Here is a 72,089-nt window from a genome sequence, read left to right on the forward strand (position 1 = left end):
AGTCTGAGCCCACCAGTTAAAATGTATCTACAGTATGTTGCATCTTTCTAACTTAGTACAGTTTTTTTCCCATTACAGATATTATCCGTATAAAAATTTGTGTAAAAAGATCCATTTAAAAAATCAGATTTTCTTAGTATTTGGTATTTCCCTTCTTTTGACTTTGAATCCCAGGATTTTAGTGTGACTCCTCTGGAACCCCAGTGTAGGTTGATGACATCATCTTTTAAAAGAATAATGGAATCTTTGTTTTACAAGGAATTTTGCTGGACATTTTTTACGTGGGATGTGAGAATGTGTCAATGTGCACCCCTACACTGTCAATTATCTATAGGTGTATGTGATGACGGGCTCTGCATGATGTCATCACAGCCATGCTACACAGAACATGCCAGCTATCTGGACTGTCTATAGGTACTCATACATCATGTTTTCATTTACTGTTTATATTCTCTGTTACCCACACCAGTCTATTTACCGCATATTCATGTCAGTTTGGTCCAAATTCCCCTCAAAAACCACTGTTATATCAAGGTGCTCTCATTTCATTGGATTTAGTTGTTGTTTCGGTATGCTCTTGGATAGGTGCACATATCTATAGGTATCTCAACACACTACATCCCATTCATTCATGCAGTAGTTCACAATTCCCCATTATTCACACGAAGACATGTTTGGTTGCATATACTTTAACATTTATTAATTTAACTCAACATTTAAACCACCATTTAATCAGTTGTAACAAAAACACTGTCTGAGAGTATTATGTGAGGTTTTGCTGATCTGAGCATTTTTCTTTGTTGTAGGGAGTCAACAAAGTAAAACACTGAATCTTAGTGTTTGTATATAGCATTTTTTTGTATACATTTTTAGTCTTTTTCTTTTTTTTTTTTTTTTTTTTTTTTTACTTCATGTATATATGAGCACCCCTTATCACTGAAAACAATAAATGCACCATTTTGGATTATTCCTGAGTATCCTATGCTTTTCTTTCACCTCCCCTTGACCCTGTCCAGGACAGACTATGACAAATGGTGGCAGCGGCTACATCCAGTCCAGTAGGAGGCTACAGTGAAAGACAGGATGCCACCCAAAAGGCAAGTTACTGTGAGAACAGTAGAGAAAGACAAGGACCTCATTGAGCAGATACTGGAGGAGGCAGGTGCAGCATCTGCTGTGACCACCACAGCGACACCAGACACCACTGGTGACAAGGTGGACCAGCTGCTCATGATGCTACAGGACTTCATGCAGTCACAGCAGATAAGGGAGTCTCATCTAGATAAGGAAACTCACTGACAAGAGCACAGGTGGCGAACTATGCAACCCCAATTCGTACAGCTCCAGGCTGAAGTTTAAAGACAGAAGCTAGAGCAGCAGTCAATGGGAGATGTGACAGCGCAGGCCTCCTCCCCACTTACTGCTGTATCCCCACCCACCTGGATAGTCCACAGAGTCCAGACTACCAACCTTGGGGATCCGAGCCTATCGCCATCTGTGGCTGTGCAAGGAACTGCACCACCCCAACGGATGGGCTGGCATTGAACACTACCTTAACACCTTTGAGCGGATCACCCAAGCTTGTAGGTGGCCGGTAGAGGACTTGGCATTGCACTTAGTGCCACTGTTAACCGGCAAAGCAAGAGCAGCATATGTTGCTATGCAGATAGAGAACACTTTTGACTATGACCAAGTCAAGATGACAATTCTTGATAAGTTTGAGATCAACATCGAGACCTACAGACAACGCTTCAGGGCCAACACCATACAAGATGGCGAGACCCCCAGAGAACTTTAGGCAAGGCTCAAAGATCTCTATGACAAGTGGATGACACTGAGATAGTGGACCAAAGAGGAAACTGGGGAAATTAATGTGCTGGAACAGTTTTTGAACATTGTCAACCCCAAGATCAGGACCTGAATCCGAGAGCACTGCCCCACCTCATCAAGGCAAGCAGCAGAGCTGGCAGAAACATTCATAGCTGCAAGACGGTCCACTTACAACTGGGATAGAGCCAATGCACCTACAACACAGCCAATAAGTCTGGGGGAGGTTTTGGTAGTGGTCAACATCACAACAAATACAGAGGCCAAAGTTTACAAATGCCACAGCCCAAATCTTACAATAACCCCAAAAAGTACCAAACACCAGAGAGTCAACACACAACACCTAGACCAGCCCTTGTATGTCATGGTTGTGGTCAGACAGGACACACAAATGTAAAATGGCTGCTACAAAGAACCAGTAACACCCGTCTTTGTTACTGTATGTCCCTAGACCACCCCACACACTGACTGAAGCAAACCAGAATGCTGATACTGTTGTCCCTGTGAAAATAGGAGGCAGACAGTTTAAGGCCATTGTTTGAGATGCTGTTTGAGAAGGCTAGTAGTGGCGGCCCAGTCAGCAGACTTGCAGACAAAGAGCAGTTTGTACTGAAAGAAGGGAGGTTGTACAGGCAGAGTAACACTGGAGAACAGCTGGTAGTTCCAGAGTCTATGAGGGCTAAGGTGTTAATTCTAGGCCATTCCATCCCTTGGGCAGGACACTTAGGGCAGCAGAAAACACTGGATAGAATTTCAAGCAGGTTTTATTGGCCCCATCTGAACATGGATGTGATAGACTTCTGTAAGTCTTGCTCAGAGTGCCAGTTAACATCCCTTGTTAAGAAAGGTGACAGAGCACCCCTGGTAAGCCTACCCATTATAGATGTACCCATTACACACTCTTAGGCATACAGGCCATAAAGTCCACTCCATATCTCCCCCAGACCGATGGTATGGTGGAGAGATTCAACCAAACTTTGAAGATGATGCTCCACAAGTTTGTGTCTGAGACCCAATCAAACAGGGACCAGTGGCTCCCATACCTCATCTTTGCTTACCGTGACGTCCCACAGGCTTTAACAGGCTACTCTCCCTTTGAACTGCTCTATGGTCAGCAAGTCCAGGGCCGCTTGATGTCCTGAAAGAGGTCTGGGAGGGAAACAACCCTAAAAACCATCATTGTCTCATGTGTCCTAAATATGCAAAAGAAGATAGACACCATGGCTGAGCTGGTCCACACAAACATGGCTAAAGCACAGCAGCAGCAGAACTCTGGTTCCTGGCCAGAAAGTTTTACTGTTACTTCCAACATCTGACAGTGTACTGCTGGTCAAGTGGCAGGGACTGTATGCGGTGGTGAGGAAGATGAGCCCTACCAATTATGAAATATTGCTGCCTGACCATCGAAAGAAAACCCAGGTCTTTCACATCAACCTGCTGAGACCATGGCAGGACAGACCTGGGTCAGCAACTGACCAACTGTTTGCCAGGCTGGTCAAGGATGAGGAAGAGTCAGCTGAACAATACTTCCCATACAGCCCAGGGTTCTTCCATCTCTCCTGACCTGAACCATCTCACAATAGAGCAGCAGGAAGATCTAGAGGCAAGGATTCCAGAGGTGCTATTAAGTGAGGGGCCAGGCAGAACCGACATGATGAAGAATGCCATCCACCCCCTGTCACCAGGCCCAGTTCGGCAGACATATTGCAGAGTTCCCGCATGACTCATACCCGACCTGAAGGGTCATGCTGGAGCTTGGGGTGATCGAACCATCCAAGAGTGAATGGTACAGCCCTGTCATTCTGGTGTCAAAGAAGGATGGTGGACTACATTTCTACGTGGACTTTTCCAAGCTCAACCCCTACCCCATGCCAAGGGTGGATGAGCTTGTTGAACGTTTGGGTAAAGCCAAATACCTGACCTGCATAAGAGTTATTGGCAGATCCCCCTGAATGACACTGCCAAGGAGCTGACCACTTTGTGAGTTCCTAGTGGATTATATCATTTTACGGTCATGCCCTTTGGTTTGCATGGAGCAGCAACAACGTTCCAGTGAACAGTGGACTGTGTACTGAGAGTCACAGAGGACTTTGCGGCAGCTTACATTGATGATGTAGTTGTCTACAGTGTGTCATGGGAGGAGCATCTTGAGCACCTCTCTGAGTTGTTCACCAGAATCCAAGATGCTGGGCTGGTGGTCAACACCAGCAACTGTCACTTGGTGAAACCTGAGGTGTCCTACCTTGCATAGGTACTTCTGGTGGAGTCATAAGACCCCAGGTAGACAAAGTGGAGGCTGTACGTTCCTGTCCCCCACCTACAACTAAAAAGCAGGTGAGGTCTTTTCTGGGACTAGTGGGCTGGTATAGATGATTTATTCCCAACTTCCCCAGCTGAGCAGCAGCACTCACAGACCTCACTCGTAAAAACAGCACCCAGAAGGTCGTTTGGACTTTTGAATGCGAGAAAGCATTCCTAGACCTAAAAGACTGCTTGTGTCAGGGTCCAGTTTTGCAAAGCCCCGACTTTAACCTTACCTTTATGGTGCAAACAGATGCATCAGGGATAGGTCTTGGTGCAGTATTGTTAATTTGTCCCTGATATGTATGCTTTGCATATTTAAGGGTTTAATTTACCTTCTCTTCCCCTTGAAAGGTTTAGACCCTCATTTGAGGTGGGAAAATGTGCCTATTTAAGTCATTCTGTCTTTGACCAGAGAGGAGAGAGGAGGGGAAAACACTATCTGAAAGTATTATGTGAGGTTTTGCTGATCTGAGCATTTTTCTTTGTTGTAGGAAGTCAACAAAGTAAAACACTGAATCTTAGTGTTTGTATATAGAATTTTTTTGTATTCATTTTATATGTATTTTTATTTTTTTATTTTTTACTTTATGTATATATGAGCACCCCTTACTACTGACCACAATATGGTCTTCCTATCACCTTCCCCTGACCCTGTCCGGGACAGACTATGGCAGTGTAAATCTACATATTTCTAGAGAGAGGGATGTGTCTAATGTTATTGCATTAAATAGTTTTTATTAGTTGTTTGCTAAGGCAAGCATCACTTTTACTATTGCTTATAGTTAGTTTTAGTGACAAACCTCTAACCCAAAGTATTCAACTTTAACATGTAAAATGTGAATTGAGACTTGTCGAGGAGAGGTGTGCTTTTGTTTTTCTATGTTATTACTTCACTAAATCTACCAAGAACACCATAGCAACCACACAGTAATGCCCTAGCAACCATCCACAACACCCTAGCAATGCACTACAAACCACCCAGAACACCCTCTCAACCTTAAAGCAACAGCCTTGCAACCACCAAGAACACTCTAGTAATGTGCTGAAAATGACCCAGAACACCCTAGCAAACTTATAGCAATGACCTAGCAACCACCCACAACACTCTAGCAATGCACTAAAAGCCAGCACCCTAGCAACTATATGGCAATGCCTTAGCAACCAACCAGAACACCCTAGCAGCCATATACAGTAGCTACACCCTAGCAACTTCCCAGAACACTCTAGTTATGCACTAAAAAGACCCACACTCTATCAACCATATTTCAATGCCCTAGCAATCACCCACATCACCCTAGCAATATGCCTAAAATCACCCAAAACACCCTAGTAACCATAAAGCAACACCATAGCAACCATGCAGAATACCCTATCAATGTGCTAATAGCCACCCAAAACACCCTAGCAGCCACCCAGAACACACTAACAATGCACTAAAAGCCTTATATACAGTATATACTGTATGTAAGAGAGTGCAACTAGAGCAATTGTAACTACAAGCTGTTTCATTAAGGAAATATTCAGGTTCAGTACAAGTTAAGCTCAATCGACATCATTTATTGTATAATGTTGATTACCACAAAACTTTCGACTCGTCCCTCCTTTTCTTTAGAAACGCATAAATCTGTGTTCCAGTGAGGTACTTACAATGGAAGTCAATGTTAAAATACTCAAAAGTATTGCCACACGACATAAACAATACGTGTGTTAACATAATTTTAGTGTGATAAAATCACTTACTAACCTTTTCTGTGTAAAGTTATAGCCAATTTTACAACTTAGTTGCCATGACGATATAATGTCAACAAACCCTAAAACGACTGTAAAAATTACGATTTAAACAACTTTACAGCTAAAATAATACATGAGTTTTAACAGAAGAATTAATATAAGTGCTTTTATAAAATAATATGCTTCGCATTTCTGCCTTTTAATCTCTCCAAAAATTAGCCCCATTGACTTCCATTGTAAGTGTCTCACTGGAACATGTGCTTTTTAAAAAAAAAAAAAAAAAAAAAAAAAAAGGAGGGACAAGTCTAAATTAATTTTTGTGGTAATCAACATTATGCTACAAATGCTGTTGATTGAGTTGAACTTTGAACCCGGAACATTCCTTTAATTCTTTCTTTCCCATCCACAGTGAACACACTGAATGAGGCCTTATATAAGCCACCTTTCACCTAAACCTCAATTTCACTACTCTCTCTCTCTCTCTCTCTCTCTCTCTCTCTCTCTCTCTCTCTCTCTCCCTCATTGAAAAGATTTATGGCAGTTTCCCACCTACCCCTCTCTTGTACTACTGAGTGCACACACTGTGGCATTCTACAATAATCTTTAGTACTTTCATGTAAATGTTATGTGGAACTGTAATGTTTAGAATATTTGTGTGTGTGTTTTGACTATTGTTTTTGTAATTGAGAGCAAAGGAAGCCATTAGCTTGGGCATGGTTATGATTGGTTTTCAAGCTCATTGTCTGTGATTGGTTGAGGTTGCTGGGTCACCATAACTCATTGGCTAAACTTTCGAATCCCTTTAAATCCATTGAATGAATTTCCTCATTAGTTGTCCAACACTGTTATGTTAATCAAAAGAGTTGAGCTGAGACAAAACCCTCTGGCCCTCTACCTACTTTCTCACACAAACTAAAAGTTCCTGCTGAGCTTTAAGAGTTTTCATTCTGCAACTTTCGCTGCGTGAATCTAGAACACTTTCTTCTTCAAAGAGATGTTTTCATTATGGCTTTCTGAGGCTAAAATGTGAAACTTTGCACAACACTTCTTTTGGATGTAAGAGGAAAAATGGATGTGTGCTGAATTTTTCTTCTGCGTCTGAACTTCAAGAACATTTCTCCAGCATTAATGGACACAACATCACTTTCTCTTGTTTGAGAGTTGCAATGGAACCAAATGAATAGTTCTATTCCATGGTTTTGCATGCTCTGAGGAAAACTCTGAACAGCACACTTAAGTGAAGCGCTGTTAGGCTGTTCAAGTTGTAAGTGTGACTGTGTCTCTCGGCTTTGGCGTGCTGACTCAGTGATTTCTCCAATGGACGTCATTCTCAACTTGATAACGCCAGACTCCTCTCCATCCACTTCCCCAACTAACACCGTGAGTTCAGTGAGTGTGTGTAAGAGTGAGAGTTTTTAGAATGCTCCTTTATGTTGCAAAACGTTAAAAAAAGAAAGAAAAAAAAGTACGGTGATTTGTGCATTGATACACTTATAAATGTCATATGAAGTCTGTATTATAAGCATATAAGTTATAAAAAGTTATAAAGTTTATGTTATAAAAAGTTTTTTTTTAATTTTTTTATGGTCATTCCAAACCTGTATCTTCCATTGAACACAAAAGGAGATTTTGCAGATTATCTAAGCTGCTTTTTTCCATACAATGAAGGGTGTGCGCCCCCTAATGAGTCAAATTAAAAGCATAAGAATAAAAGCAAAATGAGTGGATGACTTGCAACTGACTTTGAACAATGAGGAAAAATAGACATTGTTTTGAATTTGTTGGGTGGGAAAACAAAAAAAATGTAACGTAACTTAAACGTAACAAAAGTAATTAAAAGTACTTAATTAGTAACACAGTTACTTTTTCTCTAAAATAATCGGTAAAGCAATCTGATTACAATTGTAGGGAAATAATTAGTCACTTGTAGTGGATTACTATTTAGAGTAATTTACCCAACACTGATAAGTTACAACTGGTGCACTCTATTCCAAGTCTATTGAAGTCTTATGACAGTTTTGTGTGAGAAACAGAACCAAATGTAAGCTTTTATTTGCAGATAACTTTCCCCTCTGCTGTAGCTCTTAAATTTAATTTGCATCCATATTCAAAAATTTTGTGTTGATGCGTCATGTCATAATAGCAAGTGGCATTGGTTGTCGCATGTGTCATAAGCGATTACGTTGTGCCAGATTTTAATAAGCAGAAGTGCGAACGAGATGTCTGATCTATGTTACAGGGAAAGATTTGCAGTGAAAAATGACTTCAATTTCAGTGTGTTCCTCTCAAAAATCTATCAAATGTCTCAAGAAGACACACGTGTGTGTGCTCAGAGTTACACATTTGTTCGGTTATGCAATAGTCCACTAATGATAAATACGGCATTGTTTGTGGCTCCAGTCTCCCTTAAAGTAACAGTAAAGCAGATTTCCAATTTTCTGGGACTGGCCTTTGTTTAAATATGAAGGGCTTAAGCTGGCATGACAAACTAGGTAAAGACATGGGAAGTAGCTTGAGGCACAATCAATCTGAACGCGCCATTGTATAGTTTTAAGTATTCCAGGATTCTCATGATGAATTTCCAAGACTTTCCCAGTCATTTGTGATCACTGGATTAGCATTTGTAGAACTAGAAAAACATATATTTTATGCACTTTAGACATTTCCATTAATTTTCTGTGACTTTTGAAGACTTTATTCATTTCCATGACTTTTATAGTCAACTGTTGTTACTCCATAAGGATTTAAAAAAACATATAATTGAGATTGCATTCATCAAGAGCAATTTTTAACTGATTAAATATTGTATACTGTAAACAGTATGACCAGAAATTTACTGAAATGTACAGGCAATCACAAAATGTAGAATTCCCTGATATATCCTGGTTTTCCATTAACATGGGAATTCTGATATTCCCAATAAAGTAGTACCTTGCCATTATTAGCTTAAAGATCTATCACTACTTGTTTCAACACTTGAAAATTACTTTCGTTGGAGTAATACAAGGTTCTACAATTAAGGGAGCAAAAATGCCACCAAAAATGAAAAGTTTTTCCCCTGTAATTCAAAACGAAGGGCAAAAAAAAATACCCTATGAATTCTTCTGTTTTTTATTTGTAACATCTGATGTAGTTCTTAATATTATTTTATGGTCCTAGTTATACAAATTATGGCATAAATATAAGTTGATGTTGATTTAATTCTTGGAGTAAGAGGTATTCTCAATTTTGAGAATTCGTATTAATGACTAAATAGTCATATTTGATATAAACGGATGAGACACAGTTCATATTTTAAATGGTGAGAGGAAAAATATGCCCTCATAAAGGTAAAAAAAAAAAAAAAAAAAAAAAGCCAATGAAAATCAAATCCAGGGGGCAAATATTACCCCTTAAAAGAATATTCCGGGCTCAATACAAGTTAAGCTCAATCGACAGCATTTATGGCATAATATTGATCACCACAATAAATAAATAAAAATTAACTTTTCTTTAGAAAAAAAAAAGCAAACATCTGTGTTACAGTGAGACACTTACAATGGAAGTCAATGGGGCCAATCCATAAACATTAAAATACTCACTGTTTCAAAAGTATAGTAAGTAAAATTGTTTTATATAGGACATTTATACATAGCTTACACTGACCAAAGTGCTGTACAGAATAATTACAAACACATTACAAAATGTATAATGCAATAAATCATCAATTAAGAAACAAATGTAACAACAGACAGGAAGCAAAAGCACAGACAACTTTGTAATTCAATAAAATACTTTTTAAAAAGTGAATAAAAATGTGTTTTAAGCCTAGACTTGAAAATAGAGATAGATTATGTCAAGTGGCTACTGATTCCACAAACAAGGAGCAGCGACTGCAAAGGCTCTATCACCTTTAAGTTTTAGATGTGACCAAGTGACATGTAAAAGAGCTTTATCCACAGAACTGAGGGACCTATTAATTGAATATGGAAGAATAAGATCTTTAATGTATGATGGGGCCTGATCATTGAGGGCTTTAAAGACAAACAACAGAATCTTAAACTGAATTCTAAAGTGAACAGGAAGACAATGAAGAGCGGCCAAGACTGGAGTAATGTGATCATACTTTTTGGTAGATGTCAACAGCCTTGCAGCTGCATTCTGGACCATCTGTAGTTGCAGTAATGAAGACTGGAGAAGACTGAAATAGAATTACAATAATCCAAACGAGATGTAATAAAAGCATTAATAACTTTTTCCAAATCTTGATAAGACAAAAAAAAAATTGAGTTTGGAAATAATTTTCAATTGATAGAAATTATTTTTAACAACAGAACTGATTTGTTTGTCTAAGCAGAGCTCAGTATGCAATAGACTGGCATGTCTTAAGGTCAATATTAGGTCAAAAATGGCAAAAAAGAAACAGCTTTCTCTAGAAACTCATCAATCAATCATTGTTTTGAGGATTTCATACAAATGTGTACACTACAGTCTTCAAAGACAAAGGACAACTGGCTCTAACAAGGACAGAATGAGATGTGGAAGACCAGATGAACAACTAAACAAGAGGATAAGTACATCAGAGTCTCTTATTTATGCATTTTAGTGATTCTTTTGTGCTACATATATGATGTAACTTATTCAAAAGCAGTTTTTAGTAGTTATCGACTGATGTGCATTTTTCAATGACCAATGGCCACTTATTGAACACTTGTATAACATCGTATTTACCTAAAACTTTTTTTGTTAATTACCCATTGTCAAAGCTTCTGGCACTCGGGGAGGTAATACTTATGCTAATCTGTAAACTGTCACATTTATGGACTCAAAATGTGTTGCTGATATTCATCAGTCAAATAGCATTCAGCCTCAGTTTGGTTAACCAAAATTACTCAAGCACATGTGCTATAAATTAAAGTCTAAATGTAAACATTCTCAACACTAGATAGCTGAGGAAGAAAAGGTGGCTAACAAGCTAACCAAGTCCTAGTAGTGTGTGTGCCAGCATTTAGAAGATAAACATCTCTACATGCATCTTTCACAATACAAGGGTTTTGTTTCATGAAAAATGATGTCACCGCAGTTTTTGAGCATGACGACATCATTCAGCCTTGTTGTTTGTTACATATTAAGACAGACCATTCTCATTCTGTAGTACAATACTGCTGTTTTAATATTTCCCTGTAAAACACCACTTAATTGAGGCTGAATTACTCAGTACCTGCACACGAGTGACATGGGTCTGAATTATATCTGTCGCAGAACTTCAAAACGCTGGTTTAACCATGTGCTCTCCCTGCTTAATGTCATTTTACACTCTAATTTCTGACACACTTTGAATGATTCACCTTTTGTTGACATTCAGGGATGTGGACTGGTTCATGAGCAGGTATTGTTTGTAGAGCGTTTTAAGATTTCAATTAAAATATTAATATCCTTAATGATGGTGTCATAGTTTGATGTGTTTGTGAAGTTCTTAAATGAGTAGACTGATATAATGTGCAGTGGATTGATTATGAGACAATATAAATGTTAATATTGAGTAAAGAGTGTTAATAATAGTACATGTTTGGTCTTTTGCTGTCATAAAAAGCAACAGTTAAGCATATTAAGCACTTTTGAGACCATATGGATTCTTAATTATTAAAGATAAATGTTTACTGATAAAATGCAAATATTGTCTGAGACAGTATTTGACCAACTTAATTGTAATTGTCATTTTGTCATTTACTATAGCTTGAGTCTGCGTGCTTATGGTAGGTTTTATGGCAGCAAAATTGGTAGAACTGGTCTGATTCTCACCTCATGGGTTTGTCCTTAATCACCTTTGAGACACCACCCATCCTGACCTCGCTTATCTCTGGAGATTACCACAGATTACTGGGACTTCATAAATATTGTGCACTGGATTTGTTCTAGACTGAAAACAGATTTACACAGAAACACAGCATTAACATTCCAACGGGCTCATTTAAAAATCATGTTGTTAAATCATTCATTGATAAATGAAGGTCTTGTGTTAATAATAATCAAAACCCCACCCAAATTACAGGTTACTCTGTTCCCTTGATTTGAACAATAATCCATAAACCTTTCACATTTCCAAAAAGTACTACAAATACTACAAAAACTCATGCTCTTGCCTTTTTATTCAAAGAGAAAGTCTCTTGGTTAATTAAGATTTTATTACTCCCAGGTTTCATTCAATGGTGGGCAAAAAAATAGGTTTGCTAAAATTACAGTTAGATAAATTAAATAGACTTGTCTCTGATCTTCCTTGCAAATTCTTTGTGAAGTTAGCAGTTAATTTTGAGCGTGTAATGTCGTTAAAAGGGCATCTAAGATTTAATTCAGCTGGTTCTTTGGATTCAGTTCAATCATTAAACAGGGTTTCCTAGAAAGGACTTTCAAATGAATACATTCACTAAAATAATACAAGTTAAACTCAATCAACAGCATTTGTGGCATAATGTTGATTACCACAAAAATTTGTTTAGACTCGTCCCTCCTTTTCTTTAAAAAAAAAAAAGAAGAAGAAGAAGAAGAAGAAGTAAAATCTGTGTTCCAGTGAGACACTTACAATGGAGTCAATGGGGCCAAACTTTGGATGGTTTGAAGTCAGAAATGTGAAGCTTATAATTTTATAAAAGCATTTTCATTAATTCTTATATTAAAACTCATGTCTTATTTGATTAAATACCCCTCGCCACCATAAAAAAAAAAATAAAAATAAAAAAAACTTTATTTCTTTTTACACCAATAATGGTGCGCCATTAATATTCAATAAAATGAAACGATTTTTCAATCTTGATTACCAAAAATAAATTCATTCGTAAAGAAGGGTTGAACCGTGAAAAAAAGAGAACTGATTAAAATTCGGACTTCGCTATTCATGGCGAATGATTGGCATTTGCTCGCGCTCCAGGCGTGAATGATGTCATCTTTAAAGCTCCAAGCTGGATCACGGCGGTGGGAGGAGCTTCAGCAGCGGGGATCAGCTGTCAGTGAAATTTCAAAACAAGTTAGGGAAGTTCGGGAGAAAGAAACCGGTGGAGCAGCGTGTTTCCCCGTAGAATATTCAAACTTATTGGAATTATAAATGAAGAGCTCGTTTCATATGAGACATAGAGCAGAATGCACTGGGAGCAGGTACTGCGCGTGAAGAATGATAAGGTGAGAGCGCGACCCTGTTCCCTAGAATCTGCTGCCAGTGTCATTTAAAACAGCGGTTTATGTGTATTATCATAAAATGACCATGCATTATACAGTATGGATGGCACTGTTTAAACTGGTTTATGGAAACAACGTTTAGGCTTATTGTAGCATTAAGCGACAGTAGTACAGGATGATGTGGTTAGAAATAAGGCATGAGTCATGTGTGTGTGTGTGTGTGTGTATGTGTGTGTGATCATTATTGTGTCATTCAGACTTGTGCTGCATCAGTTATTAAATATGTTTCCCTTTGCCAGCATGCTTATACAAGTCATTTGACTCATTATATTTCCCTGTCATTGAGTAGTGCAGGATCAGAGGTAAAGGAGTGCTTTGTTTATATGGATGCCATACTGATAAAAATCATTTGGTGTGTTTTAATGGGAGCCTTTGTTCAGAAATAGGTCAGATTGCTCTTGTGTTAAAAATTGTGCACTTTGCGATCCAGACACAGACAGTCTGATCTGGACTATATGATCAGACAGGTGTTTTACCTCTAAACCTGAACACACTGACCTCAATATCAGCCCATTCTGTCTAAAGGGATTGTCTGTTTGAGGTGGACATATGCAGGCACTCTTGTAAATCACATCTATTTTTCTCACAAGCATAATTGCATAAGATATCAGGGTGAATCTCACTAAACCTGTCAACAACATGTCTGGGTTATTTAAAAAATAAATACATTAAGAAAGGTAAGCCTATTGTTAGGGCCATTGGGATTTTTATTTTCTCTTTCTTTTTGCATATAGTGACACCATTTTCATAACAAATAAGCACTTTTTGCCCTCAAATTCTCATTGTTTTAATATAATTAAAAATAAGTTTTTATTTATTTACAATATTTGATTGCAGTTGTTGTTGTACTGCCTTGAATGTATGCTAATTTATGCAAAATATTTTGTGTCTTGTTCCTTTGGTAGATTTTTTTCACTTGATATTTTTTTTCAGTGTCAAAGGAACAAGACAAAATACACTTATTATTCAAAACTAGATTCTTTAATAACTTAATTTTGCTCCTCGGGTACATTTAACTTTTTTGAAAGATATTTCGATATTTCTACTGAACCGAGACAAATGCATAAACTAACTGAGAATTCGATTTTTTGCCGTATAGTGCAACAATATCTCATAAAATGTATGAAAGTGAGAAATGTGTGTGGCTGGACATTGTGATTTAAATGTTGACCTTTAGTACCCTCCAGCTACATACTGAGTGCAGAAGTGGCTGACTGCTTCATTGTGTCATCAGAAAGACACGGAAAGACCTATTTTCCACAAACTGACATGACTTTTCTCAGCATTTCCTCTCGCCCTTTCCTCTGCATTTGTGCCCATAGATTGAGAGGCTGGAGGGCAGTCTCGTGCAGGCTGCGCTGGCCACGTCTTATGGGGGTGATGGGTCATTGCTGGGGTCAGAGGATGCTAATCTGGACCCCCAGCGCTCACGGCAGGCGATTGCACAACTGCAGCAGAAGATCCTGAAACTTACGGAGCAGCTGCGTATCGAGCAGGCGGACCGCGATGAGAACGTGGCCGAGTACCTCAAACTGGCCAGCAATGCCAACGACAAACAGCAGAGCACCCGGATCAAACAGGTATGAGTCCGGTTTAGCTGTCTGTGGAGTTATTATTCCTTCTTTCGTTGTATCTTTGTTGCGGATATCTTTTAATCACGTCATCTAAGCTATTTTCTAGGTATGCATGTATATCTATATGGGTGAATAATTCCAAATCTTTCAAAAACATGTCCAGCTCATATTTCAGTTTAAAATAAAGAAAATTACGAAATACAATATAATTAGTCATAATAGTTAATTAATTACATAATATATATTATACTTTTATTTATAGTATAATTAATTTGTATATATATATATATATATATATATATATATATATATATATATATATATATATATATATATATATATATATATACATTATATACGATTTATGCAGATTTATGCAGATTTAAGCTGAAATGCATTTACATTTATGCATTTGACAAACACATTTATCCAAAGTGAGTTAAGTGCATTTAAGTTATATCTTTGATCAGTACAAGTATTACGATGTATTCGAATTGCGGTTACAATTTTTTTATTAGAAGTTATATCGTAAGGTGTATTACGAGACATTACAAATGCATTCATAATGCAATATCATATTCTTAATTATATTGCATATATAACACCTTTACAATGCATTATAAAGATGGCCTTTTTTAGAAATTGTTACCGAACCCAATTATTTGGATCTTTCTTGTTTGTTATGTTTTCATATGTTCATTTCATTCCTTGTTCTTTCATACCACCTCACAATGACTCCATCTTCAGGCCTTTGAAAAGAAGAACCAGAAGTCGGCAGCAAGCATCGCGCAGCTGCAACGCAAGCTAGAGCACTACCACCGGCGCCTGCATGAGGGGGAGCACAGCGGCGTGCAGAGGCAGCCCAAAGATGTCCTGCGGGATGTGCAGCAGGGCCTGCGAGATGTGGGCGCCAGAGTCATAACTGGCATCAGCGAGGGAGTCGTAAAGGGCGGACTGTCCAGTTTTTCTCATGCCACGCAATCAACCGCGGGCACAGCTGCCTCCAAACCTCGCGAGATCGCTTCGTTGATTTGCAACAAGTTTGGAAGTGCTGACAACATCAATGCTTTGAAGGATGCAGCGGAGGACGGAGAGGAATGCCTGGCCACTGGAGGTCGCTCTCTGGGGTCTGCTGGCGGCCACTTGCAGTCCAGTCCGAAGTTCGGGAGCGACGAGGATTGTTCAAGTGCTACTTCTGGATCGGCGGGAGCCAACAGCATGACGGGGGCCCCCGGGGGCCCACCCAGCTCGAGGGGGAACACGCTGGAAAGGGGGCAAAGCGGTAGCTTAGACATGCTGTTGCAGGAAGTGCAGGACTTGCGAGATGCACAGACGCGGCTGGAAGAGACTGTGGAAAATCTAAAGAGCAATTATCTTAAAGAGTGCACACAGATGATGCAAGCGCTTCAGGAGGAGAGGTTTAGGTACACACACACACGCACACACACACATGATAGTTTAAATTTTTTTTATACAGTTTATTTAATGATACTTGCTAAAGCCCTAAACTTAATCCTCACACAAACCTCTGAATATCAGTAGATTTAAATGAAAACATTACATTAAGCCTGATTAATGGAATGTTCCGATTTCAATTCAAGTTAAGCTCAATCGACAGCATTTGTGGCATAATATTGATTACCACAAAAATTAATTTTGACTCGTCCCTCCTTTTCTTTAAAAAACAGAAAAAAATCTGTGTTCCAGTGAGACACTTACAATGGAAGTCAATGGGGTCAGTTTTTGGAGGGTTTAAAATCGGAAATGTGAAGCTTATAATTTTTTTAAAGCACTTACATTAATTTTCTGTTAGAACTTGTGTTTGAGCTGTAAAGTTGCTTAAATCCCCATTTTTATGGTAATTTTAGGGTTTTAGGGTTGACGGCGTTATGTTGTCATGGCAACACGGTTGTAGAATTGGCTATAACTTTACACAGATGCTGTTAGTATGTGATTTTATCACACTTAAATCATGTTTATACACATATTGTTTATGTCTTGTGTCTATACTTTTGAAACAGTGAGTATTTTAATGTTTACAGATTGACCCCATTGACTTCCATTGTAAGTGTCTCACTGTAACCTTGATTTTAGATTTTTTTTTTTTTTTTTAAAGAAAAGGATGAAAGAGACTAAATTAATTTTTGTGGTAATCAGCATTATGCCACAAATGCTGTCGATCGAGTTTAGCATGTATTGAACCTGGAAATTCCGTAAAATAGTTAGAACTGTTTAAAATGTCCTCACAAGTCAGTTTTTTACCATTTTTCCTCTATGTATGCTAGGAGGACCATTTCAAAAACTTGTCCCTGTACACACACATTGACACAGAAACCACATCACTGTCTAGTATGTCACAGAGCACAGAGCTGTGCATGTGGTGCAAGCAGCACAATAGATGTTGGGGCATTGCAGTCACATTGTTGTTGATTCTGGTCAGTTTTAACTAGGGGGGTCAAGCATTACATAAGACCTTCATTTCCCATTGTAGAAGTATAAAACAAAGGTAAATGCCATGTTTTGAACAAGAAGACAACAAAGATTGACCAATCAAAATCAAGTTTGTCTTGCCCCCTCGTAGAACCACCCCTGGGACACTTCTGTACAGAGATCTTGTGAGGGTGTTTATTTATGAGCCTAAAATAAGCTTGAATTTGACTTTTTCACCTAAAATGGTAAAACAGAGAGAGAGAGAGAGAGAGAGAGAGAGAGAGAGAGAGAGAGAGAGAGGTCTGACCAATAAATGGACAAATATATTTCTGCCATAAATGCCCAGCTTATAGTTGTGCATTTTTTCTGTTGGCTTAAAATAAAAGTAGCACAAAGATGGCTGAAAAATCAACATGCTCTAAAACAAATGCACAGTTTAGCATATGCATACTTTTGCAGTAGTTGTTCAGTGTCTTGAAATGGAGTGTTAACATCGTTTAGTATGTTTTTTCAGTGATTTGAATTATGGGGACACTAGAAATGTCCTCATAAACCACATTTATAGCAGAATACTCTTGTAATTACCAGTTTATAACCTAAAAAAAAAAAAATCCTCGTAAACCACTTAAACCTGCCCACACTCACACACACACACACACACACACACACATGTTGGTGCAGCTATCATTATGAGGACTCTCCATAGACATAATGATTTTTATACTGTACAAACTATAGATTCTGTCCCCTAACCCTAACCCTACCCCTAAACCTAACCCTCACAAAAAACTTTCTGTATTTTTACATTTTCAATAAAACATAATTTAGTATGTTTTTTAAGTGATTTGAATTATGGGGACACTAGAAATGTCCTCATAAACCACATTTATAGCATAATTCCCTTGTAATTAGCAGTTTATAACCTTAAAAAAAAGTCCTCGTAAACCACTTAAACCTGCCCACACACACACACACACACACACACACATACACACACACACACTTACACTACAAAACCAGGCAACCATTAAATCTTTGTGCACTGAGCTCTTTCAGCTATCTTTCAGAGTGTAGTTCTCTCAGCTTCAACACGTATTACCATAATTACATTAATTCAGTATTTTCGTTAATTAAGACTCAAGCATTTTGTTTTGGGGTGAATTTTGGAAAAACGCTGCAAAATTGCAATGCTAGGCATTAAGGGTTGCAAATGTAGTTTCTCCAAATTTTTTTTTAGACAGTAACACAATTCAACACACAGAAATATATAGAAAATAATTTATAGCAAGCAGTAAATGTAAATTCATGAACAGTTAAAGGAATAGTTCACTCAAAAATAAAAAAATATCTCATCATTTACTCACCCACATGTCATCACAGATATGTATGACTTTCTTCTTCAGAACACAAATTAAGATTTTTAGAAGAATATTTCAGCTCTTTAGGTCCATACAATGCAAGTAAATGGTGATCAGACCTTTTGTAGCTCCAAAAATCACATAAAGGCAGCATAAAAGTAATCTATATGACTCAAGTGGTTTAATCAATGTCTTCAGAAGTGATATGATAGGTGTGGGTGAGAAATGGATCAATATTTAAGTCCTTTTTTAAAATGTAAATCTACACTTTCACTTTCACATTCAGCCATCTACTGGTTGGTCAAAGGTGGAGATTGATATAAAAAAAAAATCTATCATATCGCTTCTGAAGACATGGATTAAACCACTGGAGTCTATAATTATTCGGCAGACTGATTCAAACTAGTACTTCCTGATTTGTGAGTTGTTTTTTTGTTTTTTTCTCTTTTTTACAATTCCTTAAAAGAATCACTCAAAGGAGTCTTTGCTCATGATTCGGACTAAAGTAGTCACGCTCGTGCTGTATTTGTTTTTGTGAGATTCACCGCACTGTAAATTCCACTGTGGTCGAGCAACTTCACACGACACACTTTTTCCCACTCTGCGACCCACTAGTGGAATATATATATATATATATATATATATATATATATATATATATATATATATATATATATATATATAAAGTATAAAAAAAAAGTTTAACCACTGATGCCTAGCATGGTGTTTTAGCTCTGCTTAGAAAATTTTCAAAAATGTATGAAAGTTGCTATTTTTTAGGAAATGCAAGAATCGGTACATTAGTGACCATGCTGGGAATTAAGAAAACAAATCTTATTGGTCAATATACTTGCTAATTTACACTTGCTAAAATTGTTAGCAGTCGTGTCAGCTAACTTTTTTCCTTTTTGTATGACTTCCTCCTAATTCTGTATGCTATTGGTGTGTAGTTTTTACCATATTTAATGAATATTACATTATTAAATTGCTTTAAGCAAAGTTGCGATTCTGTTACAGTGGGTCTCTGTGGGTTAATAGTATTCTTTGAGCACCTGAAATGCACACAAACTCTCTCAGCCCATGTGTGTGTCTTGAAGCAAATACACATACATAGATCTTTAAATGTAGGTTTCTCCTTTACAGGAAGTGACTTGTGTCTCAGCATTTATTGTGTTGTGTTTTTGTAGGTGTGAGCGTTTAGAAGAACAACTGAATGATCTGACTGAACTCCATCAGAACGAGATCTTGAACCTGAAGCAAGAACTGGTCAGCATGGAGGAGAAGATCGCGTATCAGTCCAACGAGAGGGCCCGTGACTTACAGGTGCGCTGGGTTTATATGTCGTGTTCACTCCAGTTGTGTAGTAGTGACTGAAGAGGTGGGCATACTGTGAATTTATTGTGTGAAATGAGTTAGTCACTGAATCAATGATCAAATGAAAATTTTAATCCTTTAAAATGTACAGACCTACAAAGAGACTTTTGTAGAGGTTTTAAGCATTATAAGATAAAAGAAAATCTATAATTTCACTACAGTTTGTGAGCTGATGAGCATGACTTTATCAAAAGACAACAATAGTAGTCTTCTAATAATTATAAAGAGTTTCAATAATGTCCATAATGTATGTTTTCATGTATAAAAAAGCGTGTCTACATATCTATTCACTTCAGTCAAATGCATGTGTTCTAAGAATCTTTTTTCCTACAGTTTGTCGACTGCACACCAACATAGAGGTAAAAAACAGGAGCTGATATTAAAAATAGCTTTACATATTTAACAGATCTAGTAATCTGCTTAAATTGGCAAAGACAACCGTTCAAACTAGTACCTCACAAACATAATGTAAAAAGCATTAACTTAATGAAGATTCATGCAATGATATAAACTCCACTTAAAATGTGTGCTTAAAAGAAGGATTGTCCTTCTGCTTGCATCACTTGCACAGCTCTGTGCTTATTTGCGTGACATACTAGACAGTGATGTGGTTTGTGTGTCAGTGTGTGTGTGTACAGGGACAATTTTTTGAAATGGTCCTCTTAACATACATAGAGGAAAAATGGTCAAAAACTGACTTGTGAGGACATTTTAAACAGTCCTAACTATTTAAAGGATTATTCCAGGTTCAATACATGCTAAATTCGATCGACAGCATTTGTGGCATAATGCTGATTACCACAAAAATGAATGACAAAATGTTTTTTTCTGCAGTGCATTTCACGTAATACTGCCAATCAAGAATGATATGCCAATAAATAACTCATTTGTGTGTTCCTCATCTCTAGATTATTAATTTAGATCAACATCAGTGCCGATAAAAAACATGGATAAATGAGCATTGTTGAAAGCAACTTTGTAGGAATCAACGGAGCCGCGTTGATTAGACTGTCTGACTGATGGCCTATTACATAAGGGTTGTTTCACTCATGAAACTCACCTGTGATTGGCTGGATGGTCGCTCAATCAGCCCAAAGTAGCAAAACGCAAAGAATACTGTATACAAATCCACCATTTGGACTCGTTATGGGTTTAGCTTGAAAAAGTGCAGGGGACATAAGTCACCTTTTTAAAGAGTGCAGAGGACGTGTCTCCTACGTCCCCCATGGCTGCTACGCCCTTGACTATTTGTATTATTTGTGTACAAAACTTTTTTTTCTGTGTGGGTGTATAGTGAAATAGCTTTCCTATGAAGAAATATAAATTAAGATGATTTGATATCACGAGGGGAAAAAAGGCACCACTGACAGCAGTAAAAGACAGAATTTTGTTTTTGAAAAAAATGACAATTTGTCATCTGTGAAGAGCATAAACAAAACAAGCAAGAGTACACAGTGACACTCAGTATTTTCTCAAAGTTTAATAGCTTAAGTTTTTATTTAAATGCATTCATATTTTCACTTTTAGCAGCGAAGTAAATATACAGTGAAAATGATGGTGCCTCCAGTGCTGCAGGCACGTGAGCATTTCACTGTAGAAGCTAGAAATGTCCCTCCCCTTATTGAAACGGAAAATATGATTGGTTAGAAAATATCCAATCGTGTCTAAAACTAACGTTCTGATTGATCAAAACGTTAGTTTTAGATGCGATTGGATATTTTCTAACCAATGTTAGTGTGTGGGAGTCTAACTGTCAATTCTGCCCGTGCCTTCAGTTCAGCGCTCCCACCACCCACTGCTCCGTGTGCGGTTAGAGAGAATCTCTAATAATAAATAATAAAATAATAATAATAATCACAATTCACTCAATGGTGCTGCGGCATCACCTCATTATAATTAAAAGTTATAGGTCAAATCCTCGCTGTTCTGGAGGCCATACGTATCATAACTCATTTTAGGTGGTCATACGCAAAATCCTTTGAAAGATAGGTGGGCATACTGTACGTCAAATGCCCTAGAGACTACACTACTGGTTCACTCACACACTGGGAATACTGTTAGAATGGGATTGGTGAAACCAATGAGGAAAATGCATCACATAAAATTAGAAATGTGGTGTCTGTCTCTGGAAGCTCAGGCCTCACAGACCCTTACTGTTTTACCCTGCCACATGATGTGTTTGTGTACTAAATTATGTTATTTTAAAAATGTAAAAATGCAGAAAGATTTTTGTGAGGGTTAGGTTTAGGGGTAGGGTTAGGGTTAGGGGATAGAATCGTCATGGTTACTGGTGTAACCTCCATTCCCTGATGGAGGGAACGAGACGTTGGTGTCGATGTAGTAACAATAGGGGTCACTCTTGGGAGCCCAAGACACCTCTGGTCTTTGATAAAAGGCCAATGAAAATCAGCGAGTGGTATTTGCATGCCACTCCCCTGGACATACGGGTATAAAAGGAGCTGGTATGCAAACACTCATTCAGGTTTTATGCTGAGGAGCCGATATAAGGTCCGGCCATTTCAGCGGGTAGTTCAGCGTTGTGGCAGGAGGGACACAAAGTCTCGTTCCCTCCATCAGGGAACGGAGGTTACACCAGTAACCATGACGTTCCCTATCTGTCACTCACTCGATGTTGGTGTCGATGTAGTGACACTAGGGGTCCCTATACAAAACGCCACAAGGCTGAACTGTGTTACGTGAACTGGCGGTGTGTGGTGGGCAGACTTGCTGTGTGCCTCATAGCCAGCACACCAGGTCGACACGTAACCTCCCCCAACATAGTTATGAGTGTCGAACGGCCCTTTTTGGGGACTACACAAAGATAGAGACAGGCTTAACCCAGTCGTGGCCTTTTTTCCCCTTCTCTTTTTCCACTCCCTGAAAAAGAAGGGGGATATCCGACTGGGCCACCAGGTCTAGTCGGGGGGTGTCCCTCCCAAGGGGAAGACACTGTGGAGACCACACCTCGCCCAAAGAGAGGGGGGGATATTTAAGTGGAAGAATACGTCACATGGTCTTTCCAACCATGTGGAGAGCCTTCAAGGTAGATCCTGCCCAATGGGGGAGGAGTTACTACAAACATGGAGACTGGGGCAGAGGGGCTCTGCCCAAGGAAGTCGCAGTTTGCCAGCAGGGAAATGAACTAGCGGAAGATATAGATCGTATGTGGTTAGCCTTACAGGGAACAGCCACATGCAGAGCACCTACCCCAGAACAGGGCTCTTAGTTAGCGCATGTACTGGGCCGGCAGTGAGTCTCTCTGAAAACTCAACTGCCACAGGACTCGGAGGAAGTCAACCAGGGAACAAAGTTTGTGAACACTACTGGGAATTAACGGTGCACATCTTCAGCTCAAAAGGAGGTGGAAGGCGCTATGTGCAAGCGATACACCCGGCCAGCTAACCCGGGCTTATCCGCTTGTGTTGCGTGCCACTACCTGGGACGAAACCGGTTCCACCCGGCGGTTGTAGAACCTTGCAAAAGTGTTGGGTGTTGCCCAGCCCGCTGCTCTGCAAATGTCTGTTAGAGAGGCACCTCTGGCCAGGGCCCAAGAAGCCACTACACCACGGGTAGAATGGGCTCGTAGCCCTACCGGGGGTGGCATGTTTTTTAGCGAGATATGCCATAGTTATGGCATCAAGGAGCCAGTGGGCGATCCTCTGCTTGGTGACAGCACTTCCTTTCCGCTGTGCACCAAAGCAGACAAAGAGCTACTCAGAGACTCTAAAGCTCTGCGTGCGATCCAATATGATGCGTAAAGCGCGCACCGGACACAGCAACGATAGGGCTGGGTCTGCCTCCTCCTGGGGCAGCGCTTGCAGGTTCACCACCTGGTCCTTAAAAGGGGTGGTGGGAACCTTGGACACATAGCCCGGTCATGGTCTCAGGATCATGTGAGAATAACCTGGACCGAACTCCAGGCACGTTTCGCTGACAGAGAACGCTTGCAGGTCACCTACCCTCTTGATGGAAGTGAGCGCAGTCAGGAGGGCAGTCTTCAAGGAGAGTGCCTTAAGCTCGGCTGACTGCAAAGGCTCATAGGGGGCTCTCTGTAGACCCTGAAGAAATACAGAGAGATCCCATGAGGGAACGAGGTGCGGTCTGGAGGGATTCAGCCTCCTGGCGCCTCTTAGCAACCTGATGATCAGGTCGTGCTTCCCTAAGGACTTACCGTCAACTGCGTCATGGTGTGCTGCTATGGAGGCAACGTACACCTTCAAGGTGGAGGGGGACAGCCTCCCTTCCAGCCTCTCCTGCAGGAAGGAAAGCACTGATCCGACTGCACATCTCTGGGGGTCTTCGCGTCGGGAAGAACACCACTTAGCGAATAGACGCCACTTAAAGGCATACAGGCGCCTCGTAGAGGGGGCCCTAGCCTGAGTGATCGTGTCTACCACCGCTGGTGGTAGACCGCTTAGGTCTTCCGCGTCCCGTCCAGGGACCAGACATGGAGATTCCATAGGTCTGGGCGCGGGTGCCAGAGGGTGCCCCGTCCCTGAGAAAGAAGGTCCTTCCTCAATTTGCCAGGGGGGAGCTGTCACGAGGAGCGTGAGGTCCGAGAACCACATCTGGGTGGGCCAGTAGGGTGCTACCAGGACAACCTGCTCCTCATCCTCCCTGACCTTGCACAGGGTGGCCACCTCCGAGGATGCAATATGCCCCAGGAGCCTCTGAAAAAGTTTCAGTGGAACCGCTGTTCCCTGCTTGAACGCCTTCAAACAGGCCAGCACCGACTGGGCACGCTCGTTCGTAAGGCACGCCATCAAGGAGACTGAGTCCAACTCCAAACCGAGAAAAGAGATGCTCTGAACCGGGAGGAGCTTGCTCTTTTCCCAGTTGACCCGAAGCCCTAGTCGGCTGAGGTGTGAGAGCACCAGGTCCCTGTGTGCGCATAACACGTCTCGAGAGTGAGCTAGGATTAGCCAGTTGTCGAGATAGTTGAGAATGCAAATGCCCACCTCCCTTAACGGGGCAAGGGCAGCCTCTGTGATCTTTGTAAAGATGCGAGGAGACAGGGACAGGCCGAAAGGGAGTACTTTGTACTGATACGCCTGACCCTCGAACGCGAACCGCAGGAAGGGTCTGTGTCGAGGAAGGATCGAGATGTGAAAGTACGCATCCTTCAGGTCTACCGCCGCAAACCAATCTTGATGCTGGACGCTCGCCAGAATGCGTCTTTGCGTCAGCATTTTGAACGGGAGTCTGTGTAAAGCCCGGTTCAGTATTCGCAGGTTCAAGATTGGCCGCAACCCACCGCTTTTTTTCGGTACGATGAAGTAGGGGCTGTAAAACCCTTTCTTCATCTCGGCTGGAGGGACAGGTTCTATCGCGTCCTTCCGTAGGAGGGTAGCGATCTCCGCGCGCAGGGTGGCGGCGTTTTCGCCCTTGACCAAGGTGAAGTGAATACTGCTGAATCTGGGCGGGCGCCTGGTGAACTGAATCGCGTAGCCGAGTCGGACGGTCCGGATCAGCTACCGCGACAGACTGGAAAGCGTAAGCCACGCGTCCAAATTCCGCGCGAGGGGGACCAAGGGGACAACGTCTTCGGACATACCGGCAGGTGGGGCTTCGCGGCAGGGTGGGGCACTAGGTGCCACAGCACGTCGTGGCCATGCTGATTCTAGGGACATCGAAGCACTTACCTGGCTCCTTGTGACCACCCCCGGAACAGCCTGGGACGGGGGAGGAAGAGGCCTGTCCTCGTAACCCGTGGAGGCTGCCACATGGGGGGTGGCTGTGTGCCACAGCTGGGTGCTCAGGGGCGGAAAGGGCACCGCTGGAGCACCAATCCTGCAAGAAAAAGCCCGTGGACAGTAGTCGTGGTGATGACCGTACACACCGGGTTTGTGACCCAGGGAGGAAGGAAGCCGCTCTTTTGCTGAACTGTTGGGTACCGCAGCCACTTGGGCGTGTGGCGAAATCAAACAAAAAGGCAACAAAAAATTTTCCACCCGGCCCTCCACCGTGGGATGGAGTGGTCTTCCTACCAGCTCCACGTGAGTGGGTTCTCTCGTCCCTGGGTTGCCCGTCTCAGGGGCGCTTCGAGGACCTCCGTGGGTTCTTCGGTGCCAGCTGTGAGACGGGTGGCGTCGGCTTCCTGCGGTGGGCTCCACGCCGTGGCCAGGCCAAAGGGGCAGGCTGCGGCGGAGCCGGTGCAGTCACCGCAGGGGGATGCCCTTGGCGACGAGCAGATGGGGTGCGGGATCTTGAGCCGCGCTGGAGCAGGATGTGCCGGATTACCGTCTGCTGCTTCACCGTCAAGAACTGCTGGGCAAAGTCCTCGACGGTGTCACCGAATAGGCACACCTGGGAAATGGGGGCAGCAAGGAACCGTGTCTTGTCGGTCTCGCCCATCTCGACCAGGTTGAGCCAAAGGTGGCGCTCCTGGACCACTAGTGTGGCCATCGTCCGCCCGAGAGACCGCGCCGTGACCTTCGTCGCCCTGAGGGCGAGGTCGGTCACCGAACGCAGTTCCTGCATCAAATCTGGGGCGGAACTACCCTCGTGCAGTTCTTTCAGCGCCTTGGCTTGGTGGACCTGCAGGAGAGCCATGGCGTGCAGGGCAGAGGAGGCTTGTCCAGCAGCACTGTAGGCTTTAGCTGTCAGGGACGACGTGAGCCTACAGGGCTTGGACGGGAGCTTAGGGCATCCACGCCAGGTGGCGGCACTCTGCAGGCATATGTGCACCACGAGCGCCTTATCCACCGGGGGAATCGCCATATAGCCCTTGGCTGCCCCGCCATCGAGGGTAGTGAGAGAGGGGGAACTGCGGAGTCGGGGCCAGGCAGTGAAAGGTGCCTCCCATGACTTCGTCAGCTCCTCATGCACTTCCAGGAAGAATGGCACTGGAGCAGGGCGCGGCTGCTTTGAGCGGTGCTTACGAGCGGTTCTTATGAAAGCAAGCCACGACCGCAATGTTGCCATGGTCATGTTCTCACAGTGAGAACATGAACCATTCACAAACGCTGCTTCCGTGTGGGTCGTGCCCAGACACGAAAGACAGCGATCATGACCATCCAAAGTTGAGAGATAACGACCACAACCAGGAATAACACACAATCGCAAAGGCATCTATAGAAAGACGCGTCTTTAAAAAGACGTTCCATGTGTGCGCTCTTTTAGAGAAATATACTCTTTTAGAGGGGAAAAATGCTCTTTCAGAAAATATACTCTCTAGTTTTTCTGCCGAAGCGCCCAGGGGCGTTCTCTGCAGTGCACCAGTGCAGAGGAGGGAGAAGCCGCTGAAATGTGCCGTCAGATCCAGCAGAGGTGAATGAACAGTAGTATTCAGCTCAGTGAGCATGACCGTTCGGCTCCGAAGAGAAAATCTGAATGAGTGGTTGCATATAAGCTCCTTTTATACCCGTATGTTCTTTGGAGTGGCATGCAAATACCACTCGCCAATTTTCATTGGCCTTTTATCAAAGACCAGAGGTGTCTCAGGCTCCCAAGAGTGACCCCTAGTGTCACTACATCGACACCAACGTCGAGTGAGTGACAGATAGGGAACTATAATTTGTACAGTATAAAAATCATTATTTCTATGGAGAGTCCTCATAATGATAGCTGCACCAACATGTGTATGTGTGTGTGTGTGTGTGCGCACGCGTGTGCATGTGTGCATGTGTGTGGAGTGGTTAAACCACTGAAGTGCCTTCCAACATCATCTACTTTAAGACATCTTCATATTTAAGATTTTGTAATAAAGGCCATTTCTGACTTGAGTTCAAGAGACTTTCATTCATAAATTTGTGTATGAAATCAACTATCACATTATTGCATAAACTTCATAGAGATTATTTATGAAAAAACATTGTAACACTCATGTTTTGTGTAGGATCTGAAAGACTCTAAGGCCATTTTAAAAGCTCAAAAGCAAACTTATATTTAAGTGTTTTATTGTTAATGACTTTCCTAATCTTATGAGAAGAGATAAGAAATTAAACTCGACAACCTGCTAACATCTTCTAGAAAAAATGTAACACCTTTGGGGTCTTGGAGACCCCGGATATAAAACATGAATAAATGCAAAGAATTTCACACACTATAATTCTCTGACCGGTGTACACAATTCAGGAGTGCATTGCTAACAGATATTATCTGGATTTACAACCCCAATTCCCAAAATGTTGGGACAGTGAAAAATCCCAATAAATTATTTTTATTTGTAAATGTACTTTGACTTGTATTCAAAGAGAAAACAGTATAAAGACAAGGTACTTCATGTTTTACCAAATCAACAACATTTTGAATTTTGGCTTTTTGAAGAAATACACATTCCAAGGGCTGAGACAGGGGCAATTTAGGACAAATAACAATCTGAGGAGTTGTAATATGGTGATGTGATACAGGAGATGTTAAACAGGTGAGGCAATCGTGTTATAGAATATAAGGAGCCTAAAAAAAGCCTACTCCTTCAAAAGCAAGGGTCGAGGCTGTCATTCGTCTGTAAAGTTTATCATGAACATGAGTTCAGAAATATTTAGGTATTACCTGTGTCAGTTAACACCATTTGCTGCTGCATCCAGAGATGTAAGCTAAGACTTTACTATACAAAGGAGAAGCCATACATCAATACTGTCCAGAAGCGCCGCCGACTTCTCTGGGCTTGGTCTCATCTGAGATGGAAAGTGGAACAGTGAAATTGTGTTTTGTGGTTAGACGAGTCCACATTTAGAATAGTTTTTGGAAAAAACAGATGCTGTGTGCTCCGGGCTGTTACGGCCAGCTTGTTTTAAGACTGCAACATAAAGGAAGTTGGACCCAAACTGCTATTCAAATTAACATTAACACAAAAATATCTAGGGGTTTAAACAAAAGAACAGCATCACATTGAGCTGGTAACTGTAGGTGAGTATCAAGCAGAGAGTTGTACCCCAAAGAGAAAGCAAAGAAACTGAACAAAAAGGGTAACTTATATATACAACACACCGAATCAAATTAATTAGAAAATTACTTCCCCCAGCCGAGCAGAACTGTCCCACACTGTCACCGTAGGACAGAGGAGGGAAGGCCAGAGTCGTAACAGGGTCAAAGAGGAAAAGGATCATCCAAGTTGTTATCAGCGTCATGTGTGTGTCGGTCATGGTATGGGGGTGTGTCAGTGCCCGTGGCATGGGTAACTTGTACATCTGTGAGGGTGCCATTAATGCAGAAATATATGTGCACAATTTGGAGCAACAAATACTGCTATCCAAACCTCATCTTTTCCAGAGACGTCCCTGCATTTTCCAGCAGGACAACTTCAGACCACATACTGCCCTGATTACAAGTGTATGACTGTGTAAACAGAGTGTGTGTGCTAGATTGGCCTACCTGCAGTCCTGACCTGTCTCCAATTGAGAATGTGTGGCGCATTATGAAGTGCACAATTTGGCAATGAAGGCCCGTGAAATTGCACAGCTGAAGACCTGCATAATAGATGAATGGAGGAAAATTCTGCTTGCTAAACTTAACAAACTTGTGTCTTCAGTGCTCAAACGCTTTAATTAGTGTTATTAGAAGAAATGGTGATGTTACACAGAGGTAAACACTCGACTGTCCCGACTTATTTGTGATTCATAAAGAATTGGGTCAAAAGGAATGACACCACTAATACATATACAAGACTGCCCTCTAATGGCAGAATATAGCTTGTACAATCACAGTTAATCACAAGTCAGTTGCTGTGTGCTGAGTAGCATACCACCATCATCCGGAAGACCATATTCTGGCTTTTTGTTAAATAGTATGATCAAATGGTATGTAGTCTGCAACAATAAATGTATTCCACTGCAATTACACGTTGCTTGTTCAATTCGGTGAGTGGCATCATCTCGAAAATAATAATAATAAAAAAAAAACTGTTATATTGCACTTCGAGTCGACTTTTGTGCAAAAACTATTTGTTCAAATAGTGAGTTAAAAAAGAAAAAACACACTGTTGTACTTTGCTAGTAGACAAAAGAAAATAAACTAGTGAGTGTGTGAAAAATTTTTAATGAGACTTTACTATCTAGAAATCCACGGTGCTAAAACATGCACCAAGTTGAACATGTATGTTGTTTGATTACAGCTGTGCATAACCCTCTCTCTCTGTTGTTTGTGTTGCAGGAGGCTCTGGAGGCATGTCAGACGCGCATTTCAAAGATGGAGCTTCAGCAGCAGCAGCAGCAGCTCGTGCAGTTAGAGGGTTTGGAGAACGCCACAGCACGAACGCTGCTCGGCAAACTCATCAATGTGCTGCTGGCGCTCATGGCCGTCCTGCTCGTCTTTGTGTCCACTGTCGCCAACTGCGTCATCCCGCTGATGAAGACCCGAAGCCGCTCCGTCTCCTCGCTGCTCCTCTTTCTCCTCTTCGCTGTCCTCTGGAGGAACTGGGACACTTTCTCCGGACACACGTACCGCATGCTGCACACGCCGAGATGACCTGCCAGCGGAGCTGCAGCTGCCATTTGATTGGACGGGGGTACTAGCCAATTCCCTCCTTGTTCAATAGTTTTGAAACATTTTGCACATGTTTACAACTTTGAATGCCTTCAGAATACATTAGTTTTACTATGAAGTTTGATTAGTTACATTAATATTATTTGTTTTTCTAATGTTATTGTTTTCTTTTAAGCATGATTTATTTCAATGTAGCATTAAATTAGTAGTTTACCTAAAATAAAATTCTTTCATTATTAATTCAACTTCAACATGTTCCAAAACTGTATGACTTTCTTATGCAAAACATAAAAGGAGAATTTTTGAAGAATGTTCATGCAGCTCTTTTATTATAATGTCTGTCAAGCTCCAAAAATAACAAAATAGCACCATGATACTACCAAAGTAGTTTATATGACTACTTGTTCAGGTCTTCTGAAGTCATACGAACACTTTGTGTGGGGCACAAACTGAAATTTAAGTCATTATTCAACAATAACCTTCCCCTCTGCAGAAACTCGAAAATCTCATTCATGTTCAGATTTTCATGTCATTGCTGCCAAATGCCATTGATTTTTGCATGTGTGGTAACTAGGGCTGTCAGTCGATTTAAATGCTAAATAATTACTTGATGTGCTGATTAATTAATTCCAATGAATCAGTATTTACTGAGAAAAGCCCTAAAAAAAAAAAAAATTATAAATATAATTCAGATCATTTAAATACATCATTTATTGTAGCAGCAGACAAATAAAGCCTTTATACAATACAAAAAGTGTCTTTAAAAGTCAAAATACTGTTTATTTCCATATCATTGAACATAAAACTATTATTGACCTACTTCCCTCGATGCTCGATTTTTAATTGTTGGTCTTTGTACTCGTGCGTCAGACGGACGTGTTTGGAGCGTCTCACTAGTTTTCAGCATCTCTAGTCATAAGTGCTGTGTTTTTAGGATGCTGTGTCAAGTTAAACGTAGTTTAAAACGTTGAAAAACATGTCTGGAGATGGAAGACTGTGCTGCTCTCCTTGGTTTTCTGTACAGCTGGAGTCGTGCTGACTGCCCCCTACTGACACAGATTCACTAAAACATCAAGGTGCGACATCAAACTTGAATTGCTCTGATGCTAAGATGGTTCTTTATTACGGAAATAACATACAAGTCGGGGGCATGATTAATTGCGTTCATTTCTTTTACGCGTTATTTGTCATTTAATTAATCACACTAGATTATCGTGTTAAATCAACAGCCATTGTCAGAACTGAATACAGGTGTGCCAGTTTGAATATGTGGGATGGAGAATGAGATTTGAACGCTTCATTGGAGGAGAACATTTTTACAGAATGACAACAATGATGAATTTGTGCTGGTTCCTCACACAAAGAGTAAATAATGAATAAATAAATGAGTTTTCTTTTTTGGGTGAAATATTTTTTTTAACTGTTCTATGGTCTCATTGAAATGATTCTGAATGTCATGTTAAGATTGGCTTTTAGGGGGTGTATGCACTTTCAGCAGTGTTACACAATCCTCACTGTATTCACTGCACTGGAGCGTGAAGGAAGAGCTTCTCTTTGATAAGACACCTGCTTCCTGGACTAAACAGACTAATGGATACACCGGTGTAAATCTCACCTCTGGGGACTAAATGTGCTGCTTCCTGTACTGTTATTATTTTTACACAAACAAGTCGAAGAATTTTGGCTTTGTAGCAGCATAACCTGAAGTAAAAACGCTGTTTTAAATTAAGTATTAATTTCTAGAATATTGCATTGCCTTATTGGAGGGGCTTGTTCACCCTATGACATCAGAGACATGCGACAAGAACAGTAGTCACTATTATTGTTTTTGATATGTCAAGATCAATAGTATAGCATGAGTAAAACATACTTTGATGATCTTATGTGATCTTTTAATTTGCTATGTCTAATTTAGCAATAGATTGAGACTGTTAGTTTTAACTGAGACTGTTGTCATTAATGATCAGCTGTTTATTCAGATGTGTATGTATGATAATAAGCTCTTCGCAGGGATGGATTACTGACCGGGTCAATGGGGCCAGTGCCCAGGGGCCCTTGACTGCCCGGGGGGTCCCTGGGCTTTAAGGTTGCGTGATCCAGTTTGGCGATCCCCCCCGTTTGAAAACCCGTCAACAATGAAAACGAACCCCACGCCCCCCCCCCCCCCTCCCAGTTGCCAGTTGGGCCAGTTGCTATGTTAAAAAATGGTGGGAGGGGGGCCCTTGGAGATAATTGGCCCCGGGGCCTTTGCAAGTCATAATCTGTCCCTGGCTCTTCGTACTCTACACAAGTTGACCTAGTCAACTCGCTCATGAACTTATGTGTTGAATTGGTAGCACTGTTGTCAAACTAGAGAATGATTGTATGTACAGTAATATTTTTCAATAATTTCATCTTCTGTCAGTAATTCGAATTACATTTCTTTAATTAGAAATGCGGTGTCTGTCTCTGGAAGCTCAGGCCTCACAGACCCTTACCGTTTTACCCTGCCACAGGATGTGTTTGTGTACTAAATGATGTTATTTTGAAAATGTAAAAATGCAGAAAGATTTTTGTGAGGGTTAGGTTTAAAGGTAGGGTTAGGGTTAGGGGATAGAATCTATAGTTTGTACAGTATAAAAATCATTATGTCTATGGAGAGACCTCATAATGATAGCTGCACCAACATGTGTATGTGTGTGTGTGTGTGCGCGCGCACGCGTGTGCATGCGTGCGTGTGTGTGGAGTGGATAAACCACTGAAGTGCCTTCCAACATTATCTACTTTAAGACTTCAAGACATCTTCATCTTTAAGATTTTGTAATAAAGGCCATTTCTGACTTGAGTTCAAGAGACTTTCATTCATAAATTTGTGTATGAAATCAACAATTATTGCATAAACTTCATAGAGATTATTTATGAAAAAACATTGTAACACTCATGTTTTGTGTGGGATCTGAAAGACTCTAAGGCCATTTTAAAAGCTCAAAAGCAAACTTATATTTAAGTGTTTTAATGTTAATGACTTTCCTAATCTTATGAGAAGAGATAAGAAATTAAACTCGACAACCTGCTAACATCTTCTAGAAAAAATGTAACACCCTTGGGGTCTTGGAGACCCCGGATATAAAACATGAATAAATGCAAAGAATTTCACACGCTATAATTCTCTGACACAATTCAGGAGTGCATTGCTAACAGATATTATCTGGATTTACAACCCCAATTCCCAAAATGTTGGGACAGTGAAAAATCCCAATAAATTATTTTTATTTGTAAATGTACTTTGACTTGTATTCAAAGAGAAAACAGTATAAAGACAAGGTACTTCATGTTTTACCAAATCAACAACATTTTGAATTTTGGCTTTTTGAAGAAATACACATTCCAAGGGCTGAGACAGGGGCAATTTAGGACAAATAACAATCTGAGGAGTTGTAGTATGGTGATGTGATACAGGAGATGTTAAACAGGTGAGGCAATCGTGTTATAGAATATAAGGAGCCTAAAAAAAGCCTACTCCTTCAAGAGCAAGGGTCGAGGCTGTCATTCGTCTGTAATGTTTATCATGAACATGAGTTCAGAAATATTTAGGTATTACCTGTGTCAGTTAACACCATTTGCTGCTGCATCCAGAGATGTAAGCTAAGACTTTACTATACAAAGGAGAAGCCATACATCAATACTGTCCAGAAGCGCCGCCGACTTCTCTGGGCTTGGTCTCATCTGAGATGGAAAGTGGAACAGTGAAATTGTGTTTTGTGGTTAGACGAGTCCACATTTAGAATAGTTTTTGGAAAAAACAGATGCTGTGTGCTCCGGGCTGTTACGGCCAGCTTGTTTTAAGACTGCAACATAAAGGAAGTTGGACCCAAACTGCTATTCAAATTAACATTAACACAAAAATATCTAGGGGTTTAAACAAAAGAACAGCATCACATTGAGCTGGTAACTGTAGGTGAGTATCAAGCAGAGAGTTGTACCCCAAAGAGAAAGCAAAGAAACTGAACAAAAAGGGTAACTTATATATACAACACACCCCGAATCAAATTAATTAGACAATTACTTACCCCAGCCGACCAGAAACTGTCCCACATTGTCACCGTAGGACAGAGGAGGGAAGGCCAGGGTTGTAACAGGGTCAAAGAGGAATAGGATCATCCAAGCTGTTATCAGCGTCAGGTCCAAAAGCCTGTGTCGGTCATGGTATGGGGGTGTGTCAGTGCCCGTGGCATGGGTAACTTGTACATCTGTGAGGGTGCCATTAATGCAGAAAGATATGTGCACAATTTGGAGCAACAAATACTGCTATCCAAACCTCGTCTTTTCCAGAGACGTCCCTGCATTTTCCAGCAGGACAACTTCAGACCACATACTGCCCCGATTACAAGTGTATGACTGTGTAAACAGAGAGTGTGTGTGCTAGATTGGCCTGCCTGCAGTCCTGACCTGTCTCCAATTGAGAATGTGTGGCGCATTATGAAGTGCACAATTTGGCAACGAAGGCCCGTGAAATTGCACAGCTGAAGACCTGCATAATAGATGAATGCAGGAAAATTCTGCTTGCTAAACTTAACAAACTTGTGTCTTCAGTGCTCAAACGCTTTAATTAGTGTTATTAGAAGAAATGGTGATGTTACACAGAGGTAAACACTCGACTGTCCCAACTTATTTGGAGCGTGTTGCAATCATCTGATTTGAAATTAGCGTATATTTTCCAATAAACTATTACATTCACAAGGTAAAACATCAAATAATGTGTTGTTGTAGTGCTTTCAATATAGCACAGGGTGAATAGAATTTACAAATCACTCCTTTCAGTTTTTATTAGCATTTTCCATACTGTCCCAACTTATTCAGAATTGGGGTTGTGTAGTATTTATCAACAATATGCTTTTGCCGGGGTGAAACTGACCCCATACAGAAATGATGTTACCAGTTACACTTCTGAAAAGTGCATATCTGCTCTGTCATACAACTGACAGGTTGAAGCTTTAATAATAAGTCACAGGAAATTATTAAAAGAAATTAAGGGAGAATTTAAAGGAAATTGAACGGCTCACTGCAGAATTACTGTAAATTTTGTTCAGCTATGAAATGGTAAATAAATGTCTGTTAGTATGGAAAGATGAATGCTATTATTCTCCAGCACCAGGTGGCGCTATTACCCTTACCCAAGATACAAGCAGCGACTGAAACGAGCTATGAATGTTAATCTCAGCGTCCGTTTCAGAAACCATGGCATCCGGAGGGAAATGAAAGGATTTGGCGTTTGAATCTTTCTCATTGTTTTCCTCTTCCTTTACAGCTTCACTTGAGTTCTCCTTCTGGATTTATTCATCTTAAATATTTCGACACACTCTAAAGTCTTTGTGGTGGAAACAGAGTCATCATACATGACAGTAATTAGCACAAACATTTTCCTTTGACCAAATGACGTCAATGAAACACTACAGTATATCAATATATGAACTGTGACAGAAATTATTCAGACCACACAGACATGCACAAGAACCTGAGGAAAGTTCAGAGCAAACATTATCCAGTCATTCAGTTGTAATTATATTTAGGTTTACAGCAGGGGTACTCAATTACTGTTCCAAGAGGTCCGGTCTCTACATTTCCTTCCCAGCAAAGGTCCGGATAATAATACGTAGCTTATACGTAAAATAACTTGCCACGTTGGCAGTAATAGAACTTTGTAAAAAATAAATAAATAAATAACAATAAAGGCAAATCCTAAACAGTCAAAATAGTCTCTTCAAAACTGGGCAGGGATGAGGACATTGGGGGCCCAGAGACAGCTAAAGTAGTGGGGTCTGAGAGATCTCAGATTTCATCAAGACTTCATCGGTCAAGGGCACTTGAATATGAATATTAAAAGATATGATCAACAGTTCATTTTGAAGCTGAATGACAGCAGTTCAGTTTTTGTGTTTAAACATTTTACATTCAGAATATATGGGACATAGGAGGCCTTTTGACGGATAAAAATCACTGTATGGGGTTTCAGGGGTGTCCCCTGAGAAAAAAAGTATGAATGGACCATTTTTTGTATTTTCCTTAAATCTACTTACAAACAAACAAACAAACAATTTACATAACAACAGCGAAACATTAAAATACTGTTTCCTTAATGTATAAATACTTTTTTAAAAGTATAAATAGGCTTTCCTTGCCACCCATGCCATGATGACATCTCTGATTAATTTTCACAAAATTAGAACAAAAATCTGTTTGTTTATTATGAAAGGCTCGTAACATGCTGATTAAACTTTAAAGGCGGCACGTTAACTTGTCCTGACACAAACCCGGCTTTGCTGAACTGTCTGAATCACATATCAGACAGATGAAGATAGTTTCACTTTGCTTCATTTTTGTTTTCTGCAGTGTGTTTAAGCAGATGATGCCAGTATCTGTAGCGGGGTCTCCGCTACTGTTGTTAAAATAACAGCGCCTGTAACTACGTCCAGTAAATTAGGCTTTATTGCGCCTCTATAGCGGGGAGACAGGCAACACGAGGATTAAAAGTGCGTTCAACGCTAGGGAATAATTGCGTAGTGCTGGACACGCTTTATTCCCGCTCTAGAGAAAAATTTCGCTGTAGTGCTGAGTGTGCTTTATTCCCACTCCGCACGCATATACACGTATGCTTACACAATCGCTTAGCCAGGTGTCAGATAACTAGCACAAAGATTTAGAGCTTGGTCCGGATCCGGACCAGAGTCCGCCTATTGAGTACCCCTGGTCTATGGGGTTCCCACTCTCATTCAAACCTGAGTAATATCCAGGGGGTCAGGAATTGGCTGGTTAGCAGGTCCCTGTTAGCATCTGCTGGTAGATGCTGGAACTACGCCACCCGGTGGCAAAAAGCATGTTTCTCCATTGACAGCCATTCAAAAGTAGCCGTGTTTTATGACGAAGAACCATTTCAATTTAAATGATTTCATTACATTTTAGCACATCGTCATCCAGTGACTTATTGTTTTTGAAGGGCTCTTAAAATTGTGAAATTGATTGATATTTTCCCTATCTATTCCCATAGACGAGTGATCAGTCTCGTGACACCCAATCCCAGAACTGAGCGCCCATGAGCAAAGATGGCAGCATCCATTTCGCAAGCTTTCTGGGAACCTTGCGCTAGCTGAGCACAGTCATAGAGATGAATGGGTATGCTAACGGATAGCTCTCTCCAGGTAATTTATAGCTCCATGGTAATATCAGGGAATTTTAAAAATGTTCTAGGTCTGGAAAAGGAATAGAAACAAATTGACACCTTCTAATATAATGTCCATCTGTATTTTTATTTTATTTTATTTTTTTTACGTTTTTAAAAGTAGCATGTACTGTAAATGTACCTATAAAATTTTGAAAATACTTTTCAGGTAGCCTGTAATTTTGTCTCATTTTAGATGTTAATATATCATGTGGTGCAATTGTCCAGCCATAACTTAAATAAATAAGAACAGAACAGAAGAAATGTTTTTCTTTCTATTCCAAACACTTAAAATGTATTACACTCTTACACATTAGTTTTTTTTTTAAATTTATTATTATTTTATTTTAAATTTTTTATGAAATACTTAAGAAAAATTACAATGGAATGACAGAAAAATAATTTGAATTGTTTTCTGAATTTACAGAGAAGTAAGTATTATTTACTTTAACCTCAGACAGTCTCACAGTCGTCATTTGGTGCAACCATATATCATGTCTGAAATATGAATCACTGATACAATATTTCAAAAGATTTTATTGGTTGATAAAAAATGGATCTTTAAATTTCACAAACACCTGAAAATGGGTACAACACTGTTCAATTATTTAAACTATTATTTAAAGATTTCTTTATGTTTTCAAATTTCAAAATCCGTCATTGACCACCAATCATGTTAAAAGTCATAGAAAAGTTCTTCTTGTTGTGCTCAACTTTAAAATATTTTAAAATACCAACAACTGGAAAACACATGGATATTCAATCGTCAATAGACAAAAAATTGTCAAACTAGAAACACCCAAGAGAGAGAGAAAGAGAGAGCGAGACATGTTATGGATATAATTTTTCATACTCAGTTATTCTCAATTATGAGGAAGTTCAGCCCCATTGACTGTGATACATTTTGCCTGCCCTTTAAATATTTATGAGACCAAAGAACATGCCGAAACCTCTGTAAGAAGATGTTACTGTTGTAGTGTCAGAGTGGAGCTGCAGCCATCTGGTAGCACTTTAACAGTTCTTACGGTGCCTTATGCTCCATGATCACAGGGCTCAATGTGGATCTGCATGACTCATTGGATAGATAAAGAAACATGAGCACCAGGTGAAAGTTCAACCTCAGCCATTGCTACTCACTTGTTCAATGAGCATAATACAACTTCACTATGAAACGTACAACAATTGTTACCCTCAGGCAATATTTCTACCTGATCTGACCCTTAAACATGACTTTCGTTGGTATAACTCTATCGTAGTCAGGTTGCTTTAGTCAGATTATATAGCCGTTGACAACTAGTTCATCTAGATGTTCCCACACAAAGCACTTTTTTTAATCTAATAATTAAACTTTTCACAGTGTACTGCAGTGTTTTAATATTCTCCTTTTGACAGTTCAAAATATTTGAAGCAAAGTCTGAAAGACCTGTATGATCAAATGAGTCCAGAGCTATTGTTTGATGGATGGTGAGATTGTACAGATGCACGTTGAATGCATGCACTTTCTAAAAAGGTGATCATTATCCAGGATGCTGTTTGTGTTTGGGGTCCATTACACCCCAAGAACACACTAATGATGCAATACAATAAAAGTAATACATATAGACAACTGGGGTGTAATCAGAAAACTTTAGCATGTAAAAATTAAATATATTTGCTCATGTTTTATATCCGTGACCCTGTAGTGGAGTTTCACTTTGTGCAAATCCATGTCCTGGCATTACAAGCACCATGCTCTACAAGTTGAGCTATACAGATCAATATTTAAATCCTTTTTTTTTTTTTCTTTTTTTTACTATAAACCTCCTTGACCAGTAGGTGCATGCACGAAGATTGCAAATCACCAAAAACAAAAGAAGAATGTAGAAGTGAAAGTGGAGATTTATAAAAAAGAAATTAAAAAAGGGCATAAATTCTGATCTGTTTTTCACCCACACCTATCAAATCACTTCTGAAGACATGGATTAAAACACTGGAGTCATATAGATTACTTTTATTCTGATTTATGTGATTTTTTTGAGCTTCAAAGTTCTGGTCACCATTCACTTGCATTGTATGGACCAACAGAGCTGAAATATTCTTCTAAAAATCTTCATTTGTGTTCTACTGAAGAAAGAAAGTCATACACATCCGGGAGGGTGAGTAAATGAGGAGAGAATTTTCATTTTTGGGTGAACTGTCCCTTTAAGGTAACAATATGAATATATAATATGAAATACATGACTATGGTTATCATATCAAAGTAACAGTATTCTGAAACTGTCACTTTAGGGTAACGCCACAGTACTTTTGTGTCAGGGCAGATTTTATAAATTTAAGGAAATAAGCTAATTCTTTCTTTAATCATTTCTCATGGAAAGCTTTTGAAATATTTTGTAATGACATGCACTGTTGTTACCTTAGGAAACTATTTCTGCCTGTTCTGATCCTTAACTACGGTTGTGTACGGTGTAACTACCATTCAGTCATGTCACGAATATGTTTGACTTGAATACATTTAATTTAGAGTGTAGTAGGCCTACTGTGCCATGTTACAATTTGAAGTAGTTTGGTGTACCATGTAATTACCAGTTTTACTGTATTACTGTTTGATTGTGCCATGCATGGTACCACCACAGCAGTCTAGCCTGGCAGTTCCCATTAGGGGAAAAGTCATGTTATGAATATGTTTTTCGCTCTGTTAAGGGGAGCCACCAGATGATGCGTGCTGTGGAGCTGCTCTCTCTCTTCTCTCTCTAAAGGAAGCGGGGACTCTTCATAACGTCATTCGGTTTTCAGGCGCTCGGCAGGAAACAGTCTTTCCTCCCGGATTGTTGCGCTCTTTTCCGCTTGCTCAATGCAACTCTCCATCCAGAACCCGCGGAAGCCAGCCAGAAGGAAAAATGCCTCCTTCTACGACGGAGAGAGCCTCTCTCACACTCTTACCGAGCCTTTTCGCCCTGTTTTTGGCGGCTCTCCAAACGCGCGTCGTCGCTGCGCTCCAGATTCAACAGGCGTTCGCGTCTCCCAACGCCACCAATAACTTTGTGGTGGACGCGGCGTCGCGCAGGGTTTACCTGGCAGCGGTTAACAGCCTGTACCAGCTGAACGCGACGCTCGCGTTGGAGGTGGAGACGCGCACCGGACCCGTACGAGATAACCCGCTGTGCCACGCGCCGCAGCTGCCGCAGGCGACGTGCGAGCACGAGAAGACGCTCACCGACAACCACAACAAGCTCCTCACGCTGGACCGTGAGCAGGGCGTGCTGGTGGCGTGCGGCTCGGTGTACCAGGGCTTCTGCGAGCTGCGCAGCGTGGAGAACGTGTCGCGAGTGGCCGTCAGGTTCCCGCAGGACGGGGCAACGGTGTTCCCAAGCATGCTCAACATCGTCGCCAACCACGAGAACGCGAGCACCGTCGGCCTCGTCTTTAGGAGTCACGGCGGGACGCCGCGGCTGCTGGTGGGGGCGACTTACACCGGGATGGGGACCGAGTACTTCCCCAAGAACCACAGCAAAGAGGACCTGCGCTTCGAGAACACCCCGGAGATCGCCATCCGGTCGCTCAACACCAAAGACCTCAACAGACTCTTCACGTACGACATCAACCCTTCGGAAGATAACGTGTTCAAAATCAAACAAGAAGTGAAGCAGAAGAACAAACTCAACTTTGTGCACGCGTTCGTACAGAAGAGCTACTCGTACATCGCCATCAACAACGATGCCAACACGGGTCTTAAGGAGAGCCAGCCCAACAGCATCCTCGCGCGCATCTGTCTGGACACGGACGGTCCCCGGCGGCCCTCGTCCACGGAGAGCCGCAAACTCACCGAGTCCTACATCCAAATGGGAATCCAGTGCGGATCCAACGGGAATATCTATAATCGACTCCTCTCCATCTATCCCGTGGATATCAGTACTGAGAGCGCGGCGGCACCGGGGCCCCATCTGTTCGGCGTGTTCGCCAGGGCGGATAGGCAGACGGCGGTGTGCGCGTTCCGGGTGTCGGATGTGGAGGAGATGATCCGCCAGGGCCGCCGAAACTGCTCCAGGGGACCCAACAGCGACGTGCAAGTGCTGGACAGCGTCATCCAGGGATCAGGGTCCGAGTGCGTGGCCAAGGGGCCCATCGTGGTAAGCTGATGCTCAGCCTTTTCACTTTGGCAAAACTTTAGAAGAACATTCATGAATGACTCATTAATATATACACTTGACTGATCAATAGTTCATGTACATTCAAATACGAGTATCAAGGCTACAGTATGTTGGATTTGAAATAATAAGGCATATTCGACAAATAAATACTGATATGGCAGAGTGTTCTTTTATTAATGCTGTGATAACCTGTTTATTTATTACAAGTGGCCTAATATAGGTAACAGTTTGTAATATTATATTTAATTAACTATCAAATAACCACTGATCAGTATAGTTGTATATTGAATATTAATATTTCGGCTAGTTTCTTGTAAGGAAATATTTGTATCAAAGTTTAATTACATTCAGATGTATTTCTACTGGTATGAGTGTGCATGAAATATTCTACAAAAATATTGATAAAGCAAAATGTGGCAAACTAAATAATAATGTAATTAATATGATCAAATGTTTATGCTGTTTTTTATGACCAGTGGCTTAATTTGAGTAACACTTCATAATCATAACTTTCATTAATAACTCATTTATTACCATTATATAAAGCATGACTGATCAGTAGTTCATGTACATTCAAATATGAAAATCTGGGCTACAGTAGCCTATATGAAAATATTTGATTTAAAGTTTAATGCCATTTAGATGCATTTTTAATGGTATGAGTGTGCTGTAATTAGGGCTGTCAATTAATTACATGACATGCCGATGAATTAATCAAATTAATCACAATGAATCGCATACATCATTATTTGATGAGAAAATCCCCCAAATAAAGATAATTCATATAAATAATGCATAATAATTAAAATATTTATAAATACAATAAGTCTGTTCCAAAACCTAGTGAGTGTCCTCCAGAGGCAGCACTTTAAGACATCTTAGGTGCATCCCCGACGCAAAGGCTGTTCCAAAAGGTATAGGTATCTTAATAATGCTCCCTCTTAAGATATCTAATTTTGGCTACATTCTAAGGTAGCATCGTATGTATCATTCCCCGGGTAGGCTATCACAGAATGCACCATATTGAGCTCGGCAGAAAAAATAAATCCAAGATGGCAGACAAGAGAAATTTATGTTATTTATACACTTAGAAACCATTCTCTACCGAAAAGTATCGATCAAAATTAATACACAAAATTATTTACTGTCAAGTTGTCCCTCATTGTTTTTTCCCCATAGAATCTTAAAAAAATCTTTTCTTCAAGAATCCTAACGATAAAACAGTTCATACTGCTGTCAAGGTCCAAACAGGGGGAAAAAAATCATCATTAAAATACCATAAAAGTAGTCCATACAACACTAAGCTTTTCTATGGCCCCAGAAAGCTTGTAATGTAGAGCACAAGTCATATGAACTACTGTTATGATATCTTTATAGTGAACCTTTAATAACGATTTATAGTATTTGTCCTTTATGAAGCTCGACAGCTCCTGCTCACTATAAACTGTTATACTGTGGAATAGAGCTGTAACAGCATGTGGGTTTTGAACAACATAAGGTTGACTAAATGAGTGAGTAAAAGTACATTTTCCATTTTTAGGTGAACTACTCCTTTAACTGGTGGCTCATCCTCAAAATAAAATGGCCTCTTTTAAAAGAAGACTGTTAGGAGATGCTGTACAAAACTCAGAATTAATTATAGACAAATAAATTATTTAGAACATTTTAAATTGATTGCTAATTATTACCTAATACTATTTGCACTAAAAATATATGACACAAGTCTGTCCTTGTCACAACCTAAAAACTCAATGGAAGCCTCAAATCACAGTTCTAATCTGTGGTTGATAACACTCTACTTTGTGTTTTATTGATCACTTTCTTAGACAATATGAATTTTCTAAAAAGCTCCTTCAAAAACCTGTCAGATTACCACATTCATTCAATTACTTAACAATGTACACACATTTGTGCTTTATCTTAAGCCTGATATGCTGAAAACTGCTTTCACATTCACAGTTATGACATCCGAATCATGTACTGTACATGACATTGCATTTTTAATTCAAACAGGGCTGAAATCGATGAAGGCGGGACTCAGTTTTAAAAAGCTAAGCGGGAACCTCGTGGATTATTACAGCACCACACACTGCCATTACATTCCCTTGCACTGTATATAACAGATTTGTATTTAGATTTGCACTATGTATGTGTATGTGTGTATGTATGTATGTATGTGTGTGTGTGTCTGTATTTGTATGTATGTATGTGTGTATGTATGTGTGTGTCTGTGTGTGTATGTATGTATGTGTGTATGTATATATATATATATATTGTCTTATTGTGTATTCTATATATACTTTATTTTCTATTTAATTTTTATGTATTTATTTATTTATTTTTATTCAATTTTTAATTCTTTTTAATTATTATCTCTGTCTTGTTGCTGTTTTGTATTGTTGTGCATTGGAAGCTCCTGTCACCAAGACAAAATCCTTGTATGTGTAAGCATACTTGTCAATAAAGCTGATTCTGATTCTGATCAGCAAGCAGTTCAGGTTAAGAGTGTTAGTTTCTTGTAAAATGAAAGTATCTAACAAAACATGCAGAATTATTCAGAAGAGTGAATTTCACAAAACGGAAAATAGTTTGCACCCTTGGAAATTAATTTTCAGTTGGTACAACATTTTAATCATAAAACAGTGGTCAAATTTTGGGACAATTTGGCCATATCTGATTATTGTGGGGGGACTTGTCCTGGAAATAGGCTGTATAGACAGCATATTTCCTGTGTCTGTACACTCAAAACTGTGGTTAAATACACAATATAATCCAGCTTGTTTTAAATCCATGGGCAATACTATTGTATATTTACAGGCTCTGGAAGCTCAGAAACCACATACTGTACATCCGATGTAAATCTAAAATAATGTGAAAAATCTTTATCCTTTACAGCAAACCACTGTGCAGATTTCTGGAGCAGCTCATTCTTGAAAACATACTGTTTTCATTATGTAAACATGAAGTTTTATAAAAAGCACATGGCAGTCTCATGTTTACTTAGCACTTTTGGGGGTTTTGGCTTTGTTCTTTTAACTTTCTCAATGAAAAGTCTTTGTTTACGTAACACAGGCTCTCCCAAAAACGCCAAGTGCATGGCCCCTTCTATCCCGACAAGTTTTCATTTCTCACGCTCAACGTCTGATGTTATGACATCACATTATGTCCACTGTGCCCTGGGCCATAGCTCACTCTATTGAAGCTATATAAGGGAGTGATGTCTTTTTAAATTAACCATCAGATGATATTATTCCTTTTTATAATGTGTAAGCAGTATTAGTAGTAGTGTGTCTGCGTTACATTGAACATATACAGTAAGTTTAGACAAAAGGCAACTTATAAAACTAAAAACCTACTAGTTTATATAACTGAATCGAAAACAGTTAAATTAAATATTTAGCTAAAAAACAAAGGATAAATTGCAGTACAAGTACTTACGTGCAGGAACTCAAAACTCAAATTTTTTGAATGGGTTTGAAGGCATTTTCTTGTGCTACACCACTACTTTTTGGAAAATTTAGCTTGCAACAACTAAGCTACAGTCACACTACTTTAAAATGCAGTTTAGTTATAGCATAACTGTGATATTGCTCATACATGTATGTAGCGTATCTCATAGATTTCGTTCTGCCGAGAGCACAGGAGGTCACCGCGCTGAGGGGGGAGGCTCGTGAGAAAAACCCACCCGCTGAATTCTTTGTCTCTCCCCCGCTTGAGTTCCCGTCACCCTAACATTAACCTCTCACTGCCCGACTCTACTCACATAATATTCAACACATATTACCATTTAAATGTCACTTTAATGGAGGCAGAACATGATAAGCTGTGTGTAGACCGAATTCAGCAGACACACCACACATTCAGCCGTTTGATTAAACAATAGATTAATCAGTGTGCAATAAAAGTTCAAGACATGCTCATCTGACACAGCAATGTTCATAATTTTAATTTGATCCTTCTCACTGTAATTACTCACTAGTGGTATTTGCTGAGGCAAGCTATTTCTTTTGTACATTTTCAGGGTTAGGGATTTGAACAAACCAGTAACACACCCTGACTGCACCGTTTTTGCTACAGACATGAATGATACCTCAAATTATGTGACTTGTTGAGGAGAGGTGTGCAATTACTTTTCTAAACAATCAGACTTAAGATTTTCACCTGGTGGATGAAAAACAGGCAAAAAGGGAACCAGGCCATATATAGAGACCAGAATATCATACAGGATGAGCTCTATTGATAACCACACAGAGCACCCTAGAAATTGATAAGTTGGTTGCAAAAAATCAACCAAAAAACCTATCAAATGCATAGCAACCCCCTGGCAACAAGCACCAACAGACCACTCAGAACACCTAGCAACTGCATAAAAACACCCTGGCAACCACCACCAAAAGAGCACTCAGGACACCTAGCAACCACATAAAAATCCCTTGGCAACCACCACCATCAGACCATTCTGAACAACTAGTGACCGCATAAAAATAGCCTGACAACCATCTCGACAGACCACTTAGAACACCTAGAAACCTCATAGCAACACCCTGGCAACAACCTTGACAGACCACTCAGAATGCCAAGCAACCTCACAGCAACATCCTGGCAACCACCTTGACAGACCACTCAGAAAACCTAGCAATCTCATAGCAACATCCTGGCAACAACATCGACAGACCACTCAGAACACCTAGCAACCTCATAGCAACACCCTGGCATCAACCTTGACAGACCACTCAGAACACCTAGCAACCGCATAGCAACATACTGGCAACAACCATGGCAGACCACTCTGAATACCCAACAACCACATAGCAACACTATGGCAACCACCACCTTCAGACCACTCAGAACACCCCAGCAACTGCATAGCAACATACATCATAGAACACCCTTTCAACCATATACAACAGCCTGGCAGCCACCATCAGACAGCTCAGAACACCTAGCTACCTCATAGCAACACCATGGCAACCACCACCTACACACCACTCAGAACACCCCATCAACCAAACCAAATCAAGTCAAGTCATAATTTTTATTTGTATAGCGCTTTTGAGAACACACCCATCGTTTCCAAGCAGGTTTAAAGAAAATTACACTGTAATCACACTGGCTAAACAGTATGAATACAACACCATTATTAGTTTTTTATGTGTAATACAAGTCTTGAATTCCACCCCAAATTGTTTGCAGAAGTGCACGTAGATGCAGTGTCCATTTATTTGGCTGATTAAGGCATTAGTTGGTATTAATTTATCGTCTATGTATACTATTTTAAGAGAATCTAGTCCATCCTATGACCAAGATGATGCTGGCGGAAGTCAGAGAGGTGTGCCTTGTAGTCTGGCTGGAAGCTTGCCGTTCCCTTTTGGTGGAGTCCATCCTAAGCCCGAGGTGCAGGCAGTGGACAGTGAAGTATCCCAGGTCTTACTGTTAGAGTTGGTCACAGCAGTTCATTCTCTATGAAGTCCATCATGGAAGACTGAAATGATGCAGTCATCGAAGCGTGATGATCATCGAAGTGCCCCATCACTCAGTGACACATACAGTTGCAGTGGGTGTGAGATATCGGGCTGGACCGAAGCTGGATCTGGCAGTTGATCTGTGTCCCAAGGTTGAGACAGGGAAACAAATAGAATAATATTAGCGTAGGTGACATTCATGTTAAAGCAGAGTTATAATATGAGAAGTGTTTCCGGTTCAGGCAGACCTAACTAAAGCAGCATAACTATGAGTTGATGGATATATTAGGTGTATGCCTGGCTGAATAGATGAGTCTTTAGTCTAAAATTAAACTGAGAGAGTGTGTCTGAGTTCCGAACAATGTTAATAGTCAATGTTAGGAAGACTATTCCATAGTTTAGGAGCCAAATAGGAAAATGATCTACCTCCTTTTGTGGATTTTGATGTTCTAGGTACTAACAAAAGGCCAGAATTTTTATGGATTATAGCATGATAGAGATCACTTAAGTACTGGGGAGCTAAACCATTCAAAGCTTTATAAGTATTAAGCAGAATTTATATTAAATTTAACAGGTAGCCAATATAGTGATGATAAAATGGGGCTGATATTATAATTTTCTTGGTTCTAGTCGGCACTCTAGCTGCTGCATTTTGAGTCAATTTAAGTTTATTTACTGAACTAGCAACACCCTCACAACCACACCTACAGACCACTCAGAACACCTAACAACCTCATAGTAACACCCTGGCAACCAACGCCAACAAACCACTCAGAACACCTACAACCTCATAGCAACACCCTGGCAATCTCCTTCAACACCCTAGCATTGTAGAGTTTTCTCATTTTCTTCAGATTATGTAATAATTTTAGCTCTTGTGATTGATTTGTCAGCTTCAGCTGGAGCAGTTGAATTGTGGGGCCGCTCACCTGCAGCATCCATTGGCCCTGAGAAAGCCCCTGAGGGCCCGACCCATCTATGAGGCCCCTGGGCTCAGTTCTATTGCTGTAGATAATGTCCACAACCGCACTGTGGTATTCCTGGGGACAAACAACGGGCGACTACGCAAGGTGAGATACACTCAGATGCATATGTAATTTCTAATACTTTATTTTGTAATAACATATAGTATAGACCTGTGGTTCTCAACTGGTCTTGTGATGGGGTCACGGAGAGCAAGGAAAAACAGTGCTAAATGCAAAAAAATGCAACTTACAACATTATTTTGAATGGATAAGATGACAAAATAAATATGCTTTTCAACTTTTAAAAGGGATGCTTCCTATACCTTTAATTGTTGATGTCAAAGGCTGTGAGGCCAATCAAATTCTACATTATTTTGTCTCAAAAACATCTGTCACTTGGTGACTAATAATCAATTTACCTATTCAGCCTATGTCATGTTAATCATTTTGCAACTTGTTGGTGTGACAGCTAAGAGAGCAAGGCAGGAACCAAATGCAGGGAGGCAAGGATATGGGCTTTATTTACAATAGCAAAATGTACAAACCAGAACTGAGGGATAAAAATTGAAACAGAATTTTAAACTTGAAAAACTCAAATAAACCAGAAACCGACTAAGTTAATAACAGCAACAGGAAGCAGCCGACTGGAGACAAACATTTAACAGCAAGAACAACAAACGATTTGACACAGAACTCAACATGAGGGGAGCCTAAGATGAGAAGGGTTGATAGGGAGCAGGTGCCGTGATGATTATTAATTAGAGAATGAGTTGTTGTCTGGGTAACGGAGCTGGCTTTCTCCACGTGGCACCTGCAAAACACAAGAGGAGTGAGACTAATGTTGGGTTAAATCGATAGGGTGGCTCTAAGTTAGGGGCAAGGTCAAGCAGACCAGGAGGGGGCTTGAGAAAAGGGCGGGGTCTTTGGCCTGGGAGGAGGCCTAAGGAAAGACTCTGGGTCAGACAACCAGGGCGAAGGTCTGAGGGAAGGAGCAAGGTCCGGTGGCCAGGGAGAAGGCCTGAGGAAGGGAACAGGCTCAAATGGCCAGGGTGGAGGCCTCAGAAAAGGAACAGGGTCTGGCGGCCAGGGAGGAGGCCAGAGGTCAGGCTGCCTCGGAGCAGGGACAAGGTCTGTGGCTTCCGCAGGGGGCAAACCAAGCTGGTCTTTCGTTATCGATGACCGCAGGGGACTGGTCAAGCTGAGGACGGCTACGTCAATGGCCACAGGGGAGTGTTCAGAACTGGCGGAAGCCGAAGGACAGGGGTCAGAAAACTGGGCGGCAGCCACTGGACAGTGGTCAGAAGACTGGGTGGTGGCCACTGGACAGGGGCCAGAAGACTGGGCGGTGGCCGCTGGGAATTGGATGAGATCAAGCAGGGCAGCCACAGAGGACTGGACAGACTGGTCGTTGGCTGCTGGGGATAGGACTGGGTCAGACTGGTTAACGGCCACTGAGGACAGGACTGGGCTAGGACGAATGGCCACAGGGGACTGGACAAACTTTGCGGTGGCTGAAGGGAACTGGACAAAATGTGCCGTGGTCAGGAGTTCTGGCAGCAACTGGGGAACGGCCTCCATGGCCATGAGCCATGGCAGTGGCTGGGGAATGGCCTCCTTGGCCATGAGCACTGGCAGCGACTGGGGAATGGCCTCCGTGGCCATGAGCACTAGCAGCAACTGGGGAACTGGCTCAGTGGCCTCGAGCGCTGGCAGCGATTGGTGAACGGCTTCCATGGCCACAAGGAACTGGACAGGCTGGACAGCGGCCACTGCTGCAGGAACTGCTGCCACCTCCTGGCTATCAGCAATGTAATGGCCACCACCTCCTGGCAGTCGGCAGCGGGCTCCTCCCCATCCTGGCAGTCAAAAGCTAGCCCCACCATCTCCTGGCAGTCCACAGCTGGCCCCTCCACCTCCTGCCGGTCACCAATGGGCTCCTCCGCCTCCTGGCAGTCTGCAGTGGGCCCCTCTGCTTCCTGGAGGTCCTCCTGATCAGCTCCATAGTGTAGACACTAGAACCATAGTTCTGGAAGCTTGCCATGGTGTAGTTGAGCTGGGCTGGTTCCTTTCGGGCTGTAGCAGGATTAAAAAATGTCCTTTGCCTCTGCTGGGTCCATTTCTGGTCAAATTGTTCGGGAGCTTAATATGAGAAGGGTTGATAGGGAGCAGGTGCTGCCGATGATTATTAATTGGAGAATGAGCTGTTGTCTGTGTAACGGAGCTGGCGTTCTCCACGTGGCACCTGCAAAACACAAGAGGGAGAGAAAGACAAAATCAAGACAGGAAAACACTCAGACAAGACAAACTGACAGTCAGAGGAGGCACAGAGAGGCCAGACTGTGACAGCTGGGCCTTTGCAGTTAATGGAAATTCATTTTAAACCACTTTGATTCTGTGTTTTCACTTGAAGTCCAATTTAATTTCTGGGTTCTGCTGTCACGATCAGAGGGAATGATGAGGCTCAGGACCCAAGCACAGAGTTATGAAAAACAAAGGATTTATTAATATATAAAAAGGGCAAAAGCAAACCAAAACTCCCACAAGGGGGAAAAACAAACATAAACTACCCCAAAGGGGAAAAAAGGTAATCCAGGCTGGGGCAGAGGGCAACAGGACTGACCGAACCGGAACAGGAACCAGGTGGGGGAAACAGGACCAACAAGGAAGCCTGAAAACACATGACTGGAAACAAGTCCGATTAACAAGACCAATGAACAAGACCGACTGGAATACACACAAGACGAACTGGCACTGGACAACAAACACGAGGAGACTAAGATAGGGAGAGAAATCAACAGGTTAACAAGACAGGGCAGGTGTGACTAATAAACTAATAATGGGCAAACAAGGAGGCAGGGTATGACATAAGACGGAGAGACACGTGGCAATACTAACAAAACAAAGCCACGTGCTCTCACAAGACATCAAAAGACCCTAATGGCATGAGCTCACATCGCCAAGACAATGAGGCAATATATGCCCATGCCAACTGACAAACAAGACGAGAGAATGCGTAGCAACAACAAACAAAGCAATGCCATGCATTCTCACACTAAATGAGGCAAACGCCATGCGATGCATGCAACAGGCAACAAAAACAAGACAGGACACCTGTGCAAAAGTTCGGCCACAGACACCATAGACAGAAGTGACCAAACCTCAGCACAACATGAAAACAGCTCGCGACCCAGGTGCACAATGCAATGCGAGCACGACGCAAGGTACACCCGTGTTCGCGAGAGACAGACAAACTATTGACGTGAGTGCATGCTGCCAAGCGGACATAAGCAAGATGCACCCACGTCAGATATGGAGCATGAGTGCTCGGAACCCGACACGGATCGAAACCAAACCAGACAGGAAGTCAGGATCCAGACACCATGCTCCCAACATGAAAAAAGACAGACCAACGAGTGCATGGCAGGGAATACAATCTAAACCGTGCGCTCACACAAAGACAGACAACAAAACACAAGACAGACATGGGAAGATGATGCCACGGTCCTGTCAGACAAAAACCCAGACTGACAGAGTGACAGGACTGTGACATCTGCAGCAAACCTAGTTATATACTGTATATACTGTATATATGTACACACACAGTATATATACGCTGATCAGCCACCTGCCTAATATTGTGTAGGTCCCCCTCGTGCTGCCAAAACAGCACCAACCCGCATCTCAGAATAGCATTAATTTAATAGCAAGATGGAAAAGGGGAAATAGAGCCAGCGTTCTCATCAGAGTAAGACATCGTGCAAATCGACCCCCGCTACCCAGTATTCTACTGGAAAATGTTCAATCTCTGGACAACAAGCTCTGCTAGCTGAAAGCGCAGATCTCTTTCCAACGAGAGACGAGGGACTGCTGCATTATCTGCCTTACGGAAACTTGGATGTCTGCTGAGATTCCAGATTCAGCCATCGAACCCGCGGGGTTCTCCAGGCACCGATCGGACAGAGCGAAAGACCTCTCAGGTAAAAGCAGAGGTGGTGGTGTATTTTTTATGGTCAACAAATCCTGGTGTGATCAGAGGAACGTACATTCTATCAAGTCTTTCTGCTCTCCTGATCTGGAATTTCTCATGCTTCTGTGTCGACCATTCTGGCTACCGAGGGAATTCACAGCGATCATTATCACAGCTGTGTACATCCCCCCACAAGCCAACACAGACTGGGCACTCAAGGAACTGTACGGGATTATAGGCAAGCAGGAAACCGCGCACCCTGAGGCAGCATTCATTGTGACCAGGGACTTTAACAAAGCCAATTTTAAATCAATCGCACAAAAATACCACCAACACATCAGTTTCAACACACGAGGGGACCGGGTTTTGGACCCTTGCTACTCTCCCTTCCGGGATGGCTACAAATCCCTCCCCCGCCCACCATTTGGCAAATCAGACCACTCTTCCATTCTGCTTCTGCCCGCTTACAGGCAGAAACTGAAACAGGAAGCACCCACCCTCAGAACGATTCAGTGCTGGTCGGACCAATCAGATTCTACGCAACAAGACTGTTCATGCGGGCTGGGAGATGTTCCGGTCCGCCTCTGATGACGACATCGAGGTGTACACTGATAGCATAACGTGTTTCATCAGAAAGTGCGTAGAGGATGTTGTTCCAACCAAAACAATACGGATCTACCCCAACCAGAAGCCATGGATAAGTAGTGATGTTCGCGCTGCACTTGATGTGCGGACCTCCGCTTTTTATTCCGGGAATGTGGTGGAGCATAAACAAGCCAGTTATGCACTCCGCAAAACTATCAGAGCAGCCAAACGCCTAAATACTTTTTATGCTTGTTTCGAGGGAAATAACACCGCCCTCGCGGAGAGAGCTCTCGCAGTCAAAGCTACAGAGGATAGTTCACTCTCCATCTCTGTAGCGGATTTAACCCTATCCTTCCGATGGGTGAATATCAGTAAAGCCGCAGGTCCAGACAGCATTCCGGGCCACGTCATCAGAGCATGCGCGAATCAACTGGCTGGTGCTTTCATGGACATTTTCAACCTTTCCCTCTCCTTGTCTGTGGTCCCCACGTGCTTTAAAACGTCCACCATTGTGCCTGTACCAAAGCAATCCAAAATCACTTGCTTAAATGACTGCCGTCCGGTTGCTCTGACCCCCATCATCAGCAAATGCTTTGAGAGACTAATCAGAGATTATATCTGCTCTGTGCTGCCTCCATCACTGGACCCATTGCAGTTTGCTTACCACAACAACCGCTCCACCGATGATGCCATTGCATCTACAATACACACTGCTCTCTCCCACTTGGAAAAAAAGGAACACTTAAGTGAGAATGCTGTTTGTAGACTACAGCTCAGCATTCAACACCATAGTGCCCTCCAAGCTTTATGCGAAACTCCGGGCTCTGGGCTTAAACAGCTTGCTGTGCAGCTGGATCCTGGACTTCCTGTCAAGTAGATGCCAGGTGGTTAGAATGGGCAGCAACATCTCCTCATCACTGACCCTCAACACTGGAACCCCGCAGGGCTGTGTTCTCAGCCTGCTCCTGTATTCCCTGTACACACATGACTGTGTGGCAACACATAGCTCCAATGTCATCATTAAGTTTGCTGATGATACGACGGTGGTAGGTCTGATCACTGACAATGATGAAATGGTTTACAGAGAGGAGGTGCTCATTCTGACACGCTGGTGTCAGGAGCACAACCTCTCCCACAATGTCAGCAAGACAAATGAGCTTGTGGTGGACTTCAGGAGAAAATACAGAGAACACAGTCCCATCACCATCAATGGAGCACCGTTGGAGAGAGTCAGCAGCTTCAAGTTCCTCTGTGTCCACATCACTGAGGAACTCACATGGTCCGTCCACACTGAGGCCATTGTGAAGAAGGCTCATCAGTGCCTCTTCTTCCTGAGACGGCTGAGGAAGTTTGGAATAAACCGCCACATCCTCACACGGTTCTACACCAGCACTGTAGAGAGCATCCTGACTGGTTTCATCACTGCGTGGTACGGCAATAGCACCGCCCACAACCGCAAAGCCCTGCAAAGGGTGGTGCAAACTGCCAGACACATCATCGGAGGTGAGCTTCCCTCCCTCCAGGACATATATACCAGGCGGTGTGTGAAAAAAGCTCGGAGGATCATCAGAGACTCCAGCCACCCAAGCCATGGGCTGCTCTCACTGCTACCATCAGGCAGGCGGTATCGCAGCATCAGGACCCGCACCAGCTGACTTCATGACAGCTTCTTCCCCCAAGCAATCAGACTTCTGAACTCTTGATCTCTTACGATCAATATACAACAGCACTGCACTTTATTAATCTTATTATCTCACACTGGACTGTCTTAAATGATATTCTCTCTTAACAACACACTGGCAACTGACTATCAACTGACAGCCTGAATGTCAATACAGTACAATACAACCTACTGTATATTTTATATACACTATATATACTCTTTTTATTGTATAATGTGTATTCTATATTGTGTGTATGTGTATTCTATATTGTGTGTATTGTATACTGTACAATATTCTATATTGTGTGTATTGTATATTGTATATTATTATTTGTATATTGTGTTGTGTGTAATGATGTGTATATTAGATATGTAAATTGTGATGTGTAAATCTGTTTATTGTAAACTGGTATATGTCTCATCTATGTCTCATCAATGTCATGACTTCCATGTTGCCCGGAACTGCACCCAAGACTTTCACCCACTATTGCACTTGTGTATATGGTTGTGTGACAATAAAAGTGAAGTATAAAAAGTGAAGTGATATCCTTCTCACCACAATTGTACAAAGTGGTTATCTGAGTTACCGTAGACTTTGTCAGTTTGAACCAGTCTGGGCATTCTCTGTTGACCTCTCTCATCAATGAGGCATTTCCATCTGCAGAACTGCCGCTCACTGTATGTTATTTTGATTGGACTTTTGGGGGAAACCGAAGCACCCGGAGGAAACCCACATAAACACAGGGAGAACTTGCAAACTCAACACAGAAAGCGCACACACACACACACACATACATACACACACACACACACACACACAGCATTAATGTTACAGTACATAGAAACACAGATCACACAGAGAGACAGACAGATTCAAATGTTTGTTCGTGTTCTCTGAAAGGTGTTTGCCTTGCACACAAAGCCCCTTTAAAAGCATTCCTGTCCATTCAGTTGGTCCAGACCTTATATTCCTCTGCTGTTCATCTTATCTGCATGTTTGTCCTGTGCTTGTTTATACAGAAGCTCAGTTGTGTGAACTTAAGATAACTCAACGTTTACAAGTTTCAGTTGCTCTCGTTTATAACATGTTTCAGTGTAAAGGCGCCTGTCTAGGGCCTGTGGGAGTGCAGCTGTAGTATTAACTCTAAAACATTTATAGGAAAGTTCTAGTGGAGTTTCAATTACAAAAAAATACCATAGGATGGCCATGTTTTATTTATTTATTTTATACCTACATACCATAGTAATACAATAGAATTCCTTAAATACCTTTTAAGTACCATTAAAAGCATGGTCTATACATCTGGTAATTCAGTACTATACTATATATTTGCCATTTGATGCCATCAATGTACCATAGTAACACCATAGGATTGTGCTTGTGGAAAACGGGACAGCCCCCTCCCAGCAAAAATGAAATTAACGTATCTTTACCTAGGCGCAGTTCAATGCGAAGTAGCTTTGGTGCATGGGTGCATCCGCATTGGTAACTGTTGTCACCTTGTACTTTTCGCTGGCAGCAATTTTTCTCAGTGTGCGCTCGTCTTTCAAGAGACTATCATAAAATGCAGAGCAGTCCAGTCCAAAATTAAGATGTACGAAAAGCATTGCCTTCATGACTGTTACACTGAGCCGAGATTTATCCGGTGTCAATGCTGCATTCATTAATGAGAACACATGCTCCACAGATGCAGATGTCCCAGGCAGGCATAAAACAAACTCCACGACCTTCGCTAAGACTCCGAAGTTGATGGTATTGCTTTCCAGTTCACAAAAAATATCTGTCCATCTCTCAGACACGGCTGTCTTGTTCATGTTCCATTCAGTGAAGCAACGAGTGGCAATGTTTTTCGTGCAAGCCCACTCATCAAAGAGCGTGGTTTTGTCAATCAAACTGAGAGTAGGGATTCTGGAGTAGAAGTGTTCGAGGCTGCTCTGAATGTCTTTCCACTATGGGATGTCTCTCAGTAGGGCGCACTCAAGTTTTTCTGTGTTCTCTAATGAGTGGCTCCAATTTTGGAGGTAATCCACCGATGCTGAATAAAAGTTTCTCACTGCACAAAAGAAATCATCTGCTCGCATGTTACCAGCTTCAACCAGGGCTTTCAACTGCTTTTTAATGTCAGAGGGTATGAATGATTCCTCAAGCCTGGCCTGATGGCAGTGAGGAGGGCGGGGCCGGGTTGTGATGCTGCACACCCGGCCCCTAATCAGGCTAATCAAGACCCCGAGAGGGATAAAGGCGACCGGAGGCAGCAGTTCCAGAGAGAGAGAGTTACGGGCAGCTGCCCGGCATGTATTTATCTTTTTAAGTTAATCATTAAATTGATGTTGTTAAGCTGGTTCTCACCTCCTCCTTTCCCTTTTACCTTGTTACAAGAACAAAACACGATTTTTTCAGAATAAGTTGGGACACTAGAAAAAGTGTTTAAATACGGGACTGTCCCAGGATGTCTGTCCACCCTAACACACACACACACACACACACACACACACACACACACACACACACACACACTTACACAAACCCAAAGCACTGTCAAAACATTATTCATGTGCATGCTGCTTTTGAAAACATCTGCAAACAACAAATGCCTCTGAAAAAATGCTTAATTAGGGCAGAATTCCAGGAAGGTGTATCATATTGGCTATATCACCTTTAAGTTGTGATTTAAAGTCTGGAAAACATAGAGCACTGCTCTGTGTCCATGGAAAAAATGTCCTTCATTCGGAAAGCTTTTTGTGAGAAATGCTGTTATTGAGTATTTCATTCACACAGATAAAAAATATGGCTGCAGGGAGTCTTGATTAAAGAGCTCAGAATAAGGCTTTTTGTTCCCCTGCCAAGACACAGGGATGTCTGCTCCAGATGTAATGGGCTGTTTTGGAACGTGTGCGTGTATGTTTGAGGTGAGTCTCTGCATGTGTGTGTGTGTGTGTGTGTGAGAGAGAGAGAGAGAGAGAGAGAGAGAGAGAGAAAGAGAGAGAGAGTGTGCATTTTCTCAAAGACTCTAATCTTTAATTCTGAAAATGACATCATGTATTGTTAGGTATGGGGTGATAGTTTAATCGGCTGATTTGAAATATCCCACATACAGTAGGCAGCAACTCAACTCCACATAGACAGTGTCACACAAACAGTGCTCCTCATACTAAATTACGGTCTACACCACTCAGGACCAAGCATTGCACCTGGGGAGACAGAGCATTCTCCATAGCTGCCCCTCCCTCTGGAATGCTCTCTCCAAACACATTCGAGACCGTTCCGATTTGTCCATGTTCAAATCACTACTCAAAACTCATCTTTTCACGATTGCTTTTAATGTGTGATTAATGCTGTGTGTTATAGGTTTTATTGTATTGTTTTTATGACTATTAAGTCATGTAAAGCATCTTTGAGTACCCTTATTACAGTTGAAACATGAAATTATGCCTCCTTTTCTCAAAACTCTAAACACAAATCCATAACTTCTCACCCAATTCCCCAAACTTCCTATTTTCAGGTCAAAATGAAGCTCTCCACTCAAAACCATTCAATCTTGCTGAAAAACCAAACTTTGCCCGTATACATGACACACAAGCCCTCAAAAACACACACACTACAACATAGTCTTACACACTGGTGAGGAATTCAAAACAATACTACAAAAACCGTTAATAAGTGATGTTGCTTGTGGTTCTCCCCCTCAAAAACCTTTTCACATGATGAACACAAATGTATACATATGCACATTTTTTTATTCCTTAATGTACTGTACAGTACAATACACCAAACAACAACAAATAGATTCTGCCCCAGCATCCCGTCTTTGGTCTGGGACAGGCCAGAGAATCTCGTCAACATCACAGGCTATATTGGCCCTAGCCAGGCAGCGGGGGTAAAGTCCTCTTGCATGCCTGATCCACCAGGTGGTTTTCTCTGTGTCCTACAAAAATAGAAGTACTGATTACTGTAACACATTCTTTTTACAAAATGGAAGCATACAGAAATTCTGTATGCGAGGCAATTTGATGCATTTCTTTTTATTAGTATAGTGCATCAGCTACAGTACATGTATGTGTTGTAACAGGACAGAGTACAGCACTCAAAAGTTACAGTAGAGAGCAGTCTGAAGTACACCTACCTGTTTTCCTCCCCGAAGGTCCTTATGATCAAGGCGACGGTGAAGCTATTCAAGTTTGGCTGTACTCGTTGCCCAGCCTCCCTCATAGTCATACCATTGACATGGTCAAATTTCATCCAAGACTGCTTGTCTCCTTGCCCTTGCCTTGCCCTTGCCCTTGCCCTTGCTCTTCCTTGTCGTCGTCGTCGTCGTCGTCGTCGTCGTCGTCCTCCCCGGTGTCCTCGACCTCTTCCTTCTCATCTCTCAGGATCCATTGTTCCAAAACTGAATGAATTGACTCGGGCCCTTTTATCTATCTATTGAAGGTTCTGATTGGTGTGTGATCAATTTTGACTCTTAGTGTTTCCACCTGGGTAATTGTGTGCTAATTGAGCTCGAGTGACTTGAGTGAACAATATTGAATGCTAGTGCTTTCTAAATGACCACATGGTGTAGGCAATGAGAAATGAAGGGATTTGTGTGTAGAGTTTTGCAGTGACAGTTCAACAAATTTGACTCATGTCAAAACATGGGAATAGTGTTTATAGTTTAGGGAAATGGGTGTGCTTTTTGGTAAATGCTGTTATGGTTTTGAAATTTTTGTTCAAAAGCCTGTTTATGGTGTTTAAGCAATCAAGAAAAACTGTATTATACATAAAACACACAAGGGACTCCAATAGAGCGCAACAGTGTCCATCCACTTTTTCAGCTGTCTTGTTTCTGGAAGTATTTTTCCCATTCTTTTTTTTCCATAGTGATTTCATAAAACCCTTCATAAAAGAGCCAAACCAAAAGAGTAAAAGAGTTTGGACCAAACCAACCAGCTCTGAGGTGAATCACAACATTACAACCTTTGATTTGAAGCAGAAAAGTATTTAAAAATCAGACAAACACAAATGCACAAGACTTTAATATCTTTAATGAGGGAATGAACTACAATCCCATGAAGCATTGCCAATGACATAATCTAAATAAAACTGATTTAAAGTTGTTGATTATAACTATAGAAACAATATATTTCAAGTTTATTGCAAATTATTCTGAGATTTTCAAATATATAAGTAGTTTGAGGGTGTAGGGAGGCAGACTTGATTGCTGCATTCTGCTTCAGTCATTGTAATGGGAGAATATTGTCGCATTGCTCAATTTCTGTGTACGGTTTATTTAAAAATTGAATAACAGATCGGTTTTGTTATGCTACTAAGTGGGCCAATCTGAAGTTGATTACTGATGTATAAAACAGCAATAAAGTAATTCAGCTCTATAGTTCTTAACTTGTTTTGGATGTGTTGCCTGCATAAAGAAACTATATCATGGTAAATAATTGACCATTTTGATATTTGTCGTAATCGTGCAGCCATAGATCAAACTCTTATTTCAAAAAAGAAAATTCCTGTTTTCCATGAAATATGCCCTTTAAGAGTGAGTGTATAGTGTGTGTGTGTGTGTGTGTGTGTGTGTGTGTGTGTGCCCTGCAGGTGGTTTCATGAGTGTGCTGATGGTTTGGGGAGTGTCTGTAATGTGATTTGGGATGGTGAGATAAGCTTATTTGAGGATCTGTGTTAGTAGAGTTAAATTAAATTACAACTCAATCTCTGCATATGTACCGACTTACTATGGGGTTCCGTTTGTGCCAAAAAAGAGTTGACTGCATTGTACTACATACTTGTTTATGTCTACAGTTATTGCCTACAACCTGACCATCCATCCATCCATCCATCCATCTATCCATCCATCATCATCTACAGTGGTGTGAAAAAGTGTTTGCCCCCTTCCTGATTTCTTATTTTTTTGCATGTTTGTCACACTTAAATGTTTCAGATCATCAAACAAGCTTAAATATTAGTCAAAGATAACACAAGTAAACACAAAATGCAGTTTTTAAATGAAGGTTGTTATTATTAAGGGAAATCAAAATCCAAACCTACATGGCCCTGTGTGAAAAAGTGATTGCCCCCTAAACCTAATAACTGGTTGGGCCACCCTTAGCAGCAACAACTGCAATCTAGCGTTTGCGATAACTTGCAATGAGTCTTTTACAGTGCTGTGGAGGAATTTTGGCCCAATCGTCTTTGCAGAATTGTTGTAATTCAGCCACATTGGAGGGTTTTCGAGCATGAACTGCCTTTTTAAGGTCATGCCACAGCATCTCAATAGGATTCAGGTCAGGACTTTGACTAGGCCACTCCAAAGTCTTCATTTTGTTTTTCTTCAGCCATTCAGAGGTGGACTTGCTGGTGTGTTTTGGATCATTGTCCTGCTGCAGAACCCAAGTTCGCTTCAGCTTGAGGTCACGAACAGATGGCTGGACATTCTCCTTCAGGATTTTTTGGTAGACAGCAGAATTCATGGTTCCATTTATCACAGCAAGTCTTCCAGGTCCTGAAGCAGCAAAACAGCCCCAGACCATCACACTACCACTGTTGGTATGATGTTCTTTTTCTGAAATGCGGTGTTACTTTTACGCCAGATGTAATGGGACACACACCTTCCAAAAAGTTCAACTTTTGTCTCGTCAGTCCACAGAGTATTTTCCCAAAAGTCTTGGGGATCATCAAGATGTTTTCTGGCAAAAATGAGACGAGCCTTAATGTTCTTTTTGCTCAGCAGTGGTTTTCGTCTTGGAACTCTGCCATGCAGGCCATTTTTGCCCAGTCTCTTTCTTATGGTGGAGTCATGAACACTGACCTTAACTGAGGCAAGTGAGGCCTGCAGTTCTTTGGATGTTGTTGTGGGGTCTTTTGTGACTTCTTGGATGAGTCGTCGCTGCGCTCTTGGGGTAATTTTGGTCGGCCGGCCACTCCTGGGAAGGTTCACCACTGTTCCATGTTTTCGCCATTTGTGGATAATGGCTCTCACTGTGGTTCTCTGGAGTTCCAAAGCTTTAGAAATGGCTTCATAACCTTTTCCAGACTGATAGATCTCAATTACTTTCTTTCTCATTTGTTCCTGAATTTCTTTGGATCTCGGCATGATGTCTAGCTTTTGAAGATCTTTTGGTCTACTTCGCTTTGTCAGGCAGGTCCTATTTAAGTGATTTCTTGATTGAGAACAGGTGTGGCAGTAAACAGGCCTGGGTGTGGCTAGAGAAATTGAACTCAGGTGTGATAAACCACAGTTAAGTTATGTTTTAACAGGTGGGGCAAACACTTTTTCACACAGGGCCATGTAGGTTTGGATTTTGTTTTCCCTTAATAATAACAACCTTCATTTAAAAACTGCATTTTGTGTTTACTTGTGTTATCTTTGACTAATATTTAAACTTGTTTGATGATCTGAAACATTTAAGTGTGACAAACATGCAAAAAAATAAGAAATGAGGAAGGGGGCAAACACTTTTTCACACCACTGTATCTGTCTGTCTGTCTGTCAGCTGACCTGTCTTTGTGACACTCTCCACTCACTGCTTGTGACACCAGCTTACTGTCATTTATTTGCTATTCTAATAACTGTATTTCTTCAGTGGTCATTTCTTGCATGGAACACTTGAAATATTTGGATTTATCTGGAAATATTTGGAATGTTTAGTTTCAAGGATGTTAAAACTATAAATTAGCTACAATGTGGCCAGCAGCTCCCATGAGGAAAACATAATATAATATAATATATTTTATATAGTATATAGTCTACAGTGTGTGTTTTGTGCTGTAGATTCAAAAGAACCGGCTCATAAGAGTCATTTGTTTGTGAATCAGACTACACTGGTCTCGCTGTTTGTTTCACACTGCTAATTTGAGAGTATTTCAGTAAGGTGTTGCATCCACATTGGTGGAAGAATGCACGTTTGAGAACTGTCAATAGAACCGGAAGTCCCAAAGATCATTTTGTTCCAGTTTTATTATTTTTTTAAATGGAATTGGTTTCCAACCCTAATAGTGTATTGATGGTTTGTGTGGGTTAGGCTTAGGGGATAGAACATTTCTAATAATGCAAAAGAATATAGTCAATGGAAAGTCTCCTCCACGAATAATTGTATATGTGGACATTGTGTTGTGAGTACTAAGCACTTGCTTTGAGCTAGCAAAACATTTTCTAACTTTGTCCCATGTTTTCAGCCACACGCGTACACTGACAGCATTCTAGAGTGTGTGTTCAAGTGCTGTTTAGCTGAATATAGTGTGTGTTTGAGTGTAGTTGTGTCTGTGCCTACATCAGCAATTAGCACCTCATCTCTGCAGGTTCATTTTGATGTGAGCTGACAAATGTTTTTCACCACCCCACAGTTCACATGCTCTTTTCTCAACACTCATTACAGCACATTATGATATCATATCATTATAATCCTGCTCCTTTCATCTACTGACATTTCATTCAAAAGTACGAGTTGTCAAAAACTTTTACAGTTTGAAAAAAAAAAATATTCCTCATGTTTTCTCTGAGCTGTATTCTGAACTGAACATGCAGTGCATACGGTATATAATAAAGTATGTGAAACTTACAATGTGCAATAATAAATATATCATACAGTAGTGTGTTACATTGTGGTCCTCATCATGTTTCATGTTTATTCATAACATTTATTTGAATTATTATCAAATTAATTAATAAAACAAACAAACAAACAAACAAACAAACAAACAAAAAAACAAATACAAATAGTGGCAGATATTACTTCTGGTTCATTCAACACACTGACAACGTTTTTTTATATTTTTATTTGTCAACAACAGTGAAGACGTGACAAAAAAAATGCATAATGGCGATTATCAAATGGTTTTGATTAAAACATACTGCTGACGAAAAATGATGAGAAAAAATCTAAAAGATATTAACAATACACTAACACTGTTTTATTTATTTATTTATTTATTTATTTTTAAAGAAAGAAAAATCTATATAGTATTAATTCAAATAATATTGACAATAAAGCGAATGAACAGGTGAACTTGAACTTGTTTTGTGAATACGTTGTTTCCTGAAAAACACGCTTTACTTAATACAATATCCTAAACTGTGATTCAATTTATGTGTTTATTTCAGGAGATCAGCTTTAATCAAACATATTAAACATATTCATATTCATCTTTAATATGTCTGATACATTTTTTAATAATTATAAATAGTTTATACTATTTCAATATTTGATGAAAGTTTGGTCTGTTACAGTCTGACACGTTTTTGTCATTTTGTCAACCAAAATGTTATTTTTGTTGACTAAAATGAGTAAAACTGACTAAAATTAATAAATGTTACATGATGAAATGTTGACTATATTTAAAGGACATTTTTGTGAAAAGACTAAAATTATGACTAAAATTAAAAACTGTCCACTGTAGGATACAGTATTCCACACAGTGTGCTCTGTTGTTTAATATTGTAATTCGTCAGGGTATTCTGTACAAATTCAGATGTGAAATGTTTTCACAGTTTACATACTGCTAAAGTAGTTCATTCTGAATGTTATTCTGGACATGCAGTGCGCGTTAAAGAGTGTGTTGTGTGTTTGTTCTACAGCTGTCTCTCTTAAGTAACCTCTCTGTGGCGAACCTGTGGTCACTGAGACTTCCTGCGAACGAACCAGTGCACCACATCATGACCTTTGACCCCAGTGACAAGAACTACCTGTACCTCATGACGACACACCACGTGAGTGAAACCTATTTACAAAATCACTTTCATGATTTACTAAATTCATACATAGGCACAATTTACATTAGCCTACAAAACTCCCTTAAAGCATTTAAGCATGAACTTTTAGATCAAACGCAAACAATGTTCATCCAGCATGCACACTCTATTTTCATCACACACTCTCTCTCTCTCTCTCTCTCTCTCTCACAACGTCATTTTTTGTGTGTGCATTTGGCGTGTGAGGTGATAAGAGACAGTGTTGTGTGAATAATCATATGGGTGAGAACATTGATGGAGGGTGTGAAACTGAACATATGACGGCAGTGTTTTAGTCTGATACACACGAGAACATTCAAGTGTTTGATCATCACATGTGAACGTATGTATTTGTCCCACTTTATATTAGGTGTCTTTAAAGGAATAGTTTTCCCAAAATTCTGCCATTATTTACTCACCCTCACGCCGTTCCAAACCCATACCTTTTCTTTCTTCTTTGAAACACAAGAGGAAATGTTTTAATAAATGTCCCTTTGGCTTAATTCAGTACAATGACAGTACATAGTGACTCACTTCAACACTTCAAAACACAAAAAAGTAACATAAAGGTAGTCCGTGCCACTCGAGCATCATATTCCAAGTCTTTTGAAGGCATACGATCAATTTGTTTTATGAACAGACTGTTATTAAAGTTGTTATTCACTCTCAAATCAAATCATTAATAAAGTCCATATACAACGCTGAAACGTCACAAGATGCACAAGAACCAACCAGGTTTGATGTTATCGACGGAGTCGCCGTATCAGATATCAGCACTGTTTATGGATTCAGATCAGTTATTTGATTTGATTTGAGAGTGAATATCGACTTAAATGTTCATTATACAAAGTTATTGTATGTCATCAGAAGACGTGGTACACTGCCTTTGCATTGAATTCAGCCAAATGTGCATTCATTAAATTATTTTATTTTGTGTTCCACACAATAAAGAATGTCATATGAGTTTGGAACAACATGAGGGTGATTAAAGAAAGTATTCATTTAACTATGTACTTGCATTAAAAAGTTTTTGATACAATGTACTTATTGTGAACATATGTGTTATTCTGTAAAACTCTTGTGAGATTTGCATTTGTTGCTACCGAGGTTGGGGTACAAATAGGGTTAGGGGTAGCTTTAGGGTTGGGGTTGAGTCAACAGTGTAATTACTACTGTGTGATGCTAGGAACAATGTAACAACACAATAAGTGCATTGTATCAAATGTTTTCTTTTTTATGTAAGTACATAGTAGTTAAAGACTCCTTATGTAAAGTGCATGTGTGTATTTTTGAGTAACATTGTGTTTATGATTGTGCAGCTGTTGCGGGTGAAGGTGGCGGCTTGTGCGCAGTACAGCTCCTGCAGTGAATGTCTGAGTGCCAGAGATGCCCACTGCGGTTGGTGTACACTGGAGAGAAGGTAAAAAATCTCATGATACATCCAGCTGATGATCAGATCTGTATGTATTTATAGCTCTTAAATTATCACAATCAGTAAAAAAAAAAAAAAAAAAAAGAAGTGCAGTAAAATTTAAACATTCAATCATGTCCCCTGACCTATCCGTAAATTGTGCCATCAGAACAGCTAAATTGAAAGCATAAAGAAAAATAAAATAAAGAAATAAAACACACTGACTTCTAAAGGCAGTTTTTATAACATTATTCAAGTGATCGTGAAACCAGAAAAAGTATCTGAGAGAATTACTGTATATGACTGTTGTATAACAGTTAGGGCTGTCAATGGATAACAAAATGTATGCAAATAATGTACTTTATTCTAATTAGTTGCATATATAAATATTTGCAGAGAAAGGCCCACAAATATACTGTAAATAATTTAATGTATAATGATTAAATAATTATAAGCAATATACAATATATACTGTATATATAAACAATATACTGCCTTCTAAAGCCACTTTTTTATTGTCTTATCAATGCTTTACTCGTCTGCCAAAATAATGTAATGTACTTTATCTGAATAATTACACACACACACACACACACACACACACACACATATATATATATATATATATATATATATATATATATATATATATATATATATATATATATATTATTACTCAAATAATTAAAGCACGTTAAATTATGTGGCAGACAAGTAAAGCATGGTGTCAAGTTAAACTTAGTTTAAAACAATTTAAAACACTTTTGCATTTAGAGTTGCGCTCTGTCCAGCTGTGTTTAAACACAGTCAGTAAAAGCTTGGGTAATAAATCCTACTTAATGAAATCAACAGCCCTAATAATCATAATAATTTGACATTCAATAAAACTAATGATAATATAGATATTTTATAATAACATAATATTCAAGTGCAGAAGGTTCCAGAATCCAGTGAAAGTGGACTGAGACCCTTTTATAACTAAAGTGGAGCAGAAAGAGATCTGAGTCCATGTGTAACAGGCAGGAACAGTGTGAATGCAAAGAGAAGCAGGTTCTTTTTCACTCAGTTCACTTTTTGGTCCATTTAAAGTGGTCTGAGTTTGCTTCACATCAATGGGACTCAAATTAGTTCAAACTCTAATGGAAATGTCATTTGAATTGCAAAAGCTAATGTATTCTAAAAGAAAATGATCTGATTGCCAATGACATTTTTTGGTTTGACAAAATGCCGGTTTGAAAGAGCTTTTACAGCAGACATTTGAATGTTTTGGAGCTGGATTTCCTGTAGGTTATCTAAGGGTTTTCCTGAATGTGTGGAATTTATAGGAAAAGTTACTGGGTGAAAGGCACAACTGAAAAAGTGTGGAAACTCTACACTGTTTTTTTTTTTTTGTCCATTTATCTGTCTTGTTTTACTGAAACCGCTGATCTCATAATGTTGTTCTCATGATAGTGACTCTTTCAGAGGAAAATGTCAAACTGCACTGAGAAGCTTTTCAGCCCATGTTGTCTCTGTGTGTGTGTGTGTAACCATGTTTATACTTCATTGTGTGGATCAAATGTCCCTACAAGGATAGTAAAACCTGAGAAAACCTACCTTGTGGGGACCAGCCAGCGGTCCCCATGAGGGAAATGGTTTATTAAACATACTAAACTATGTTTTTTTGAAAATGTAAAAATGCAAAAAGTTTTCTGTGAGGGTTTGGTTTAGGGGTAGGGTTAGGTTTAGGGGATAGAAATTATCGTTAGATCTGTATAAAATCCATAAAATGCATGGAAGTCTATGGAGAGTCCCCACAATGATATAAAAACATGGTATGTGTATATGTGTGTGTGTGTGTGTGTGTGTGTGTGTGTGTGTGTGTGTGTGTGTGTTTGTGTGAGTGTGTTTGTGCATGATGACATCCTGGAGTCTTGTCAATTTGTGGGGTGAAGTGTGCGACGTGTGTATTTGTGAGTGTGTTTGAAATATTTAGATAATTTTATAAGTGAGTGTGTGGGGGGCATGAATGGGCATTACCTCATTTGTATTGATTATTCCCCAAAAAGTGGTGTGGGTGTAGAACACAGAAGTGTGTAAATGTGTTATAATGGCTGCTCTGCCCGAGTGAACTCATCATGTTTTTGGCAGTACGTCTAACAGAATTGATCCACTGTTAAACTGAGACCTTTCACATTTTAACTGCAGTTCATGAAAAAGTATCCTTTCATTTGAAATGTCTTTTTCCATAGTCTGCAGTGGCAATGTATAAGCATTTGTCAAAATTACACAAGTAAATCTTACAGGTTTAAACAGAAAAAGAACATGTCTTGTGATTAAAACTATTGTAATGGTTCATTATGCTAACAGGTTATTCAGCGTGTTGTGAGAGGGGTTTTGGGGATCTGCTGTTTCCAGTCAGAGTTGTGTTTTTACTGTGGTGTTGGGCTACATTTAAACTGTTCCTATGGGAGATATTTTTCTGCAATTTGAAATATATAGAAAATTTGTATTTTTTTATTTATTTTTTTTTTTTTTATCAGTTCTATATATGTTTAATTTATGATCTATACACATACAGTGCATACAATTTATGTTACAAAAAATAAAGAATACTTTATTTTAGGCCTATACAATTTCTATCCAACCTAAATGGTACTATGTCCTTCCACACTAATGTTGCCTTCACGTGCTATCGGAAATATCGGAAATAGGAGTTTCTTGCTGGGAAGTTGTGCATAAATGCCCCCTCAAGTCTTAATTACGACAAAAACTCTGAGATAATTTTGAGTTTTCAAGATGGGAGGAGACAAACATTTAACATGGCTTAGAAGAGGACGCTTTCTGTAGTGAATGATCGATTTATCTATTTTTCTAAATGCAGCTACTCTATTCGCATTTGCTGTTTCAGTAAGATACATTTGCGTATATCAGTGATCATTTGATACATATTGTGTATTTTTTACACTGAAAAATATCATGTATTTGACCAAACTTCCATATCTTCACTTCAGCAAGCTGACTAACATGTATAACAGTGTCAAAATAAGTTACTAAAAAACATCCTCAATAATTAACCTGACGGCATGTTTCCTATTCTCTCCAGCAACGAAATACTTGAACACAACATACTCATAATTGCGACTTTAGAAGTGAGAAGTAAGATAATTCTGATAGCACATGAAGGCCACATAATGAACAAGTGAAATGGGGTCAGCAGAAACTGTGGGCAATACAGAAGCAAAAGCAAAAGATCCAGACAACCCCTAAATATTGCAAAACATCTGGAAATTATGACGTTGGATTTGTTGGGCTCAATTATGAACTTGATGGCCCACAAATGAAAGAAAACCTAAAAATTTCGATACAAGGTTCAATGGAATCTATGCACGGAATGTAGACTATGTATTTCCGGTCAAATCTCAGGGGGCTGACAATCTTCCAGTATCGTATCCGGCTAATGCGAAAGTGACAAGAGTTGTAGCAAACTACTATTCTTTCTAAAATAAAGCGATTTATCACAACAAATTTGATTTTATTTAGTAAAAGTATAATTGATCTCAGCAACGAGCTCCAAAAGTGTAAATACATGGCCGAGCACTGCTATACCATTGTGTAAAGCTTCCTTTATGTGCAAAGTATTTACATCTAGTGATTTACAAGTGAGAAATACAGCAACACAAGCGATTCAAGAGCACAAACTATCACCTGAAGTTGATGATGTGAGACAGTTGCTCCTAAGGTTTTAGCGTCAACCGCAGGGCGACGAAACATCACTGAGAACACTACACACAGTACTGATTTTTTGGTAAATTATTATATTTCCCCCTTGTCAAAGCATTAGATAACACACGAGTAAAGCATTACTAAGAAAGAGAAAAAACTGAGGTTGAGGATTTGTATTCATATAATCTGTAATATCACACCACAATATTCATAAATAAAAGTAATGATAAAATAACTCAACTGGTAACACTTTACAATAAGATTTGTTAACATTAGTTAACATGAATTAACAATGAACAATATGTTTCGACAGCATTTATTCATCTTAGTTAATGTTAATTTCAACATACTAATAGATTTAAAAAAATAAAAAGTTAACAATATGTTAACACTATGAACTAACAATGAACAATTCTATTTTTATTAACTAATATTGACAAAGATGAATAAATATTGTAAAAAAAAAAAAGATATTGTTAATTGTTTGATCATAATACCTAATAATACATTAATGCATATTAACGAATGGAACCTTATTGTAAAGTGTTAACACACTATTTAACCTATATTTATTGTGTCAAATTACTGCATCATTGTTAAATGTCCTTTTTTAGCAAATAAAAAAAAAAAAAAAAGGAGAATAAAATGTTCACTTCTCATAATCATTCATTCATCATCAGGGCTCTCTTCAGTTTGGCAGATCCCTGCACACGCACATGACAAATCTCTCAGAAACAGGACACGATTTTTATTAACATAAATTATACTGAAAGTGAAAATTATATTATACTGCATAAATAGAATAAAATAAACTAATTTTGTCCACTATTATCACTATGTTAAAAAATATATGATCGTTCAATCCAGCATTTGCTGTGAAGCTGGAGTATTATCAATTGTCATGTTATATTAATTTATAATATCATGGAGCTATACTTTATCTAGCTAAATGAATCAAAATAAATACATGTGTAATACAGTCGGAAACAGGGACCTTGCTAAGGTGGTCATGCACTGTGGTCGAAATAACTTAACATACACTTAACAAAACCTTCTTCCTTTCACTGGATGTAGCAACAGCTCCGTGTCACAATGTGCGATGGATATTATCCAGTGTAATCTGAAGAAACTTGTGTAAATAATGCGTGTGAAAAGTAATTTCCCCTGAATCGTCTGAGCAACATTCATCAGCGTAGAAAGAAATAGTTTCCGGCGCTGCACCGTAAGTAAGTGTGCCCCCTGAGGCAAAATGTGGAAGTGACTGTGCATAGAGTCCATACAAGTTAAGCTCTCTCTCTGTGTGCGTGTGTGTGTGTGCGTGTATGTGTGTGTGTGTGCGTGCGTGTTTGTGTGTATGTGTGCGCGTGTGTGTGTTTGTGTATGTGTGTATGAGCGTGCGCGTGTTTGTGTGCATGTGTTTATGTTTGTGCATGTGTGTGCGTGTGTGGGCAGGTTTAAGTGGTTTGCCTGTGTGTGTGCATGTGTGTGTGTCTGTGTGTGTGTGTGTGTGCCTGTGTGTGTGCATGTGTGTGCGTGCGTGCATGTGTGTTTGTGTGTGTGAGCGTGTGTGCGCGTGCGAGTGTGTGCGTGCGTGTGTGTGTGAGCGTGTGTGTGAGCATGTGTATGTGCGCATTTGCAGGGGATTTTTCAGTGGTGTCACACTCATTCTGCTCTATTCTTGTCATGATTCTTGACTTAATGGTTCTGGCTGTTCTCTGAGCAACTTTAAAAGTCTGGACACACACACACACACACACACACACACACACACACACACACACACATACACATGCAATAAACAAATACACAACTCTAGGAAAGGTGTGTTTATCTTTTCAAGACTCATAAGTACTCAGAACTATTATCTTTCTCATTGTCTTAATATTCTTCAAATTTCATCTTTAATAAATTGCCGTACTGTGACTCTCACACAACATCCAACCCTCCACGTTTAAGTTATTCCTTGAACTTGAATCATAATTAAACACAAGTAAACAAACATAATATATTACTCACAATGAAGCCACTACACAAGTGTTTCAAAATAATTATTTATTTTAAATAATTTAATATTTTCCACTTGATAAGTGTGTGTGTTCTGGATTGGATTGCGCCTGGCCGACCGCATTGCCTTTTTGAGTATACTTTTCTGACCGTGAGCGAATATGAATGCGTTCGACGCATGCCCACTACAGCTGCTTTGTGATACTCTTTTAGTACAGTCAATGGCCTTTTAGTACAGAAAATCTGGGCCACACAGGCTGTACTGATGACTAAATTTGTGTCACATTTACTGTGCACAGAGCAATCAGCAATGCGGACAACCGAAATATACTCAGGCCTTTATATAATCAACTACATATACAAGCTTGTTTGAGTGTGATCAAATTGTGCAGTAGCTCGACTGATAGATCATTGCACTTGTGATGTAAACGAGCGGGGTACGAGTCCTAAAGAGCATGCGAGTCACACGTGAGCCCAAAGTGTCATAGAAGCAGCACAAAATGATGCAATTGTGTTTTTCATCTCACATTTGCTTTAATGACACTAACGGTTAGGTTTAGGTTTAAGATTTAGGGTAGGGAGGTCAGTTTTGTTGCGTTAAAACTCAATAGTGCATTAATCTTAAAAACCTCATCTGTTTGGGTGAACATTTACCTCGCTTTTAGCGCCACACAGTGGACACTTCACCTCAGAACTGTAGCGATACATGTAATGAACCACTGTCTATGAGATGGCAGCAGCCTTATAGTGATATGTCACCTGGGCTCTGTGTTGCTTTGAAGTGTGTGTCCATATGTTCAGCTGATGTGATGTGTGCTGTGATCTGCAGGTGTTCAATTGAGCAGGATTGCTTCAGCAGATCTCTGTCTCGCTCATGGATCAGCACAGGTGATGGCGCACAGCAGTGTCCTTCAATGACCATCACCCCCTCTGACATCAGCCGCTCCACCAACATCACGGTATTAACACACACACAAAAATCCACTGTACATGATAAATGTCTGAAACAAGTCTTGAAACGACACTGAGAGGCCACTGCAGGACATTTCAGCACAAAACC

General features: G+C 40.4%; 2 protein-coding genes across 3 annotated transcripts in view; both read left to right on the forward strand.

Moving 5' to 3' along the window:
- The first annotated feature begins 6,838 nt into the window (after window positions 1-6,838).
- LOC127424018 (transmembrane and coiled-coil domains protein 1-like) lies at window positions 6,839-33,046 on the forward strand. 2 transcript variants are annotated; one of them, XM_051668783.1, is made up of 5 exons: window positions 6,839-7,242; window positions 14,394-14,651; window positions 15,393-16,069; window positions 19,621-19,756; window positions 29,900-33,046. In XM_051668783.1, exons 1-5 carry the CDS (start codon window positions 7,180-7,182, stop codon window positions 30,212-30,214), a joined length of 1,449 nt encoding a protein of 482 aa, XP_051524743.1. In that variant the 5' UTR covers window positions 6,839-7,179; the 3' UTR covers window positions 30,215-33,046. The 2 variants fall into 2 exon arrangements, with proteins under 2 accessions (XP_051524743.1, XP_051524744.1); XM_051668784.1 differs by lacking the exon at window positions 6,839-7,242 and adding an exon at window positions 12,636-13,014.
- Window positions 33,047-40,175: 7,129 nt separating this feature from the next.
- The window catches only part of LOC127424005 (plexin-D1-like), a 161,607-nt gene continuing 129,693 nt past the window's right edge, over window positions 40,176-72,089 (forward strand). The window contains exons 1-5 of the mRNA XM_051668755.1: window positions 40,176-41,536; window positions 47,913-48,089; window positions 63,757-63,888; window positions 65,229-65,329; window positions 71,859-71,988. Of these exons, the coding sequence (XP_051524715.1) occupies window positions 40,307-41,536; window positions 47,913-48,089; window positions 63,757-63,888; window positions 65,229-65,329; window positions 71,859-71,988 (1,770 nt within the window). The 5' untranslated portion in view covers window positions 40,176-40,306. The remainder of the gene's footprint in view (window positions 41,537-47,912; window positions 48,090-63,756; window positions 63,889-65,228; window positions 65,330-71,858; window positions 71,989-72,089) is intronic.

This window comes from Myxocyprinus asiaticus, chromosome 33 (assembly GCF_019703515.2).
Source record: "Myxocyprinus asiaticus isolate MX2 ecotype Aquarium Trade chromosome 33, UBuf_Myxa_2, whole genome shotgun sequence".
Taxonomy (NCBI): domain Eukaryota; kingdom Metazoa; phylum Chordata; class Actinopteri; order Cypriniformes; family Catostomidae; genus Myxocyprinus; species Myxocyprinus asiaticus.

Coding starts and splice junctions, on each gene's coding strand:
- LOC127424018 (XM_051668783.1), top strand. CDS start 7,180: ATGGACGTCATTCTCAACTTGATAACGCCAGACTCCTCTCCATCCACT. Junction 14,652..15,392: donor AGAGCACCCGGATCAAACAG/GTATGAGTCCGG, acceptor CTCCATCTTCAG/GCCTTTGAAAAGAAGAACCA. Junction 19,757..29,899: donor AGAGGGCCCGTGACTTACAG/GTGCGCTGGGTT, acceptor TTTGTGTTGCAG/GAGGCTCTGGAGGCATGTCA.